The sequence below is a fragment of the Helianthus annuus genome, chromosome 3 (assembly GCF_002127325.2).
Source record: "Helianthus annuus cultivar XRQ/B chromosome 3, HanXRQr2.0-SUNRISE, whole genome shotgun sequence".
In the NCBI taxonomy this organism is placed as follows: Eukaryota; Viridiplantae; Streptophyta; class Magnoliopsida; order Asterales; family Asteraceae; genus Helianthus; species Helianthus annuus.
Genome location: NC_035435.2, coordinates 134,516,865 through 134,588,953, shown reverse-complemented (window position 1 = coordinate 134,588,953; position 72,089 = coordinate 134,516,865). Strand labels below are relative to the sequence as shown.

At 36.6% G+C, this 72,089-nt stretch overlaps 2 protein-coding genes and 1 long non-coding RNA gene across 5 annotated transcripts in view; 1 reads left to right on the top strand and 2 right to left on the bottom strand.

The window, feature by feature from the left end:
- LOC118490506 (protein FAR1-RELATED SEQUENCE 5-like) overlaps positions 1-3,967 on the top strand; it is a 4,253-nt gene extending 286 nt beyond the window's left edge. Inside the window, exons 1-5 of the mRNA XM_035988177.1 lie at positions 1-9; positions 1,232-2,039; positions 2,135-2,393; positions 2,610-2,971; positions 3,355-3,967. The exon at positions 1-9 is cut by the window's left edge and continues 286 nt beyond it. Of these exons, the coding sequence (XP_035844070.1) occupies positions 1-9; positions 1,232-2,039; positions 2,135-2,393; positions 2,610-2,971; positions 3,355-3,967 (2,051 nt within the window). The remainder of the gene's footprint in view (positions 10-1,231; positions 2,040-2,134; positions 2,394-2,609; positions 2,972-3,354) is intronic.
- Positions 3,968-31,364: 27,397 nt separating this feature from the next.
- LOC110932103 (casein kinase 1) lies at positions 31,365-34,246 on the bottom strand. Of its 3 annotated transcripts, XM_035988481.1 has the most exons (7): positions 33,819-34,246; positions 33,246-33,286; positions 32,143-32,212; positions 31,922-32,070; positions 31,738-31,825; positions 31,556-31,626; positions 31,365-31,452 (listed from the first exon to the last, which is right to left on the bottom strand). In XM_035988481.1, exons 1-5 carry the CDS (start codon positions 33,970-33,972, stop codon positions 31,820-31,822), a joined length of 420 nt encoding a protein of 139 aa, XP_035844374.1. In that variant the 5' UTR covers positions 33,973-34,246; the 3' UTR covers positions 31,365-31,452; positions 31,556-31,626; positions 31,738-31,819. The 3 variants fall into 3 exon arrangements, with proteins under 3 accessions (XP_035844374.1, XP_035844373.1, XP_035844375.1); XM_035988480.1 differs by having other exon boundaries at positions 31,365-31,626; XM_035988482.1 differs by lacking the exon at positions 33,246-33,286 and having other exon boundaries at positions 31,365-31,626.
- Positions 34,247-37,700: 3,454 nt separating this feature from the next.
- Positions 37,701-40,447, bottom strand: LOC118490685. Its single transcript, XR_004889871.1, has 2 exons — positions 38,077-40,447; positions 37,701-38,008 (listed from the first exon to the last, which is right to left on the bottom strand). It is a non-coding gene; the product is annotated as an uncharacterized LOC118490685 (long non-coding RNA).
- Positions 40,448-72,089: the final 31,642 nt, after the last annotated feature.

Sequence of the window (72,089 nt, the reverse complement as noted above, 5' to 3'; positions counted from 1 at the left end):
TTTCACAGGGTAGGGCGTTACTACGTAGTAATAGAACTCGGCAAAAAGAAGTTATTGACTTGTGTTAGGTGTAGCATCCGTGAAACATAGTGTACGCAACGAACTTATTAATGTTTCTCTTTATTATAATTTAAATATATTGTAACATCCGTCAAATATAGTGTACGCAACAATTTTTTTATAATTTTTTTTAATTAAAGTGCTTCATATAAAAGAAAAGAGTACAAAATAAAAGAAAAATATTGTTTTAAAGGGATTTAAAATTGTTGACTCAAACTAAAAATGAAATATGTTTTTTTAATAAAAGGAATTAATTTTAATATAAATAAATGAATAATAAAAAAATGTCAAATAAAAAGGGAGGGGTCCTTCTGTATCGGACCGGCCTCCCCGGGATTCGAACTCGCACATTTCGCATAGAACACACAAGCCTTAACCAGTTTATCCTCTTGTACAGGAGCTGATAAATTGGTTATAGTATATCCTTTATATACTTCATACGCTTTAATAACAACTCCTATCCGCCCCTTATTGCCCTATACGCCCCTCATTGAACACAAACACTTTCCCAACTTCAATAAAGGGGTAAACTAGATCTAAAATTTGAAAACTCACACACTATACGCCCCTTTTGTCCAAATTTCATTGTTTTACGTTTTATAATTCGTGTTTCTGTAATTAATATTTGATATTTCATAAGTTTAATTGTTATTGTTGTATAATTTAACATAATTTGTTTGTTTTGTTTCTTCATCATTTTATTGTGTTTTAGTTAAGAGTTGCGTTTTATGATATTAATTAAATTATATGCATACAAACTTGTAGTTTAAGATTTATGTAATATAAAGCTATATAAAGCTATAACTGTTGTTGTTGTACAATTTTTGTTTGTTCATCATTGGATGCATTTTACTGAATGTATTGCGTTTTATTCTTTTATTCATAATAGTTCATATACAAACCTTAAAGGTCTGTATTTCTAAATTATTATTAACATATTTTGAGATTTAACAGTAAACACATTATTATATAGGTTGTATTGCGTTTTATGATTTTTTGTAAAGTGTTTCAGATCACATGATGCGTTTTACTGAACGTATTGCTTTTTATGCTTTTATAAACTTTAAAGTTATGTATTTTTTAAATTTTTATTAACATATTTTTAGTTTTATCAATAAAAACATTATTCTGTAAGAGGTATTGCATTTTATAGTCTTTTTAATTGTTTCAGATAACATTTCCAAGTGGGAGGAACGTGTATGCATAAACAGTGGAAGAAAGTTTTTCAAACCTAAAGTCAGTGGATCTATTACACCTGCTATTGGAATGCTTTTTAAGTCAGTTGATGAGGCATTTGCATTTTATCAGAGATATGCACTTGCTGCAGGTTTTTCTGCAAGAAAAAATACCTCTTGGAAAAATGTTGGTGGTTTAGTAAAAATAAGATATATTGTCTGTTCAAAAGAAGCATTTCATGTTAGCAAAGAAATAGATTCTGGTTCAGTTGAGAATAGTAAAAAGATTGTTAGACGTAATAGAGGTTCAAAAAGAGTTGGATGCAATGCTCATGTGAAACTAATATTAGAGAACAATAATATATTTAAAATCTACTACTTTGAAGAAGAACATAATCATATCTTTGTTGAAGATGAAGATATTCATTTCTTGCCGGCTGCCAGAAGTATCGATTATGTGAAAGAAAGTTTTATATCTGGATTATCTGCAATCAATATTGGACCTGTTAAAGCATTCAATATTATGAAAACAATGTATGGTGGTTTTGGTGAAGTTGGAGCTAGTAAAGTTGATTGTAAGAATTATAGAAGGGATTTGAATCTTTACATCGGAGAGTATGATGCAGAAATGGTAGTTAGGCGTCTTATTAGGAAGAAAGAATGTTGTCCTGGTTTCACATGTGATTATGTTATTAGTGAAGATAGAAGATTGAAAGGGCTTTTCTGGGCTGATGAGCAATCAAAAAAAAATTATACAGTGTTTGGTGACATATTTGGTTTTGATGCTACTTATAAATCAAACAAGTAAGTTTTTTTGATTTATTGCGTTATATATTCTATTGCGTTATATATCCTTTTTCTAATTTTTCTAATGCTTTTTTAATTTGTTTTTTATTCAGGTATGATTTGGTTTTTGTACCATTTACTGGTATTGATAATCATTTTAGGAATGTCATATTTGGTGGTGCATTACTTGGTTCGGAGACTGCAGATTCGTATAGATGGCTTTTAAGATGCTTTGTTAATGCTTTTGGAAGTGAGCCTAAAGTTGTTGTTACTGATCAAGATGCTGCAATGAAGAGAGCTATTAAGGATGTACTTCCAAGAAGTAGGCATAGGTTATGTATGTGGCATATATGGGAGAAATTGAAGACAAAGGTATTAACTGCGTTTTATGATATAACAAACTGCAATTTTATAATTGTTTTATTATTGCGTTTTATGTATTATACAATAAGATCCTCTAACATTTTTATCAATAGAATTACAAAACAATTTCGTTTTACAATCAATGCATTATGTTTATCATTTTCAATATATTGGTTTTTAAATTATTGCGTTTTATGTTTAATGATTTTATAACTTTTTATTCAGGTTAGTCCTGTTTTGTCAGCAAACACTGATTTTAATACAAGAATGACTCATGTTGTTTGGAATGATACTATTATTCCAGAAGATTTTGAAACTGAGTGGCATTCAATAATGTCTACTTTTGGATTGGAAAATCATGAGTGGTTAAAAGACATGTACGATCTTCGATTTGATTGGATTCCTGCTTATTACCATGGAGAGGATTTGGCTGGGCTTATGCGTACTACGTCAAGATGTGAAAGCGAGAATTACTTCTTTGGTCAGATTTGCAATCCAAGATGTACACTTGTTGAATTTTTCACTCATTTTGAGACTGCAATTGATATTCAAAGGCATGAGCATAGGGGGAATGATCATGATACAAGGTATATTGAGTGTAAACCCTAGAGCGACTTTGTATTGGAGAAACAAGCATCAGAAATATATACCCAAACAATTTTTAAGGATATTCAGATTGAAATTGATGCTGCTATTACAAAGTGTATGTCAAATTCTGTTGATACTGTGGGTGATGTTCAATATTTTGAAATAAAGGATTTCAGACAGCCATGCACTTCTTTTTTCAAGGTATTTTTTTAAATTTATATTGTTTAAATATCTATTGCGTTTTATTTTTCATGTTTTATTGTGTTTTTACATTATATGATCATATGGTTATATCTGTATTATATTTATTATTCATTGCGTTTTATATTACATTTCCCTAATTTTATATAGCTTTTTAATCTTATTTACAGGTGCAATACAGCAAAGAAGAAGATGGTTTAAGTATAAGTTGTTCTTGCAAACGGTTTGAACAATTTGGTATATTGTGCCGCCATATATTTTACGTATTACGGTATGAGGATATAAGTGAGTTTCCTAGAAGATATGTTCATAGAAGATGGATGAGAGATGTTGTTTCAGTGGGATCAAATCATTCCAATATTCGATTTGATGAAATTGGTAGGAATAGTGAAATTGATAAAGTTTATAGAGAAATCGTTGTTGCAAATGAGTATGTGGTTAATAGGTTGGTTGGCGATTTAGATGAACTGTGTCGTTACAGGGATCATATTAAAAGTTATATTGATAAAGCGGATGAGGTTATGGTTGCTGCGCCGCCTCCTAGTCGCAAAGAAAGATTTGCTGATATTGGAGGGAACATAGAAAAATCAGATTCTATGATTCGTGTCTCGGTCAAAGTAAGGACCAAAGGATGCGGTGTACAAAAAAGGATCAAGTCTAATCGTGAGATTGCAATTCAGAAATCATCAAAGATCCAGAAATCGTGCCGTGTATGTGGTGGAAAAGGACATAACAGTCGAACATGTAAAGATAAGGTTTCTTCTAATGCTATAGGTTCTAGCAATGCAATGTAATTATGTTGGGATTGAACCCTACCAGAGGAACAGATAATGTAAAGCCAAAACCGGATCACATCAGTGGACTAACAATAAGCAGCAGTTTACACCTTGCTTTCCCCTTGAATGTGGCTCAAACATCTGATATGCTCCAAAGTACTGCTTCTATAAACATCTGTTGACCTACAACTGCTGATTCTACACAAGGACTGATGAAGACTAAAAGCTCTGCTGCTCAATCTACTACCTTGGTTCAAGCACTGCTGATCATGACAAGTACTGCTGGGTTCACAGTAGTGGAAGGATGCAGCAGCAGTTTATGTTTATCTCATGTAATACAATATAATATCAGTAGTTAGCAAAGCAGTAGTTGTATAGATCAGTAGATAGAGTTTGTTAGGTTGTTAGATGTCACTTTCATGGTGACGTCAGCTGAGATGCGTCAGTGGATTGGATTGCCTATAAATGAAACAGTACTCTGTACTGTTACATTTGATTGACTGGGTGGATTCCTCTTCTTCAATCCAATCCTTTCATCTTGTGCAACCAACCTTGGAGTATCAGGCTGAGGGGGAGCTTAGTATTGTAAGCATGCTTGTAATCATTTGCTTTGTAATTCAATCATTCAACTTAATGTGAAGCAATTGTTTATCATACTATTCTCTTCTTTGGATTGTGTTTACAAAGTTTGTATCCATTTCCGCTTCACTTTATATCATTTCATATATTCTGACTGTTCAATTTATACAAACAAACACAATCATGAGAATCTCCGATCCTAACAATTTGTATCAGAGCCTGGACAGTCAAATTCGATCTAACAATCAATTTGACATAACAGTTCAGCTCACAATTCATTGATACTAAGGTTGGTTGTATTTTTGTTGAAAAACAGAGTGAAGAGAAATCATGTTCAAAATGATGACTCAAAAGCTCTATAAAACAACCAAGATCTCATAAGATTCACAAATCTCATACAACTGGTGATGTCATGCACAAATCACTCATAGTTTCCAGATCTGGAAACTCATCTGAAAACTATGGTGTGACACTCTAGGATTTCCCGAGTAACCCTTTTGTATTAACATTGTGTGTATATACGTTATTAAATGAAAGTGCGTGTTACCTTGATGCTCTATGTGATCCTTTTGCTATGTATGTATATGTAGTATATATATATAAATGTATAAATACTAGCGAACCGAGACTACGAACCCGACTCGAGACCATGCTCGGTCTCGAGTAAACAGTAACGGTTGGGCCGGATTGGGCCACACACCCCTTTGAGCCCACTCGAAACCCTTGTAGGGTGCACCACCCAAACCGAATATAAAACCCCTCATCCACCTTCTCCCTTACACTCTCACACACTCTCTCCCTCACTAAAACCCTAAAAACTACAAGACCTCCTTTCCTTTCTCTCGGATTCAACCGGCAACAACAAGAACACTCGGCTCGGTTCAAGCTCGGAATCACCATTCGGAAGCTCACTCATCGACCCTTCATACCCTCACACTTCGAGTCTCTACCGGTTAGTGTTCTAATGTGTACTAGGTGTTATATGTGTGTTAGATGCCTTGTGTGCTTGATGAATGAAATAAATGCTTAACCTCTTTTACATGACCTTGATTGATTTGGTGAGTAAAAAATCATGAATTATAAGAAGATTGATGTTCATCTATGATGTAGATGCTTGGTTTCTAGATAGAGTGGCTTGTTAATGCTTGAATATAGTGCTATCATGTTCTCGGTTGGGTGTGTGAATGATGGTAATCGATAGTACATTGAACTAGGTGTATTATGCTAGCATAAATCGGTATTAAATGAGTATGTTTGTTTAGGATGAAAACCCTAATGATGAACAACATGAATATGATATGAATGTGTTGTAAACATTTGAAAAATGCTAGTTTTGATCTGTTTTGGTTAAGTTTTAGACAAGGAAACATGTTTGTGTGATATCATTGGATAGTACATAAACTCAGGAAATCAGAATTCTGTTGCATAGTACAATTCGGGCAGATGCATCAGAATCAGCAGGTAAACGACTCGAGACCAACGGTTACGACTCGAGACCATGAAGCTGCAACTCGAGACCGCAACGGTTGCGACTCGAGACCTGGACCAAGCAACTTCAAAACGGACTTCAGGGACTCGAGACCCTCAAGGTCTCGACTCGAGACCACATCGTGACAACTCGAGACGGGACTCGAGATCTCCGGGGTTGCGAGTCATGCCTGCACCACTCGAGACCAACCATTACATGCCGAGACCTCATGGTTGCGACTCGAGACCGCATGTTCTCGAGTTGAGACCACCTTGTCTCGACTGGGCTACTTACTCTAGTTATTGGGCCACAACGTGATTTGTTTGGGCTGCCTGTTTAACTGAACTATGTGTTAGATGATACTGTTGACTGATCCAATAGTAGAACCGGCCCAATAACTCTACATGTAACTGTATGCATGCTATGTGTTAGATTATGTGTAAAATATACGTGACATTCTCTGTACCCAAACCTGACCTATACTGGTAACCATGTTAGGACGTGGTGACCAGCGTGTTTGACAAGTAACCTAATCTGCCGAGCAACCCAAGGTGAGTTCACACACTAAAAGCATGCGTCCCAGGGTGGGACACGGACAACTGCCAACTTTGGGAAAAATACTTTTGAACTATTATTTCCGGGGGAAATCCGAATGGGTATTTACTATCTCCGGGGGAGATACGTTTGGATATTATTTATAAATCACAACTAGCCAAGCTAAACGAAACTCTATCACCTTAAGTCCCTGCTTACAGTACCGATTAATCGCCGGGGGCGAACGGGTTATTAGTTGATAGCGCTATTAGGTTTGACAACCTCACACCGTGACCGGGGGAGATCAGGCGTGAACTAGTAGACCTTGCATCTTGGTCAATGACGATAGACATTGACTCGGGGCACAACAACTTTCCGTCAACAGTTTCGGTATCTACAGTTTAGTGAGCTTACAGATGGGGTAGCTCCCCACAACGTGATTATAAATGCTTTATCTAAACAACTTATGTTTTCGAAAACTAAAACTGGACAACTAGTGAACTCGCTCAACTTTACGTTGACACCTTACTGCATGCTTTGCAGGTACCCAGTGATTCAGGAGCTTGCAGCTTGCGGATGTGTAGTGGTCGTCTAACCCGTGTGTTGGGTTCTAAACAAACTTGAACTAAGAATCTTGTTCTAAACTATCTTGTCTATGCTTCCGCTACTTATCTGAACTATTACTTAAACTTAAATACTTTTGAACTTTGATTATGATACTTGCCAACCTTGTGGTTGGTGAGTATTACTTATGTTATTAATTAAATTGCTCAGTATAATTGGTGGCTGGATCCTGGTCAGTCATGCCTCCAAGCGGTGGTGTTCCGCACGTGGATTTTGGGGGTGTGACAGATTGGTATCAGAGCCATTGGTTATAGTGAACTTGGTTTTAAAAAGGGGAAATCTTTTTGAGAAAAACCAGACTATAACCCGTGACTCGCGACGACACTACACTCCAAGTGCAAGACTCAACACATTAGACCTCATAGCTCGAACCAGTGTTTACTTGCTTGCTTACTTTATGTTTTCTGTTTTGCTATACGTACTAGTGTGCCTAGTTAGATAGATACACCTCCCTCTTCTATCTCATTCTCGCTACATTACGACATCACACTCATACTATGTTTTCTGATTATGAAGACAATGAGTGGATGTGGAAGAGGAAACATTAACATGACTCAGGCTCAATTCACTAACCTGCTTAACACGGTGGCTGCAGCTTTCGCAGCTCACCCTGGAGGTAAACTCATTATCCTAGGATGTTTAGATCCTACCGCCGCATCGTCTTTTACCCCTAAACCTATTCGCTTCGCTTCTCACAACAAGTCAGCATGCACCTGCGCAACCACATGTGTGTACTTTCAAGACTTTCATGGATTGCAAACCTCTCCCATTCAATGGTACTGAGGGTGCCATAGGTCTTCTGCACTGGATTGAGAAAGTCGAAGCTGTCTTTGCTGTCTGTGAGTGTCCCCCTGCGAATTGGGTGAAGTTTGCTACTGGTACGCTTGAAGGAAACGCGCTTTCCTGGTGGAAGGCGCAAATTCAGATGTTTGGTTTGGAAACCGCTAATGCTACTGCGTGGGAGGATTTCAAGGACATGATTAAGGAGGAGTATTGTCACAGGGATGACATCCACAAGCTCGAAAACGAGTACTATGAGCTCAAGATGGTTGGATCAGAGATCGAGGCATACACCAAACCGTCCAACGACTATGCTGCTCTTTGCCCAAACATGTCTCGACCCATGTACCGAAGAATCGAATTGTACATCAAGGGTTTGGCTCCAGAAATTCGAAGCCATGTGACTGCAGCCAACCTCAATACCATTCAGCCGGTCGTCCGTCTTGCTCACAAACTCACTGACCAGGCCGTGAAACAGGGCAAGCTGCCCAAAAGGATCATTGCTACTGCTGGAACTTCTAATGACAACAAGCGTAAGTGGGAAGGAAATCAAAGCAAGGATGCTAACCCCACTCAGGCCCCAACCCAGCAAAGGAAAACTGACAACAACAAGGGCCCTCAACAACAGGGTGGCTATCGCGGGAACCACCCCAAGTGCAACAAGTGCAATCGACATCACAGTGGGCCTTGTGGGAAAAGTCAGTGTCAGCGATGTAACAAGATGGGGCATGAGGCCAAGGACTGTAGGAGCCCACGTCCCGCGGGGCAGAACCAGCAGCAGCAGCAGCATCATGGGAACGTCAAGGGTTGTTTCCAGTGTGGAGCTGAGGGGCAGTTTAAGAAGAATTGCCCTGAACTGAACCAGAACCGCAACAACAATCAGGGAGCTGGAAACAACAATCAAAACAACAATGCTGGGAATGGTGCAAGGGGAAGGGCTTTTGTGATTGGAGCTGGAGAAGCGAGGAATGACCCCAACGTCGTGGCGGGTAAGTTCCTACTCGATGATCGTTATGTTTCTGTATTATTTGATTCTGGAACCGATGCTAGTTATGTGTTCCTACGTATTAGTAAGAAGCTTAAGCACCCGCCTTCGTTACTAAGTTCTAAGCATATCGTCGAGCTAGTCAATGGTAGAAACATTGAGACCTCACATGTTATCAACGACTGCAAACTAGTACTGTCTGGTTAGACCTATAGCATCGATCTTTTCCCTATTGCTCTTGGAAGCTTCGACGTCGTTATCGGTATGGATTGGTTATCCAAACATCGCGCGGAAATCCTCTGTCAAGAGAAAATGGTTCGCATTCCCCGCCGTTCTGGCAAACCCCTCATCGTGCAAGGTGACAAAGGCGGAGAAGTCACATGCATCATCTCATTCTTAAAGGCCCAGAAATGTTTGCGAAAGGGGCACACCGCTCTCTTAGCACTTGTCACCAACACACAGGAAAAGGAAAAGAGGATTGGAGATTTTCCAGTGGTACGCGACTACCCCGAGGTATTCCCTGAAGAACTTCCTGGACTCCCTCCCCACCGTCAGGTCGAATTCCAAATCGAGCTGGCTCCCGGAGCAGCGCCTATAGCTCGTGCGCCTTATCGACTAGCCCCCCCTGAACTGAAGGAACTTTCTACGCAACTACAGGAACTATTGGAGAAAGGATTTATCCGTCCTAGTTCGTCGCCCTGGGGAGCACCAGTACTCTTTGTTAAGAAGAAGGATGGCACTTTCCGAATGTGCATCGACTATCGTGAGCTGAACAAGGTTACCATCAAGAATCGCTACCCTCTCCCGCGTATCGACGATCTATTCGACCAGTTGCAAGGATCGAGCTACTACTCTAAGATCGACCTACGATCGGGCTATCATCAGCTAAGAGTCCGTAATGAAGACATCTCCAAAACTGCATTCAGAACTCGTTATGGTCATTACGAATTCCTTGTCATGCCCTTTGGAATGACTAACGCGCCTGCGGTTTTCATGGACCTCATGAACCGAGTGTGCAAGCCTTACCTCGACAAATTCGTGATTGTGTTTATCGACGACATCCTAATCTACTCGAAAAGTCAAGAAGAGCATGAACAGCACCTACGCCTTATCCTCGAACTCCTTTGCAATGAGCAACTGTACGCCAAGTTCTCGAAATGTGACTTCTGGCTTCGAGAAGTCCATTTCCTTGGGCACGTGGTCAATAAGGACGGAATTCACGTCGACCCAGCTAAGATCGACTCTATAAAGAATTGGCCTACGCCCAAAACCCCAACCGAAGTTCGCCAATTCTTGGGATTGGCAGGATACTATCGTAGATTTATCAAGGGGTTCTCAAAGATCGCTCAGCCTCTCACGATACTCACCCAGAAGGGTATTGCTTACAAGTGGAATGAAGCTCAGGAGTCCGCTTTTCAAAAGCTAAAGGATAACCTCTGTAGTGCTCCTATTCTCTCGTTACCTGAAGGTACCGACGGTTTCGTGGTTTACTGCGATGCGTCTATTCATGGGCTTGGTTGCGTGCTGATGCAACGCGAAAAAGTTATCGCTTACGCTTCTCGACAACTTAAGACTCACGAAAGGAACTACACTACGCACGACTTGGAACTGGGAGCAGTGGTTTTTGCACTTAAGATATGGAGACATTACCTGTACGGTACCAAGTGCACTATTTACACCGATCATAGGAGTCTCGAGCATATCTTCAAGCAAAAGGAATTAAATATGCGACAACGTCGATGGGTCGAACTCTTGAATGATTATGAATGCGCCATCAAGTACCATCCGGGCAAGGCCAATGTCGTGGCAGACGCCCTCAGCCGAAAAGACACTACGCCCAAGCGCGTGCGAGCACTACAACTTACCATCCAGTCTAACCTCCCTACTCAAATTCGAAATGCTCAGGTTGAAGCCCTGAAACCGGAGAACATCAGGGCTAAGTCCCTGCGAGGATCGAGGCAGCGTTTAGAACAAAAAGAAGATGGCGCTTATTATGTAACAGGGCGCATCTGGGTTCCACTCTATGGAGATCTACGTGAACTTGTGATGGACGAAGCCCATAAGTCCCGTTACTCAGTACATCCCGGTTCGGGCCAGATGTACCACGACTTAAGGACTACCTATTGGTGGTCGGGCATGAAAGCCCATATAGCAACATATGTCAGCAAATGTTTGACCTGCGCGAGAGTCAAGACTGAGTATCAGAAACCAGCAGGCCTACTCCAACAACCAGAAATCCCGAAGTGGAAATGGGAGCAAATTTCCATGGATTTCGTCACTGGCTTACTTAGATCCCAACGCGGGAATGATACTATTTGGGTGATAGTAGATCGATTGACCAAGTCTGCACACTTTTTGGCCATTAAGGAAACAGACAAGTTTTCTACCTTGGCAGAGGTTTACTTAAAGGAAGTAGTCTCGAGGCACGGGGTGCCAACCTCCATTATTTCCGACCGAGACACCCGTTTTACTTCGGAGTTATGGCAAGCTATGCACAAATCCTTTGGCTCACGTTTGGACATGAGCACCGCTTATCACCCACAAACGGATGGGCAGTCTGAACGCACCATCCAAACCCTGGAAGACATGCTTAGAGCATGTGTGATCGATTTTGGCAAGAATTGGGAGAAGCATCTACCGCCAGTGGAATTCTCCTACAATAACAGCTACCACACCAGCATTCAGGCAGCACCCTTCGAGGCATTGTACGGTCGTAAATGCCGATCACCTCTTTGCTGGGCGGAAGTTGGTGACAGCCAGGTCACAGGCCCAGAACTGGTGGTAGACACAACGGAGAAGATTGCCCAGATTAGACAACGCATGGCGGCAGCTCGTGACCGTCAGAAAAGCTACGCTGATAAGCGTAGGAAACCGCTAGAATTCCAGGTCGGGGACCGGGTTCTACTTAAAGTCTCACCCTGGAAGGGTGTGGTTCGTTTTGGTAAACGGGGCAAGCTTAATCCGCGGTATGTTGGACCATTCGAAATTACCGAGAGGATCGGTAAGGTTGCTTATAGATTGAATCTGCCGGAAGAGCTGAGTGCGGTGCACAACGTCTTTCACGTGTCTAATCTGAAGAAGTGCTTGTCAGATGAAACATTCATAATCCCCTTCAAGGAACTCACTATTGATGAACAGCTACACTTTACTGAGGAACCGATTGAGATCACGGATCGCGAGATCAAAACCCTCAAACGTAGCCAGATACCTCTCGTGCGAGTTCGTTGGAACTCGCGACGTGGCCCAGAGTTCATCTGGGAGCGGGAAGACCAGATGAAGTGCAAGTATCCCCAGTTGTTCCCAAACGAAACCCCCAGCACTAAAGCTACAACCGAATTTCGGGACGAAATTCCAAACTAACGGGGGGATGATGTAACACCCTGTTGAAACGCTCTCACTCATACTAGCTTGACAGTGGCTGCCTTAACTTACGGGACGAAAGTTCTTAAAACTTGGGGATAATGTGACACTCTAGGATTTCCCGAGTAACCCTTTTGTATTAACATTGTGTGTATATACGTTATTAAATGAAAGTGCGTGTTACCTTGATGCTCTATGTGATCCTTTTGCTATGTATGTATATGTAGTATATATATAAATGTATAAATACTAGCGAACCGAGACTACGAACCCAACTCGAGACAATGCTCGGTCTCGAGTAAACAGTACCGGTTGGGCCGGATTGGGCCACACACCCCTTTGAGCCCACTCGAAACCCTTGTAGGGTGCACCACCCAAACCGAATATAAAACCCCTCATCCACCTTCTCCCTTACACTCTCACACACTCTCTCCCTCACTAAAACCCTAAAAACTACAAGACCTCCTCTCCTTTCTCTCGGATTCAACAAGAACACTCGGCTCGGTTCAAGCTCGGAATCACCATTCGGAAGCTCACTCATCGACCCTTCATACCCTCACACTTCGAGTCTCTACCGGTTAGTGTTCTAATGTGTACTAGGTGTTATATGTGTGTTAGATGCCTTGTGTGCTTGATGAATGAAATAAATGCTTAACCTCTTTTACATGACCTTGATTGATTTGGTGAGTAAAAAATCATGAATCACAAGAAGATTAATGTTCATCTATGATGTAGATGCTTGGTTTCTAGATAGAGTGGCTTGTTAATGCTTGAATATAGTGCTATCATGTTCTCGGTTGGGTGTGTGAATGATGGTGATCGATAGTACATTGAACTAGGTGTATTATGCTAGCATAAATCGGTGTTAAATGAGTATGTTTGTTTAGGATGAAAACCCTAATGATGAACAACATGAATATGATATGAATGTGTTGTAAACATTTGAAAAATGCTAGTTTTGATCTGTTTTGGTTAAGTTTTAGACAAGGAAACATGTTTGTGTGATATCATTGGATAGTACATAACCTCAGGAAATCAGAATTCTGTTGCATAGTACAATTCGGGCAGATGCATCAGAATCAGCAGGTAAACGACTCGAGACCAACGGTTACGACTTGAGACCATGAAGCTGCAACTCGAGACCGCAACGGTTGCGACTCGAGACCTGGACCAAGCAACTTCAAAACGGACTTCAGGGACTCGACACCCTCAAGGTCTCGACTCGAGACCACATCGTGACAACTCGAGACGGGACTCGAGATCTCCGGGGTTGCGAGTCATGCCTGCACCACTCGAGACCAACCATTACAGGCCGAGACCTCCTGGTTGCGACTCGAGACCGCATGTTCTCGAGTCGAGACCACCTTGTCTCGACTGGGCTGCTCACTCTAGTTATTGGGCCACAACGTGATTTGTTTGGGCTGCCTGTTTAACTGAACTATGTGTTAGATGATACTGTTGACTGATCCAATAGTAGAACCGGCCCAATAACTCTACATGTAACTGTATGCATGCTATGTGTTAGATTATGTGTAAAATATACGTGACATTCTCTGTACCCAAACCTGACCTATACTGGTAACCATGTTAGGACGTGGTGACTAGCGTGTTTGACAAGTAACCTAATCTGCCGAGCAACCCAAGGTGAGTTCACACACTAAAAGCATGCGTCCCAGGGTGGGACACGGACAACTGCCAACTTTGGGAAAAATACTTTTGAACTATTATTTCCGGGGGAAATCCGAATGGGTATTTACTATCTCCGGGGGAGATACGTTTGGATATTATTTATAAATCACAACTAGCCAAGCTAAACGAAACTCTATCACCTTAAGTCCCTGCTTACAGTACCGATTAATCGCCGGGGGCGAACGGGTTATTAGTTGATAGCGCTATTAGGTTTGACAACCTCACACCGTGACCGGGGGAGATCGGGCGTGAACTAGTAGGCCTTGCATCTTGGTCAATGACGATAGAAATTGACTCGGGGCACAACAACTTTCCGTCAACAGTTTCGGTATCTACAGTTTAGTGAGCTTACAGATGGGGTAGCTCCCCACAACGTGATTATAAATGCTTTATCTAAACAACTTATGTTTTCGAAAACTAAAACTGGACAACTAGTGAACTCGCTCAACTTTACGTTGACACCATACTGCATGCTTTGTAGGTACCCAGTGATTCAGGAGCTTGCAGCTTGCGGATGTGTAGTGGTCGTCTAACCCGTGTGTTGGGTTCTAAACAAACTTGAACTAAGAATCTTGTTCTAAACTATCTTGTCTATGCTTCCGCTACTTATCTGAACTATTACTTAAACTTAAATACTTTTGAACTTTGATTATGATACTTGCCAACCTTGTGGTTGGTGAGTATTACTTATGTTATTAATTAAATTGCTCAGTATAATTGGTGGCTGGATCCTGGTCAGTCACGCCTCCAAGCGGTGGTGTTCCGCACATGGATTTTGGGGGTGTGACATATGGTGTGTTCATCCTAATTCAAAATTGATTTCAACTGTTGTTATGAAATTTGTGATGCTTTCATATTTTACACTAAAGTATGCACCTCAGATTAGCAAAATCTATGTTCATCTAAATACTAGTGTTCTGCTGACATAGAAAGAGGGAAATACAGCTTTAGTCAAAATTTCTTATGTGCTCAAAGGCAAGTTGAGAATCCTCAAAAGGACCAAAACAACTTTGTCAAAACACATTAAGAAAATAAGATGTCAAAACAGTCAAAATCATACGTAATGTGAGATCTGGTAATAAAACATACACAAATGTGGCCAGATCTCTCAAAACATTACCTCAAAATGATTCTGGACTAAACTTCTTCAAAATAACATTTCTCAGTGAGTATTTCTATACTTGTGAATGGGAAGGGTAAAAAGGGAAAATGAACAAATCTCAAAGTGTGGTTATCTCAAAACTTTTGAATCCAAAAGAAAAAGAGATAAGCATAAAACACTTATGAGGTCAAAGTTTGGATAAACAGTGAAATCATGCAACTGTGTGCTTTCATCAAATACAGGAATCGTTCAGGTAACTACGGCATCTCCAGTGATTGTCCTTAAAAGAAGAATTTACAATCAATTGTCAAGAAAATGACCCCAGACAATGGTCAAAATAACTTGAGAATGATATGATCATGAACTTATTTGAAAAGCTGTCAGATCCTTTTGTTGATTTTCAAAACTTCCTTTAATTTTTCTAAGGTGTTTTTCTTCTTAATAAAACCAGATATATATATCACTTTTTATAAAATATATTCTGTACTTTTACTCATTTTTTATAGTAAAAGTTCATCTCTGGTCAGGATGCAATTTCCTTATTTTTGTGAGAAATTACTATCCTTAAATCTGATCAAAAGGAAATGGCACACATATCAAGGTCATGTTAAGCTCAAGTTTGGTTGTCACAGATCAAAAATTGCTTGCAAATTGATTTTGAACTACTGAGATACTCATGTTCTAGTTCAAGTAATTAGACACAAAATGAGTAGCTTTAGTAGAAATGTCTTCATCATCTGGGATGCTAAACCACTGTCTGGAATAATGGACTTTTGGCAAAACCTTGAACAAAAGTTTCTGTAGATGACTGCTGGCAATTTAATCTTGATAATATACATCTAAAATGTATTTTGTTAAGAATAGCATTTCTGGTGCTCAACAGATGTTAGATAAGATATTGTGCTTTCACAAGACAAAATCAATTCCTACATCTGAACAAGCAGATGCTAAAATTATTTGTCAAAAGTCTAAACACTGTTGCACAAACAGTTGTTATACAAATGATCCTCATTATTGTCTTTAACCACTGTTGTACCTTAAATGCTGTTGTGCTTCAACATCTGCTCTCTAAAGTCTGTCCATTGCTGATAGTCAACCTCTGTTCTTGCAAAAACACTAATGTTTAAAATCATTGTTCCATCCACTGATACACCCACCGCTTCATTTCATTACCGTTGTAACTACTGATGCTTGATCCATCAGTGGTTGTCAAAACAACTGTCCTCCAGTATTTACCATTTCATCAGGGGTTGGCACGTGGTCAGCTTTTAGCCGTCAGATCATTATAACCGCTGCCACATCAGCATTCACTTTTTCCCTAAAATAAAACCCTGATTAAACCCAAACAGGGGCTCACACTGTCGAATTGAATTCCAAATATTCTCTTCACAAAGCGGTTTCCCACTCTTCTTCACAAAAACCTTCTTCGATCTTTTTCATCAAAAATGACGAAACCAAAATCGAAGTCAAAATCAAAACCATCTTCTTCCTCCACCCCAACAGACGCCACTCAAATGGCCGTCGAAACCACAGAAATCCGTTACAAAGCCCCTCACAATTATGAGGGTATACTCACAAAACCCACAACTGACAACACCTTCGACTCCATCATTGACATCTTATCTGCATCAAAGTACAAAACTTTGATAACAGCAGACGCTCCCATTTATCTTCAAACCCAGAGAGAGTTCTGGAAAAATGCCACCCTTGAAAAACAAGGAGACATCATCACAGCCATCAACTCCTCGATACAGGGTAAGAAGGTTCAAATCTCTCCAAAATCCATTTCTGAAATCTTTAAACTCGATGATTTGAAAGGAAAAACCTCATTTTCTAAAGACGAGTTGAAAAAGGATTTCATAAACAGGGGCTATGCAGAGCAACCGAAAAGGGATACCTTACAAAAAGGTTATTTTCCTTCTGCACCCAGATTTTTTATTTCACACACTACTAATGTGTGTTTCTAATAAAACAACGTCTTTTAATGAAATACCAACAAAAATTCAATGCCTGGGGTATGCAATTTTAAACAATGAAAACTATAATTATTCCCAGGAAATATTTGATGATTTGGTAAAAAACGTTGATAATAAAGCATTTCTGCTCTTTCCAAGATTTTTAAGCTACTATTTTGAACAAAAATTTGTAGAGAAAGAAGCAGATTTGCCCAAACAAGGTGCCTCTTTTAAAATAAACTGCTTAACACCTGAAACATTCTCAAGAATGTTGGCACCAATAAAAACAAAAGCAGAGGTGCCTGAGCAGAATTTAGCAGATGAAACTGCTCCTCAGGTATCTGCTGCTGAACCCACTGCTCTAGGTGATTAAAGCAGCACACCCACTGTTTTGAAACCCACACCTGCCACCACAAAAAGATCCAAAAAGAAAATATCTAGAAAGCCCACCAAACCCAAATCAAAGGCATCTCTGGAAGATGAGATCCCAGAGACAATGCCTGTGACAGCACAAAAGTCACAAATAACCACTGCTGTTACTTCCTCACAGCAGTTGGAAGAAAGATCTCAACCCCAGCCTCAAACTCCTCCTGCATCCTCACAAAAGGATCAGGTTGTAAACATAGGGACACCACAATATGAAGCTCTGGACCCACTCGGATCCATCTTCCACAGTCCTGATCCCAAGGACATGTCTCTTTCAACTCCTTTACCCTCACCCCATATAATACCACCATCCACCATACCTTTGTTGCATGCAGCTGATGTTACTCAGACACAAACTAGTTCCTCTCAACCACCTATCACTGAGAGTATACTTCAACAGGTGACTGGGTCTGATGTTGACATTTCTGCTATCCCAGCAACAATTGAGGAGGTTACACTGCAGGAATTACAAGTGATTCCTGTCAGTAGTTCAAGTGGAGCAGCCACTACAAGTGTTGAATCTACAGGTTTGCACTTGGACAGTGGTTTCATTAGTAAGACTCCCTTGAAGGCAATTTCTTCTATAGCACTCCTGAGAACCACCAGTGAGTTTGTTTTGACTACTGGCAACATCAAAAGGTTATCAAGTGCTGAAGAAAGAAGTCCCCAGTACCAAGAACAAGGGGCATCAATGGCTGATTTTTGGGACACTGTTCCTAAATCATTCATTGGTAAAACCACTGTTGGTGGGGATTCAGATGATCCTGTTAACTCAGGTGATGATTCAAGATATCAGAAATTGACGGGCAGGGTTGAAAACCTTGAAACCTCAGTTGCCGAAATTAAGGATATGGTGCAGCAGCTGTTAAAAATTCAGAAAGCCCAATCCACTGCTGCTCCAGCTCAAGCATCTGCTTAACAAGCACCTGCTGCAAATGAGTTATGGAACTTATTCCAACCACTGCTGGAAAGACAAAAGCAGATGGCAGATCAGCAGCATGCCATACATGTTCAAAAGCTGACCAATATGGTGGAATCAAGATTCAAGGATACTCAGGCGGATATAAAAGCTATAAAAGCTCACATTCAAAGTGCCTCTGGAAAGGTTCCCTCCACTGTTCTCTTCATGAACGAACCCTTCTCAGATAATGCCAAAAAGGGGGAGAAGATCAAGTGGAAGAAAAAGGGAATTGATGATGGTATGTATGTTGAGCCAGAAAATAGTCAAACCAAAACTGCAGTATCAACACACACCACATCACCACACACCACCACAACTACTGTTCCACCACCATCTGTGTCTACAGCACAAAAACCACCATTACCATCACAAATAGCCAAACCATTATCACCCCCTGCCAAAAAGCAGAAGACAACAGATGTTACAACATCTGTTGTAATGGAAACAGTGGTTGAAACACCAGTTGTTTCAACTACTGTTAGTCAACCACTGATCACCACTCAAACAACTGCCATCATAACCCCTGCTCAAAAGCAGAAGACATCTGCTGACACATCAGTAGTTGTGATGACAACAGCGGTTGAAGCACCAGTTGTTTCAACAGCTGTTAGTCAACCATCCACCACTGCTCTCACCTTTCCTACATCACAACCAAAGCTCCACAGTAGAAAAAGAAAGCCAATCTCTGCCGATGAGGGTATACATGATCCTAATGCTGCACAATATCCACTGGAACTTGAAGCTATCAAAAATGAGATGAGGCAATTCTATACAGAAGAAGATCCTTCAAAAAGAAGATTTTCCTCACTTGTAGGCTACATGCCACCAGAGGATATGGATGATTACCTCAAGATCAAGGCAAGGCAAGCTAAACTAAGAGCTAAAGTTGAGAGTGAAAGTGAAGGTCTAAGCGAAGAAGGCATTGTTAGAAGACTGGATTTCTTCCTCACTAAAGTAAAGCAGATAGAAGAGTTTGCACAAGAACTGAACAAAGAAAAGGCTGAACAACGAAGAAAGTTAAGAAAACAATACCTAGCCTACATCATGAAAGAAAAATTCTATCCTGCTGAAGAAAAACAGTTTGAAGAATGGCCACTAATCGCTCTAAAGCATGAGGTTGATAGGATTGACAGAATCGAGAATGATCCTACAAAGAAGAAGAATGCTCCAAACTGGAGCAAATTCAAAAAGCTCATTGCTGACCTCACTGCTGAGTACAAAAGAAAGAAAAAGGAGCTGGTGGATGCAAAAATTGATACTGCTGAAGCCATATCAAAATGGTCAAAACAGCAGACTGATGAAGCCTATGAAAGGCTAAAGAAAAGAAAAATAACTGTTTCAAGTGCTTCAAAGAAATGTGAACAAATGATGAAGCTTGAACAGCAGATTGAAAACCTCAGAACACTATTCAAATCAGCAGACAAACCTATTTTTGTGTCAAACCAAGAAGAAGGTAAACAGCTGACTGAAGAAGAGGTCAAAGAAAAGGAAGCAGAATACTTCAATGACACCATCATGAAAATGGGTCTAAAACAAGACAGCTCAACGAAGCTTCAAAACCTTGTTAAGAAGGTATTAAACAAACCTGCATCACCAAACACTGCAACAGACATGACAGATATTGAAAGGCAAGAGCAAACTGAGAAAGAAACTGCAGAAGACATAGCTGCAGCAAACAAGGTCATTGAAGAAGCCTTCAAAAGAATGTCTGAAATTCTGCAAGTGTTCACAAGGCCATTATCTCCTAACTCATCAAAGAATAAATCTCTCCCAAGAAACCCATTTGGTATAAAAATACTAAAGTGGATGTCTGATCAAAAGACCCACGTATTGACTCTTGTCAGAACCAATGGTGAAGTGAAGTACATATCAAGGAAAGAAGCACTTGGCCTGAGTGTTGAAGATTTGCAGGATCTCCTTGAACTTACACTGTGTAAGGATGAAGATGACCAGAGTGCCAAGGAATTTGAAGCTGAATTTAAGGAACAAGCTAAGGAACTCTTGATGAGAAATAAAGGTCCTGAATAATGAAGGGTTTTGGCATTAACTGTTCCAGGGGGAGATTGTTGGGATTGAACCCTACCAGAGGAACAGATAATGTAAAGCCAAAACCGGATCACATCAGTGGACTAACAATAAGCAGCAGTTTACACCTTGCTTTCCCCTTGAATATGGCTCAAACATCTGATATGCTCCAAAGTACTGCTTCTATAAACATCTGCTGACCTACAATTGCTGATTCTACACAAGGACTGATGAAGACTAAAAGCTCTGCTGCTCAATCTACTGCCTTGAATGTGGCTCAAACATTTTCATTGTAGTTATGAAGAACAGAAGCAACGGAATGGTATTTTATTTTTTTCCATCAAGGAATTGAAGAACGAAATTGCCTCTTTTAACCCACCAAACTGATAGTTGTGGATTAGCCATTTTAGGGTTTGTGTGTGTTGGGTATTTGGTGTATTTTTGGTGTATGATGAGAGCAATGTGAAAATCGTTTAGGGTTTCTGTTCTTATATATTGGTAGAGAAATTTGAATCAACTGTTTTAATAATAAAAATGATTATTTTTTATTTTTTCTTTGAATTGAATGTTCAATCATACACAATATTTGGTATCAGGAATCCAAAAGGCTTTTTAAGGCTTTTTAAGTCTTTTGGTCTAATCAATTGTATCAATTTCTATCATACAGTATTCATATATTGTATATTATTTTATTTTTTTTATAACATTTCGTTTTAAAAGATTATAATATATTATTTTTATTATTGTCCTTATTGTAATTATGTTTTTAATTTGTTTTTTGTGTTATAAAAATTTTAAAAAAAATTGCATTGCGTTATAAATTATATTGCATTATATGTTTGGAAATGAATAATTAGAAAAAACATTGCGTTTTATATTCAAAACATATTAAAATTAAAATTGACAATGTTGAGTTATAGCATACTATTAAAATGTTGCGTTTTATAAATTGTATATATATTTTATAAATTTTTTTCAAAATAATGTTTAAATAATTTTAAATGATACATATTGCGTTTTAAAATAACAAACAAATAAGTGCATTTTAAAAATATCATCAAAATATTGCGTTATATGAAAAAATATTGCGTTTTATAATAAGTAGCATTTCTGAATTAAAGTAACTAGCAAGATCAAGAAAATAATGAGTTATATTAAAAACATGCTAAATGAAAAAACATTGCGTTTTATAATAAGTAGCATTTCAAAATCAAAGTAAACCAGCAAGAGAAAGCCTGTCTTTAATCCTATCTAAACTAGTGTCATAGGATTGTTTTTTAAGTTTCGCACTGAGGTCTCGAAACTTCTTTGAGTCCTCAATAACATAATCTCTTTGTTCGTTGATTTCGTGCAATAATATCTTCGCGATGAACTTTCTTCTTAAATCTTCAAGTTGTGCGGTCTGCTTGTTGACTGGTTTTTTTTGTTTTTACCCCTTGCAGGTTCTTCATACTCCACGTTAAACCCACAATCCCATTTTTCGACCGGTTCTCCATGATAACATTCCATATGACGCATAGTGAATATACCACAGTCAATGCCATTATATTGTGTCTTCCATTTCATCTGCATTCTAACAGGGGTTATTCTCTTTATATCATCTGCTTTTTCATGTCCAACAGATTTAAGGTAAGCTGCCAAAGCATTCCTCTACAGAAAAAAAAAACAAAACAAAAAGATTAGGTGGTTTATATTTGTGTTTTAAAAGCATAAGTAAGAATACTTACTGTATTTTCAGGCACATCCCCATATTTAGCTTTATTTGTTTCTTTTTTGGCACTGTTGTCAATGATGAATATTTGTTTCTCTTCAAGATTGAAGGAGATCAGAAAGAAATGTTGTATATAGAGAATCGGGACAAGGATAATTTTAAAATCCTTTATGCTTTTTAGCTTTGCACCTTGAAGATTTTTTTCTATGTTCATTGTGAATGCTTCTATCATCTTTTCTTTATTTGTTTCTTCCTTATCATTCAAAGGAAAAGCCTGCGTAAAATTAATCAAATTAACATATTATTGTGTTTTATGAAGTTAATAAAACATACAGCTGCGTTTTATGAAGGTAATAAAAAATACAGCTGCGTTTTATAAAACTTCATTCAAACAAACTAAGCATTGCGTTTTATTAATAAAACTGCAATTGCGTTTTATAAAACTTCATTCAATCAAACTTCAAAATACTTCATTATACGAATACAGAAAAATTGAGTTTTATATATCATACCAGCATTCGAATAGTACAGAAAAATCTTGGAGTTTTGTTGTCTTTTGATCTTCTTTTTTCTTCTTCATTCAAAATATATGACCAACAATTGATTACTTCTCCGGTGATTTCCAATCCTGGCCTCATTGTTTCAACAGCATATCTATATAGAAATACATGATCTTTAATTTCAAAGATAGTATCCCTGCAAAAAAAAAATTAAATTATATTTTTTTTTATATTTGTATTTTTGTTTTAGTGTATATAAATGAATTTTTACATCATTTCTTCTTCTGCATGGAAAGCATATCCCGATATGTTGTTTTCGTGTGCCGTTCTTGCTTCCTTCATTGCTACTTGTCGTAGATAGTACGGTGAACAAAATACTTCTGGTACATTTTTCTCTCGATCAGGTCGTACCATCCTTGTGATTATTTCTTCTGTTTTGCTTATATCTGTTGTTGGTTGTTCTTGATGAACTGATTTTGCAGGTGTTTTATACGGATCTTCTTGTGGGTTGAGGAATGATGTGTTTTGAATTAGATCACTGATTTGCTTTTCAGTATTATCCTGTTCTTCAATTCTATCAAACATTGTTTCTATTCCAGTAATTTGAACATCTTTTCCGATTGATCTATTTTCAGATTCCGCTTGAATTTCGGTTTGTGCAGCGTGAGGAGTAGCATCAACTTCAACTTCATTTTCATCAACATTTGAAGACAACTGAGAAATTTTCAAATCAAAGGATGGTACCTCATTATCCTGAATTTTCTTTTGATTTGATTTTTTTTCTTCTTCATCTGTCTTTTTGATCATCTCCAACATTAATGATGGAGTTTCTTCGCTAAATGATGATTGTTCCATTGAAGGTTTTTCAATGTGTGTTTGCAGAATAGATGCAGGGTCATTGTTACTGATTTTTTCTGGATTGGAGGACTGGACTACAGCTATGTTATCCTCATTGCGTTTTGCATCATCATCATCATTGCGTTTTATAATCAATGGAGTTGAAATGATTTGATTTTCAGTATCTTCATTTTGGCTCAAATTTAGAAATCTTGATGGTGTTTCCATCATAGTTGAATCAATATTAACTTTCTTGTGCTTTTTTGCTTGATGGTTTAATTTTTCCATCAATGACACCCATTTGTTTACTTTGTTATGAAGAGCTTCACTGTTTGGATATTCTTTGACAATCTCATCTATGCGTGATTGGATGTTTTCGAAAATTTCTTCAAGTCCTTTTAAATGATCATCCAAAACAGTCACAAGATATTCTTCATGTGATTTTTTATCTTCAATGTTCTTCATATTTTCATCGCCACTTTTTGTTGAATGAATGTCAGAAAGACCTTCACTTTGATTTTGTGATGGCATGAAATTACGCAGTCGGCTTTGACTGTCTACCCACATTTTATCTTTATTTCCTATTGATGGTTTAATGAAGAATTGCCCCCATGATCCTCCACTTTCTGTTTGTGTTTTCTCAGTTTCATTTGTTTTAATTGGGCTGTTTTGAACATTTTCTTGATTCTCTTGATCAATCCAGTCTGTTGCAGCTTTAAGTAATGTGATTGGTTGTTCTTCAGCATCGTCTTCATCATTTTCTTCAGATTCATTTTCAAAAATTTCTTCGTTTTCATTCTCGGATTCAGTTGGATAAACATAAAATTCATCCTTTTCATCTTTCTTTTTTTGTTTATTCTTTCTGACTTTTTTCTTTTTATCCATTACAAGACATCTCCCCTCATTTTGCGCAGCAATTTCCAATTCATCTTCAAATTCTTGTAATGTTGTAGAGTCAATTTTATCAAGAGAGAACTCTTCAGTGTTTTCAGCATCGTCAAATTCTTGTTTTTTGTAAGCATATAGTATCTGTATGAATCATTGGGTTTTAGAAATATAATCAATTCAAATTTTGTTGCGTTTTAAAATATAAATCATTGTAAACAACTTACAAAACTAATGTTTTGTAACTTTAAATATATTGTGTTTTACAAACACATTGCGTTTTACACTAGAAATAAAGTTTTAACAAACAAAGAATATAAAGAAACAAAAATGAAAGATCATTGCGTTTTATAATATACATTGCGTTTTATAAAGTATAGTTTTAAACAAACAAAGAATATAAACAAGCAGTCTAAACAAGCATTCAGCAAATATGTAGCAATAGTGAAAGATCAGATAGTTTTAAACAAACAAAGAATATAAACAAGCAGTCTAAATAAGCATTCAGCAAATATGTAGCAATAGTGAAAGATCAGATTTCATACCGCTAACAATGCAATAGGTCCATTGAAGAGCTTCTCATTTCCAGGCCATTGTCTTCTTGTACGCCTTAAAACGGTCAGAATATATTCACACCAATTAAAATCCTGGGTTTTTTTGTCACTTTTCATTGATGGCAAGAATCTTTGATTAACATTACTACTTTGCATTGCCTCCGCCATGATCGTAAAAAATATAACCAAGAAATTTAGTTTGAACAATCTTCCAAGCTCATTTCTTGATTTTAAATAACTAATCAAGTTGTGCGCATACATTCTCTTCAAGATATCTTTGCTGAATTGACCGCGCCAGAATTTAATAATAAGATCAGTGTCTTTTGGTCTCAATTTTTCCTCAATCTCTGTTTTTCCATTTGGTATTTGAAATACCTTTTGGATAAATTCAGCTGTGATCTTAATCTTTTCATCTCCGGTATTTATCTCATCATTTTCAGCATCAAAGTTTTTTACCAGCCAATATCCGAATTTGCGTGGAACTGAATGCAGATTGAATTTTAGTATGCTCTCAAACCCTATTTCTCTAACAGCATTCCTTTGCTCTTTTGACAAACCTTCAATATAATCTTTTAGATTATTGACTGCACATCTTATGTTGATTTTTTTCCCGTCGTAATCGTAATATGGTTGTTGTTCTGGTTGTTCTTTTGTTTTATCTTTCCTCAGTGATCTCTTTGGTTTTGATTCTGCCTTTTCCTTCTTTTGATTTTTTGTCGGGTTAACTCTTGGTTGTGGATCAACAAAATCATCATCTGATACATTGAGTTGTGCTAAAAACATATATTTTTTTCATGAAATTTGTTAAATGCGTTTTATGTTACCTGAATTTACTTGTTGTTCGGAAGTATGCAGAACAATAGCTCGACTAGATTTTTTATCATTGGAATCATAAACTGTCTCTTCTGATGATTCGATCACCACTTTCTTTCTTCTCCTTTTTTGTTTTTCCTCTTGTTTTATAACTTTAAATAGAATAATGAAACAATGTCAATTAACAAATTTATGATAAAACGCATTAGCTAACACTATAAAGATAAAAAGCAGTGATTCCCAGGTTTTAGATAAAACGCAATACTTTAAATCATATTATTTAACATAGCAAATTAACATTACATAATCTCATTTTGTTTTTTACGATAAATTAATATAAAACACATTAGTGAACAATGTCAATTAACAAATTTATGATAAATCGAATTAGCTAACACTATAAAGATAAAAAGCAGTAATTCACAAGTTTAAGATAAAACGCAATAATTTACATCATATTATTTAACAGGCAATAGTTAACAACACATGTATCTCAGCAAATTCAAAGATAAAACGCAATGTTCTAAAATTCGATTACAATTATCATAATAATAATCTCTTGGTTTCTGCAACTTTATTAAGGTAAAACGCATTAGTTCACAATATATAAATCCCATAAGAAGCATTAGCATCTTAGATCATAGTTTTAACATAAAACGCAATGTAGTCTCTACTAACAAAAATGTTAAGATAGGGGAAGATATAACTCATTAACTATTTTTCGGAACGGATATGATATATTAGGTCTACTGTACTTCATAAAACGTAACTTGAATTCAGTTAAAGAGCAAAAATAGATAAAATTACCATTGTCTGAAATATCTTTTCGTTTTCTAGTTCCTTGTTGTTTCATTTTGATTTTCGGCTAATATTTTCTTGTTCATCTATATTCTCTTCTGCTGATGATGTTTTTTGCTTCTTTGATGATTTAGGGTTTTCAGAGACGGATTTCTTTTGAGTAACTCGAATGTAAACCTTCAAATTATCTCTCGACGACGCCATGAACTTCAATGGAGTATGATTTTCTCAAATTTCTGTATGTGTTTGATCGTTCAATGGAAGTGTAAAACGTAATGCACTATTTTTCGAAGGATTTCTGTTTATATTCAACGGCGGTTATTTTGGAATTTGACGATAATACCCTTGAAACCCCGGAGAGCGTGTTTAAATGACAGTTTTTAATTTGATTTTGATCTAGACCGTAGATTGTGCAATTGGACGGTTATGATTGCTTCCTATCCTTCCTAGCAAAATAAACTTCCTATTTTATCTCCACCCTATTTATTATTATTATTATTTAGTATTATTATTTAATTATTATTTATTATTATTATTATTATTATTATTATTATTATTATTGTTATTATTTATTATTGTTATTATTATTGTTTATTATTATTATTATTGTTATTATTTATATTTTTTATTATTGTTATTATTATTATTGTTGTTATTATTATTATTATTATTATTATTATTATTATTATTTATTATTGTTATTATTGTTATTATTATTATTATTTATTATTGATATTATTATTATTATTATTGTTATTATTATTTATTATTATTATTATTATTTATTATTGTTTTTATTATTATTGTTGTTATTATTATTGTTTATTATTATTGTTATTATTATTATTATTATTTATTATTGTTAGTATTATTGTTTATTATTATTATTGTTATTATTATTATTATTATTTATTATTGTTAGTATTATTGTTATTATTATTATTGATGTTGTTATTATTGTTTATTATTGTTATTATTATTATTATTATTATTATTATTATTATTATTATTATTATTGTTATTATTATTTATTATTATTATTTATTATTGTTATTATTATTATTATTTATTTTTTTTATTATTATTATTGTTATTATTATTATTGTTATTAGTATTGTTTATTATTATTATTATTGTTATTATTATTATTTATTATTGTTATTATTATTATTATTATTGTTATTATTTATTATTATTATTATTGTTGTTATTGTTATTATTTATTGTTGTTATTATTATTATTGTTATTATTTATTATTATTGTTATTATTATTATTATTAATTATTATTATTTATTATTATTATTATTATTATTATTATTATTATTATTTATTATGTTTAATAAAAAAAGTCAAATAAAAAAGGGAGGGGTCCTTCTGTATCAGACCGACCTCCCCCGGGTTTCGAACTCGCATATCTCGCATAGAACACACAAGCCTTAACCAGTTTATCCTCCTGTACAGGAGCTGATAAAATGGTTATAGTATATCCTTTATACACTTCATACGCTTTAACAACAACTCCTATATGCCCCTTATTGCCCTATGCGCCTCTCATTGATTCAAAAACTACTTTTCAGGTTTGACCAAATAGAGAATAGATCTAAAACATTTTAACCCCACACACTAAAACACCAAGAAACACACATTGTCTATCTCGTATAGCTCGGCTTAGAACGTATCAACCTATGCGTTCCATATTTTCATAAAAGGTTAGTGTATTATTTCATCTTTCCTTTGTTTATTTTGTTTTTTTATTAATTATGGCCGGTGGTGTTGGGTTTGACGGTAGTGTTGGTGTTGGGTTTAACGGCGGTGGGGGATTGACGGCGGTGTTAGGTTTGACGGTGGTGGGGGTTTGACGGTGGTGGTGGTGGTGGTTATTGACAGTTGTGGTGGTGGTTAGGCGGGTGTGGTGGTGGCTGTGGTGGTGGTTAGGGGGCTGTGGTGGTGGTGGGGGTTTGATGGTGGTGGTGGTGGTTATTGACGACTGTGGTGGTGGATAGGCGGGTGTGGTGGTGGTGGGGGTTTGACGGTGGTGGTGGTTATTGACGGCCGTGGTGGTGATTAGGCGGGTGTGGTGGTGGTTAGGCGGCTGTGGTGGTGGTGGTTGTTGTGGTGGTGGTTTGTCGATTATTTAGATGTTAATTTGTTAGAAATTTGTTACAGGTTTATAAAAATTGTAAAAAGTTTATAATATGACACGTATTATATATTAATTTTTGCAGATATGTCATCAGACGAGGAGGAGTTTGGTGCAGTACAGGTGCCTGGATTCGATGAGATGGCCGGGGGTGATTGTTTGGGTATTCCCTATATGGACTACCCGAACAATTCTAGGGAGTATAAACGTTTTAACAGGTTGCGACAAATGAAGGTGGGTCGGCAGAGGGTGTTGTCATGGGAGGCTTTACGGGAGGTCGGGGAGGAGGGGAGAGCTCGGGGTTTGATCAGGGAGAATTCCCCATGGGATCGCATGTTTTCGGTGGCGGCTGGGCCGTCTTATAGGACCATGATGGTGGAGTTTCTGTCCACATTCGTGTTTCGTCCACGGCCGGCTGACCGGCCCAATTCGGATATGGACGATCCGAACGTGGAAGCACCGCCTCCCGAGGTATCTTTCTGTTTGTTCGGGCAGCGACAAAATTGGTCGATGCGTCAGTTTGCTGTTGCCACCGGGTTCTATACCGATGATGAGTTGGTTCAGGACATCTATACCACCGCGATTTGGGCTATGCCTGATGATCAGTTGTTTGCTTGGTGGCCCACTCTAGGTCCTGGACCCTTCGGTAAGAAGGCCCGAGTTTCTGCGATTCCTGACCCACTCGTTCGCTACATACACCGCTGCATTGCCACATCGATCTCTGCGCGTGGCAAAATCCTAGAGTGGGTCACGAAGGTGGATCTGTTCTTTCTGTACTGCTTATATACGGGCACACCGTGCGCCCTCCATCGCTGTCTGGCGGAGTATTTCGCCTCGTACGGCAAACGGCAGAGGCGTAGCCGTTTGATTGGAGGGGCGTTTATCAAGCGTATTGCCCAGCATTGCAGTCTGTATTACCCATTCCTTGATGATATGTCGGCCCCAGCACCACACGAGCCCTTAGATCTTAGGACTATGAGAGGGATGAAGATTGCGGTGAACTTTCCGGATATCGGGCATCGGTTTGTTGACGAACACCAACAGATTTATGAACCCCAACCGATAGTCCACCAGGCACTGCTCGAGGCTGGGGAGGTGGAGATGCCGCATGTTGCTGACGTGCCTGCTATGGATGGAGACATGGAGCCTCAGGTTGACCAGGGGCATCCGCAGGAGCCGCCACAGATTCCACAACGCGTTTATCATGCAGTGCGGTTGCCTCAGTCTACCCAACGTCTCCTTGAGAGGCTGGTGGCGGGTCAGGATCGTATAATGGCCAGCTGGACACAACAGTTTCAGCGGATGGATAGGCGGATGGACCGGATGGAGGATTTGATGGAGTGGGTGATGGCTAGTGAGGCCGAGAGACGTACCCAGGTAGGGTTGCCGGTTCGACCCCCGCCACATCCACGAGGTATCCGGGTTTCGACAAGAAAACTGGGTTTTTAGTACGTGCAAAAGCGTCCTAAAATGCTATTTTATAGGACCTTTCATTTAATAGGACCAACGGTAAAAGCGTTTCATGTAAAGGGGTCGTAATAAGTCCCGGAACTATAGAAGCGTCCTAACATCTCAAATAAGATTATGAAACCAATTTTATGGTCGCGTAATATGTCTTTGAACAACCAAAATAGTGTCCTAATAAAAACATATTAGGACACTTTTACGATGTTCTAACATGTGCTTAAATACTTTTAATCTTTTGATACACTTACAAGCGTCCTTAGAAATTAATTGATAGGACCCTTATAATGTAACATTATAGCAAATTTAGTACCAAGAAAAGGGTTCTAATATACCAAATAAGATTATGGAATCAATTTTATGGTCGCATAATATGCCTATAGACAACTTAAATAGCGTCCTAAAAAGAACATATTAGGACACTTTTACAATGTTCTAATATGTGATTACCTACTTTTAATCTTTTGATCCACATACAAGCGTCCTTAAAAATTAATTTATAGCACCCTTATGACGTTATAGCTACCTTAATATCAAGAAAATGGTCCTAATATCTCAAATAAGATTATAAAACCAATTTTATAAACAGACCATCAACATATAACATCCTAAATAGTTATCGTATAGCATCAACTAATGAAAGAAATAAAACTTCATTATATTTCAAATAAGCATGTTCATAACAAAAACACTAACCATAAATAAGTTATAACATTATCTAACATAAAGTCTTAACATCTAACAAAGAAATTAAAAGTAATTAAAGAAATAAAAAGCATAAAATCTTGAGTATGCGTCCTCAATCCTCATGGACTACCTACAAATAAACCATCCATGTATAAGCATTAAGTTTCATGATATTAAAATTATTTCTCACAAGTTTAACAAATACATACCGAGATGAATGGATAGGGCCATGCGATGGATGCACCTATATAGCGACACATGAGCGCTACGCTATTCGCTATAGCAGCCGCTATGCTCGCTATTAACAACTAAGGTGGTACGTGTTTTTTAACGTTCCCAATGACCGAAATCGCCAATCAGGCATGCGAATTTGATGACAACAGTTTAATTCGTTCATTAATCGCGTACCATCAGCGACCGGCACAATTATGTACCGCGATCTGGTACGAGCGACCTGGTATGTGGTACGCAAGGGGTTGAGCGTTTACTGTGACTATTGTAATTATATTATCACTGAATAATTCCAACACACTGAATGACTAAATGAGCAAGATCACTTACCAACTCCAAGGTGGGTATTAACACTAGCATAACGAGCAGTAACAGTGAGATTTTTTGTTTTCTCTAGAATAAAAATTAAAAAGTATACAGTTGTGATGCCTAACAGCTAGCAAATAGTAAAATAACATCATTTCCGCTGAAATTTTTGCATAATGAAATCCTATACCTGTATGGTATATGCTTATGTGTCTGGAGATCCCTGTACTTTTTGGCCAGACCGTAATCTATAATGTAAACCTGTTGGAAATATAACCAAACATAAAAAAATGTTGATGATCAGAATCTCAAAAAGAAAAATGTATATAAACTTGTTAGAAGTGCAATTGAGTTCGTACAAAAAGAGAGTACCTGATTTGCCTTTCGCCCTAAACCCATCAAAAAGTTATCTGGGTTTAAATCACGGTGAAGGAAACCTCGTGGATGCATACATTCAACTCTATTTAAATGCATAAACAATAAAAAAAAGAATTTGTTAAAAGAGTGTTAAGATAATGTGCTCTGTTAATCTCATTAGCCAAGATGGGATGCTAACCAACTGATCGGCAAGCATGAAAACCGTTTTTAAAGTGAATTTCCGGTTACAGCAATTAAATAATTCTTCTAAACTTGGTCCAAGTAGATCGATAACCATAGCATTGTATTCTCCTTCAACTCCAATCCATTTAAGGTGGGGAATACCAGCTGTGGTATAATAAACATGTGTGAGATACGTTTCTTGACCTTAATATATATACACACACACACAAAACTCACTTCCTCCTTGAAGTAGCATGTACAACTTGGCCTCATAGTGAAGCTGTGGGTGTTTGGTTTTAACAGATTCCTGCAAAACAGAAACAGTTTGAGCCCACACGTAAAAAAAAAGATAAACACACATAAACACACCTACTATCGTAAAACAAAATTACTGTTAAGTTAAGAATACGCAGTTGAATGAAAACACATAATTTATTTAACTTAAACTTTACATTTACAATTAAATACATGTGCATTTCACTTTAAGTTTGGTTCAGTTTAGACACAAATTTTGCTGCTAGTTGCTAATTATTTGGTATATTGGTGACTTTTATAATAATTCTATTGAACATCAAGTTTTCTTCTATTCATTTAGTTTCATAGTTATTAAAGGTGCTAGGCGCACTCAAGGCGCTTAGGCCTCGCCTAGGGCCTAGGCGCAAAGCGCAAAAAAAGCAAGGGCCTGAGAAAATATAAGCGCACGATGAAAAAATATTAAAAATATATTATATATTAGAAAAATAATACTATTCTTCAAATAAAATAAACAAACGCTTTTATATAACATTTAATGTGATCTATTTAGTGCCAAAAATTCTAAAATTAGTACCAAAAGTTCTAAAATATTAGCGTATTAGTGTAGAAAGTTACTTTCCTTAGATAAAAGTAGAAATCTGGCTGGAATCTTGCCGGAATTTAAAGAATTTGGCCGGAAACTCTCCGAAATCTAGGAATCTGCGCTTGAACCATCACCTGAAGGATTAAAGCGCAATTGGCTCGCCTCGCCTGGAAAACGGGCCTAGGCGCAAGAGGCGATGGCTTTTAACAACTATGTTTCGTTTATTCTTTATTGTTTGTAGCTTATATCATTAAGATGCCAATTTATCACCCTCAATAACTTAATTAAATTTTCAGATTTTCTTATCTAAGATTTAGAAAACAGTAAATGCCACAACGAACAAACATACAATGAATCATTCTCGGTCTGCTATAGCTAAAAACATAACTCTAAAATGATACAAAATTACTGCAAATCATATCAAACAACAAAAACAAACTGTAACAACTAGATTGCAGAGAAAACAAGAGTAACATGGTTCGTATCGTAATCGTATACATACCAACTTAACAGCAACTTCTTCCTTACTTTGAAGATTTACTCCTGTAAAAAAACAACAAATCAATCACAAATCCAAAAAAAAACAAATTAGCGTAAATTACGATTTTGCCCCCTATGGTTATATCACTTTTACCCTTTTAGCCCAAAAATGAATTTTTTAACATCTAAGCCCCCAAACGTTTTTTTTTTCTAACCATTTTGACCCCTAACACTAACCCCATCCGTTTACTTGGTTAAAAACTTGTCTTGTGCCCCTCACACAAGGGGCATGGCAATTCACCTATTCACTTATAAAATCACCCTTCTTCAACCTCAGTTCATCATCCCTATTTCAAATGTCATCCAGAACACATGGACTGAAATACACAATCAATCTCACCAACATAACAAAGCTCCAACTAAATCAAAACCAATTAATGTACTAAAAAAACTCATGTATTTATGAAACATAAAGAATACCCAATTTAACAAACTTTCGTCGAGCACATGGGCAATCTAATGTAACTATCAATTTTTACAATAAAGTAACAAACTTGAAATCAAAACTCATGCTTTTATAAAACATAAAGAGTACCCAAATTAGACTTTTCACATCCGATTTTTGCAGGGCAGAAATTAGGGTAGGATCTGGAGGAAGGAAACCTAGCGCCTGCGTAACCCAACACCGTCGAGGGTGTACACTGTATAACATCACCGACGTCTCCGCTAGTCCCCACATAGTGACTCATCACATGTATGTGAAGAAGATTGCTTCTTTTTCATCCAGAAAAGCTTTAAGTCTAGATTCGCTCGGTAATGCTTACGAAACACAATAAACTTTGGAGAAACGCTAACAATTTCTTCATCGGAGGGTTTGATTCACTGGTATTAATAAAATCAATTCCACAGAGGGCGGCGAGTGTTGTTATTGTTGAAGAGGGGAATCAATTTGCAGGTTGTAAGGTTGGAGAGATTGGGTTTGGTTGAGGGGGGTGAAATAGGGATGATGAACTGAGGTTAAAGAAGGGTGACTTTAGAGGTGTGAATTTCTAACACGTCTCCAAAACATCATATGAACTTAACACGAAATTCGTGGGTTTAGGTTCAGTCTAAACGGGTTTGGGTCAATTTCGGGTTGAACCTGCGAACCCGTTTAGGTTATCGGGCCGGGTTCAGGTCAACCCGGTCAGGTTGACAGGTTAACCCGTTTAACACATTTATATTATATTATATTTTTTACAATTCCTATATGTTAATATACAAAGTGAATGAATAGTAAGGTAGTGTTTGGTATCCAGGAATGAGAGGTAGAATAGAATGGATGATTACGATGGAATGAAGAAAATGGTGTTTGGTTGGTCAATGGAATGGAATCACCCATTCTAAAAGCCATTCCATTCCCTCAAAATCATTCCTTCCACCCCCCATGTTTTTTTTTTCCATTCCATCCCCTCTTGCACCATTCATCACAACACCACAACCCACCACCTTCGCCGCAACCCACCACCACCACCACCGCCACCATCAATGGCCGCCGCCGCCGCCACCAACGGCCACCTCTGCTGCCACCCACCACCAACGACCACCTTGCCGCAACCACCACTTGTCGTCACCGCCGCACCGCCACTCGCCGCCACCACCACCACCCATCGCCGCCACCGACACCCACCACCGCCACCTATAACCACCCGCAATCACTACCAGCGCCCACCACCATCACTCACCGCTGATTTTATTACTCTGCTTGCTTGCCTATCGAACAACACACAATAATAATTCATTCCATGCACACATGGTAACCAAACAAGACATAGAATGGTAATGATCCATTGCATTCCCTCGTCCATTCCATTACCTCGTCCATTCCATTCCTTCGTTCATTCCATTACCCCATACCAAACAGACCCTAAATGTTTTTTATAGGTGGTTTTTTTTATGTGTTATGTGTTTTTTTTATAAATCATATATAACTTGCATTTGTTTTCGATTGATGTAAATTACGTGTCGGTATATTTTGGTCATATCAAGATTTTTTTTTCTCTATGGGTTGCATAACGAAACAAACCGATACTTAAAAAGAGATATTAACTTAAATTATAACTTAAAAAGAGATATTAACATATGATTTTATAACTTAAATTTAATTGTGTTATATGCATTTGTGTTTTTTAAGTAAATTTTAATTTAAATATATTAAAATCAGAAAAAATGAAAAAAAATTGGGTTAAATGGGTCGTGTTCGGGTCAACCCACAAAACTTCAGGTCGTGTTCGGGTTCGTATGTATAATACGATTTTCAGGTTCGGGTTCGGGTCGGGTTCGTGTAAAATTTTCGGGTTCGGGTCGGGTTGAACCCGCCAACCCACGAACACGACCCATTTAGCACCCCTAGGTGATTTTATAAGTGAATAGGTGAATTGTCATAAGTGCCCCTCATGTGAGGGGCACATGGCAAGTTTTTAACCAAGTATATGGATGGGGTTAGTTTTAGGGGCCAAAAGGGTTAGAAAAAAAGACGTTGGGGGCTCACATGTTAAAAAAAAATCTTTTTGGACTAAAAAGGTAAAAATGATATAACACATAAGTCAAAATCATAATTTACTCAAAAATTTAAAAAAAAAAACAAGAACATAACCATAAATGCATGCTATAAAAAAATAACAAAATAACCAAATAAAGCTCTCCAAAAGATCCAACACCAATCTTCCTATCAAACTTAAACTTCCCACTAATCACATGATCCATTATGAAATCCCAAATCCCCAATCAAACAAACCCTAATCAGATAATCAACAAATTTCACTTCACAAACCTCAAGATCCCCAACATACACTAAGATCCATCAAAATGCACCAAAATCTATACAAAGATTTGTGCTTTTTACAACTAAACTTAAACAAAATCTAGTAATGCAAGAACTTATAAACCTCACTAACAAAATCTGTCGGTGACAATAGATCAATAAAAATAAAAATAAAAACCCTAGAACTTAAACCATCGAAAAAACAGAAAAAGATACTATTTTTTCGAATCAATTAATGAAAACTCCTGAAAAACACACATACAAACGTAAATACAGAGGTTAAAGTACCCAATTGTGAATTCTCAATCGAACACAGAAAGTGGTGTGGCGGAGATGGGTCTGCAGTAGCACTCTGGTCCGGCTACCAATTGAGTGGTTGACCGCGATAAAAGAATTCTCAATTCTCAATTGATTGAAAGGAATTCTGAAATCGTCAATTGTTGACCGCGATAATGGTTGAATCCTTCTTTGTAAAATCCGATTGAAAGGGACGCATAGAATAAAACCCTAGCCTGTTAGCCAATAAATAAAAGCAAGTGGAACCAAACTACAACCGGGTTGTTGTTTACTACCATCCCATGTAATCACGGGTCAATAACCTAGTGTTATTATAAAACTCTAGCGAATAAGCGTCCTATAAAACTAATGTTTTACGACTCAAATATCAAGTGTCCTATTACGGTGTATTATAATAACACCACAATGATTAAGCGTCCTATAAAGTTTAAAGTTATAAGACCCAAGTGTCAACTGTCGTATTAAGTTAAATTCTAATATGACTTCGACTAGAAAGGGTCATATAACACTGAACATTTATGACTTAACTACAACGTGTCCTATTAAGTTATGTTATAATAGGACACCAGATGATCAAGTGTCCTAATACACTATCACATAATGGGACATAACAATTAAATGTCTTATAAAGTACTTTATTAGAATCTACATTTTAAGTGACCTATTAAATTATATGCTAATAGAACCCCAAAAAATCATCCATCCTATCAAATAGTTTTTTAGGACACCAGTTTAGTAGAGTATATTATAAAAGGACCCCAAAAGTTCATTAGTCCTATTAAATAGTTTTTAGGACCCTCTTTTACAAGCGTCCCACATAAAAGGTCCTAAAAAGCCATTTTTGTTGTAGTGGCAGATCCGTCCGGGACGCAGGAAGGTGGTGGGGATGATTCTGACGACAGCGATGAGGAGATAGAGGATTAGTATTTGTATTTGTTGGGTGAATTTTATTTTGTTAAACATTTGTGGGCATGTATAAACAAATATTTATTTCTTTTTGTTTATTTTGGTATGTTTAAACATTTGTAACTTGATGAATGTTTGTTCGTTTTGTTATTTATGCTTAGTCTACTTATTTTAAAAAACAACATTTTAAAAAAAAAAAACTTAGTATATATAATAACAATGAAAAATAACAAGACAAACAACACAATATTCGATTACATTTTTTTAAAAACTTAATATATAAAAAACGGCATTTATAACTAATGTTCGTTTTGTTATTTATGCTTAGTCGACTTATTTTAAAAAACAACATTTTTTTAAAAAACTTAGTATATATAATAACAATGAAAAATAACAAGACAAACAACACAATATTCGATTACATTTTTTTTAAAACTTAATATATATAAAAAACGGAATTTATAACTACTATTCGATTACATATACTAATATTCGATTACATGTCTTGGATAAACTTACATACTAACAATGAAAAATAACAAGACAAACAACACAAAAAAAATCCAACTGATTATCAACCAACGTTCCCTCTTACGAACAACACTTGAATGAAATCCTTCAAATTCCGCTTCTTGCAATTTATAAATTCGAACCTCCTCTCTCAAAAAATTGACTTCGGTTTTCAGCACAGCCTTCGTATCCATCAGTTCTTTGATGACCACACATGCCCGACGACACATGGGAGGATCAACCCACACAAAGAAGTTGCACTTAGAATGCTGACACAAAAAAAAATAAATCACTAATATACAAGGGTTAATGGAAAAAAAACACATTAAAAACATACCAGACTGTGACAAGTGTAAAATTGACGTCCGGGATTAGCTTCAGTCCAAGATGTTCTTAGTGCAGCCGTCCTACCACATTTGCAAAAAACCATTGTGAATTTGTGATTGTGAAGATGGTGTATATTTCTGTGGCAAGTAAGGATGACAAAAATACCCGACATTTGCAACCAACATATACAAGCTTTTTTTTTAAAAAAAAAAAAACAAACCAATATGCCGCTCATAGGCCCATACGCGCGTATGGTGGGTACGGATCCTGACAACTTTTTAGCCCATATGCCTCGTATAGCCCGATGAGACCCATATCCACCCACCTTTTCTGAAAAGTTGACAGGACATTTATGACACCCCACTTGCATATGCCTCTCATCGACCCATACGGGTCTCATTGAAGTTCAGTTTCACCTTCCCTTTTATACTTTAACCGAGAACAAGTACATATCCAAATCCAAAAGTTATTTTTTGGAGGAGTTCTGGACCACACGATGACAATCCGGAAGGGGACCACATGTCACGTCCCCCGACCCTACCCTGGACAGAATCGGGAGCCGCGAACAGCCAAGTGGTACCGGTGGTTATTTTTGAACATTTTGCAGCGGAAATTTCGTCAGGACCGTTAGTTAGGAAAAATATCAGAGTTTCGAAACACCGGATTTTATTTATTAAATAAATGGGATAAAAACCCATGTTTTACAAAGGTAGCTTTAATAGGGGATAAACCCGAATACACAAAACAACTTTTCATAATTTAATTGAATTAATAAATCAAGCCACTTTTGTAAGCCTTTTGGTGCCGTATCCAACTCTTATTCCAATCTACTGTAATTACCTGGAATGCATTTTAAAAAGGTTTTGTCAGCAGGAAATACTGAGTGAGTTCATTCAGTTTGCACAAAATGACTCATAGTTATAATTTATAGTATTAAGAGCGATTACAATGTTTCTACATGTCAACCATATACCCACGGTATTTGTCACTCGACCACCCATTGGCTATCTCGTTGTCCAATGGTGTCTGTGACTATGGTCATATCACCCCTTGGCTATCTCGTTGTCCAATGGTGATGGATTAACAAGTAATGTATACAAAACCCCACATACCGGCTTTAATGAAGACTACAAAGACTTAATCCCTGTAATTATAACTTTGAAAACAAACATGATTTTGAAAGCAAGTTTGGTAAAAAGAGAATGACTCACATTATAAGCATGCAGTATTGATTTAACAAGCTTCCTGATTCAAGTTCTTCTGAGAATTAGCATCTACTTTAATTGTAAGTGTATGGGGTAGAGTTTAGCCTACGGATAAGCCTGATAACCTAATTTAAACAATAATGCACACGAAACTAGGTAAATAACTAGTACATCATTTACGATAACTCACGAGATTAAACCCTCACAATGAATGACAAAGTGCGATACTTAAACATCCAGCGGATTCGCAACGAATGACAGAGTATAGCCCGAGTTCGGGTGACACTCAAACATCCTGTCGGAATCACGACGAACGAGAAAGTATAACTCGAGTTTGAGCAGCACTTAAACATCCATTGGATAGTTCCAATCGATCGGACATGGAATCGTAATAGCGATCGAGTTATTACCCTATTGTCGCGGCAGCGTTTTGTGCTATGTGTGTTATGTAGTAAACAGACGATAACTCAATGTACGAATTGAAATTTATCGTCGAAACAATCAAACTGAGCAAGTCCCAGCCCCTGGATTTATAGCCTGATTTGGACCCGCCCGCGTGTCGCGACAGGATCCCCGGGATCTGTCGCGTGTCGCGGGGGAATCCAAAGTAGGCTAGGCCTGCTTCGTCACCTACTTAGGTCTGCTGAGTCAACGTATCGTAAAAATTCAATTTTGACAATGAATTATAAAGATAATTCTGATTAGGGAATATCCCCCTCTGAGTTTTAGGGGCCCTGACTCTGATTCTGATTGTTATGAAAATTTTAGGCTTTATGCAAGATTACTTGGGGGTTTCAATTAGGGTTTCCTTTTGGACAAAATATAATAATCAATAGTTTTGGTGAGAAAAGAGAATGGACCCACTTTATAACTTTAGGGTTCAACTAGAAAGTCTCTTGGTATAAATTTTGGGTATAACTTCTAGACTATTAAAAATATATAATGCACTCGTGGTAAGTATAGTACCCCTAATTCAACCTTATCCCGATGTCCCGAGACAGAATCCCAACGAACTTAGTTGGGCAGAGCCCTGACATGAGTTATGGGTTCCAGATCAATCGGAAAGGGTAGCGATGATCGGGAGTTACAATACTTAAAACGGAGCATAGCTTTATTATTATTATAAATGAAATACTCCAAAAATAAAAGGAATATATATATATATATAGGGAGCCACTAGAATGAGAACCACCCCGAGTTGTAAGAACCGCGAGAACTACACCCCACGGAGCGCCGTTCGCCATGATTTTTTTTTACAAGTAGATGTGTATATTATAAACACAGCCGTAAAAAATCATGGCGAACGGCGCTCTGTGGGGTGTAGTTTTTTACACCACAAGTTTGGTGAAAAAAAAAAGAAAAAAGAAAAAAAATTAAAAAACACCAAACTTGTGGTGTAAAAAACTACACCCCACGGAGCGCCGTTCGCCATGATTTTTTACGGCTGTGTTTATAATATACACATCTACTTGTAAAAAAAAATCATGGCGAACGACGCTCCGTGGGGTGTAGTTCTCGCGGTTCTTACAACTCGGGGTGGTTCTCATTCTAGCAGCCCCCTATATATATATATATCGAGACAGAAGGGAGCGATACGGCAAAAAGGAAAGAACCTAAACTTCCTATTTATACTACTTCTAGCTTTAAATTTACGTAGGTTAGGAATACACGTAGTGCATAGCAATTAAAAATTTGGGACACGTATTGAAAATTTGAGACACATATCCACCACCTCATTACTATTTTGAATTTTAAATTTATTTTATTATTAACAGTCTATGTAAAGTAACTTTAGTATATTATTATTATTATTATTATTATTATTATTATTATTGATTATTATTATTATTATTATTATTATTATTATTTAACTATTTCGATATGTACCATAATTTCAAAGTTAAATTTATTTATTTTATTATTTTAATTAATATATTATAATTAATTTAACTGCTTTACTTATTTAGTGCTTATAACTTATAAAATATGACTTTTTTGAAAACAATAAATATGTCTTTAGAATGAGAATAATCTTATCTACATTTTGAACCAAGTTTCATTAATTAAAAACGGAGTAGGTTTAAATACAATGTATTTTTATTATTATACGGTCACTAGGCTCGTCTAGGTACTTCATATTTCTAACAGTCGACTTACCCGTAATATACCTGTCTAATAATATAAGTTTTTATATACTTTTATTTTTATTAGACAGGCCACCCATACATAGGCCAATTAATTGGTATCATATTTCAACCAAAAATAGTGTTTAAAACTATTTGGGTTGAATATTTATATTAAAAATAAACTAGTTACTAGTTACTAATGGTTAATAAATTTAACCAAACTTATAATTCTTATATAAAAATAGGAATGTTACATTCTCCCCACCTTGTTTTAAATCTCGTCCTCGAAATTTGGGTTACGATATTTCTTTTAGACTTATGTAATATTTTAGTCAATAAAAACAATATTAAGGTAGATGACACAGAATTAAAATATCAAATTTTGTGAATACGAGTTGTACAATAAGTAGGATTCAATGGTTCAACTGAACTAGTGCAAGAAATTAATGACAAACGAATGAGATGAAATGATATAATTTCCAAAGTAACTAGGTTCAAGCCAAAAGATATATGATCAATAGATGATTAAAATGAATGTGAAGGACTTTTAATATCAAATAAAAATTCTTTATCAAAAGAAAGCTTACTTTGATTGGCAACTGAGGAAGACTTAGAATCGACAGGTTCAAAATGAAATAAAAGCATGAAAATGATTTGTCAAATATTGAATTATGATATGAGAAAATCAATGTGCTGAGATGAGTGAATTGCAAGGATACACGAAAAGATAATAGAGTTAGTGTATTATTGTGTTAATACATAATTGCATTAAGACGATTTTAATCAAAATGTTCGATCAAAGATAGGTGATATTTTAATTTATTAAATACCTTTTCCTTTTATGTTATCATAAAGTAGAATAATAAATTAATATAGATAGTTTTAAAATATCAAAACCCGTGGTAATAAAATAATAATATATGTTTTATAAATATGTTTATCAAATATCCTAGAACTCACGATTATCATTTTTAAAATCAAGTATGTTTAACTATAAGATTTTACAATAAAGATATTTTAAATCATAAAAGTAAAATAATAAATGTTTATTTTAATATCAAACATACTTAAATATTGGCTTGAGTAAATAACATTTGATATTTTAATATATTAAAATACATATATTATAAAATAATATTTCTATAAGTATTTAATAGTTGTGGAATATTAATCAAGATGAACAATTATTTATAAAATGTCTTGTCCATGACTACTTAGACAGTTATTTAGATAATTTTATTCGTCCATCTAATTCTTGTATTGTTTTATGAAAATATGTCTTCTCCTTACAGTACAAAGTATATATTTTTTTTATATACATTAACTACTCATTATCATGGTTGGATATTGGTTGGTGCTGCCTTGTTTAAGCATGGGTGATCAGTCCATGCCTAACTAAGGCTAGGCTACTCAATATTTGCCCCTGACAATAACCCTAATACCTAGAAATAATACTAATACTACTATTAATAATAAAACTAATATTTATTACCAAAAATAAATAATAAGTAACTAAACATAAATTTAAACGAGAGTATACCTCAAACATAATTTTATACATATATATAAAAATATAAATTCTTTACCTCAATGGTTTTTAACAAGAATTTTAAATATAGTAATACTATATTATAAATTAGGTAATTACTTATGTAAGTTTCCATATATAATCAATAAAATTTATATTTTTAAATTTATATAATGTTTTTCGATCAATGGTGATAAAGCAATAAATATCACGAAAGGCTCGATTAATGTTGTAAGAACTATTAAGAGATATACTGAAATATGAAATAAATTTGTGTATCATTATCTTAGCACATGATTGTGTTAAGATTGCTAGTATAGAATAAATCAACAAAGCGGATTCCATATAAATAAATAAATAAATAATTAAATCCGAGATTAGCGCAAGCTTCAGATTTTGTGAAAACGTCACCGCAAGGTGATCGTGATCAAAGAAATAATTTAGTGAAGTCGAAGGCCAAGAAAGTATGTTATAGTTCAAGAGAATCGAAGTTCTTGTTGGGATTATTTTGAATTTGAATATGATGGCTTAAAAATATCATATGGGACTTTGAATTGAATATGTATTGCGAGCAAGTTAACTGGGTTTGAATAAAACGAGTTTTTCAAGAAATTCATTGATTCGATATTAAAGAGTCATCGCTTTGTAAAAACGCGGTTTACAATGCAAAGATCAAGTATAGCGAAATGATATTTGAGTTTTGATAAAACACAAATTTGGAATGAAGCCCTCCAATGGTCTTCATAACTCAAACGAACCACATGTGCAACAAATAGTGCATATGTAACGTGTGGATTTACCAAGAAATGAAATGGATCAATATTTGCTACTATGAAAGAAATCCTCATGGTATGATGACTATTAGAAGAACTAGAAACACGAAAGTCAACTCATTATAGGCAGAAGTCAGAATTTTAATAAGAAATATAAGAACTTTACCTGGAATTCCGTGTGATAACCGGTGTGACGTTATCATGGAATGTCGAATAAAATGAAATAGAGGGAGTTGCAAAGGTATGTGACTCCTTTTTCAGTGATAATAATTCTGATTAGATTGTGCACCAATGGTTGTGAAATCTTATTCTAATGTACCTCAGCGATATTCAGATCGTTTGTAGGATCATGTGGCAAAGTGCCGCTTTTTGATTAGTAGTTCTTCCACTGACGGAATTAGTATTGGTGTTGCCGTGCCCAATCATATTTTCCAAAGATCTTGCCTCGAAAGTCGTGTGTGATATACTTCGACGTCTGTGGACATATAATTTAAGTTTCATGTGTTTTCTTGTGTATTAGCACAACTTTACATGCTTCTTACTTGCGTTAATAGTTTATGGTAACATATTGGAAATTCTTATATTTTTGATGGTGTCCCAACTTAATGGGTTTCCAGTATTACTTTGTTGCACGAGTTAGGAGGTAGATGATCAAACGAAATAATGTTTGATATCGGAATTATAGATATATGCAAGAAATTCCTGATAAAGAAATCTAGATTTATTATTGACACATATGCTTGTGCTTTATTCTTAATTGACTTTTGGAATTCCTTATAGATATACATATCTATATAATCATATATTTCACATGCTGTAATATACATACCCTCTATAAGGTCAATATATTTAACAGATTCATATTTCCAAAAACAAGTCAGATATCAGGTCATGATATTATTTAGGGAAATCTTGTCACTGGTTTGACATATTATTTACCCCGTTTTATCCGGTTCGCGCCGGAGAGGTAACCTCAGTATATCCGGACAAGCTGGAGAGTCTGCTACACCATACCCAGTTTTGCCGGAGAAAATTTTCTATTTCCCATAAATAGTATCTTTTCAAGATTTTAAAAGTGCCTCTTTTATTAGGGCTTTTATCCAAAATCAAGGAAATTTGTATTTCCATAACATATCTTTATTCTAGACCAAGTAATATCAATAATGTATACAAAACCCCACATACTGGCTGTAATGAAGACTACAAAGACTTAATCCCTGTAATTATAACTTTGAAAACAAACACGATTTTGAAAGCAAGTTTGGTAAAAAGAGAATAACTCACATTATAAGCATGCAGTATTGATTTAACAAGCTTCCTGATTCAAGTTCTTCTGAGAATTAGCATCTACTTTAATTGTAAGTGTATGGGGTAGAGTTTAGCCTACGGATAAGCCTGATAACCTAATTTAAACAATAATGTACACGAAACTAGGTAGATAACTAATACAGCATTTACGATAACTCACGAGATTAAACTCTCACAATGAATGACAAAGTGCGATACTTAAACATCCAGCGGATTCGCAACGAATGACAGAGTATAGCCCGAGTTCGGGTGACACTCAAACATCCTGTCGGAATCACGACGAATGAGAAAGTATAACTCGGGTTTGAGCAGCACTTAAACATCCATTGGATAGTTCCAATCGATCGGACATTGAATCGTAATAGCGATCGAGTTATTACCCTGTTGTCACGGCAGCGTTTTGTGCTATGTGTGTTATGTAGTAAACAGATGATAACTCAACGTACGATTGAAATTTACCGTCGAAACAATCAAAATGAGCAAGTCCCAGGCCCCTGGATTTATAGCCTGATTTGGACCCGCCCGCGTGTCGCGACAGGATCCCCGGGATCTGTCGCGTGTCGCGGGGGAATCCAAAGTAGGCTAGGCCTGCTTCGTCACCTACTTAGGTCTGCTGAGTCGATGTTTTGTAAAAATTCAATTTTGACAACGAATTATAAAGATAATTCTGATTAGGGAATATCCCCCTCTGAGTTTTAGGGGCCCTGTGTAACAACTGTCACTAAAATCCATAATTAGGATAGTAATTAGGTAATAAGGAAACTCTAATTGAGAAACCCAAGTAATTCCACATAAACCCTAAAATTTTCGTAACGATCGGAATCAGGATCAGGGCTCCTAAAACTCAGGGGGGGGGGTTAAACCCTAGTGATGTTTATCTTCTAAATTGCTGTAGAAACGAAATTGATTCGTTTAACTTGCTCACCAAGGCTAGTTTGGACACGGAACAACCTAGGCTAAGAAATAGACCCGTCGCGCCACGCGACGGGTACAACCGTCTCTCTTTTCAGATATAAATAGATGGGATTGGCACTCGAAGTTCGGTGTTCATTCGACGTCCCAACTCTTAATACTCTCTGAGTTATAGCGAATACAGTTCACAAACACACACAATTATCGAAACGCTGCCGCAATCAGGGTAATAACTCGATCGCTATTACGATTCAACGTCCGATCGATTATAACTATCCAACGATAGTCCAGGTGCTGCTCAATTGAGCTTGTACTTTGATTATTCGTCGTGATTTCGACTTGAATATTAGAGTGCTGTTCGAATTCGGACTATGCTCTATTATTCGTTGTGAATCCGATTGAATTATCGAGTATCGCACTGATTAATCGTTGTGAAGGTTTAATCTCGTGAATTGACGTAACTGCTGTATTAGTTACTAACCTGTCTGTGTGTGCATTGTATTAAACTAGGTGTAATCAAGGCTAATTAGTAGGCTTATATCTATTGCTCGTTAATTTGCAAAGTGAGTCATTCTTCTTTTTAAATTGGTTTCTCACAGTTTGTGAGTAAGTATTACAATACCTCAAAGTATTTTCAAAGGTTATAATTACAGGGATTAAGTCTTTGTAATCACCAAATTACAGCTGGTATGTGGGGTATTGTGCACATTACTATTATTATCACTCTATGTGAGTGAATATTACTCTATGTGAGTGATTACTACTCTATGTGAGTAAACCGTCACTATTAGGGCAACGAGACCAATAGTGATATGACCACAGTCACAGATCCGGTCGAGTGACAAATACCCATTCTTGATAATTGGTTGATAGAAACATTGTAATCGCTCTTAATACTGTGATTTATAACTAACGGGTCGTTTTAGAAAATAGAATGATTCACTCAGTATTTCCCGCTGACAAAACCTTTTTCAAACATGTTTCAGGTGATCTATGTGATCCAGGAAAAGTGCAGTAAAGCACTATCAAGCTCAGAGAAGTGGCTCAGTGTAAATAAACGAATAAAACATGTTTTGGAAAATAAAGATTTCTGTGTGAAATCAACTTATTGTAAATGATGGGATTTATCCCTTAAACTTTGTGTAATATATTAAACGAGCATTTTTCCGGTGAAAAAGATCCTGTTGTAAAAAGACTTCCGCTGTCGCATAAATTAAATACCACGGGTACCACTGGAATCTGCATCGCGGGCCCCGACTCCGTCCAGGGTGGGTCGGGGGCCGCGACAGAAGGTGGTATCAGAGCTAATAATTAAATTGAGCCACTGATCGAGCCACTGATTAAGCCTAAATTAAGTATTTTGTCCAAATGCTTAATGTTACTAATTGTTATTCGGTGATTATATGTTGTATTAACTGGTTATTTTAGTTACAGTATGGGTAAGCAAAAGTTGTCTGCTATCTACCACAAATTAGATGTGGCATCTTCTTCTAAAAACCCATTAAACCTAGAAGAAGGAATCTTTGTCCGCAAGGCAAACTATGAGAATCCTCTTTCCCCAGAGAAAAGGGATTCGATACTTAAAAAGAGTCAGGAGACAAAGAAACCCCGAACCAAGAGAGTTAGGTTTAACCCAGAAGTCCAAGAATTGGGTAATAGTACACCTTGGGAAGATAAAATAGACGGGAAATGGGCAAATCTCTATATGCTAGCTACTGTAGCAGAAAATGTTAATCTCTAAATATCCGATAAGTTGGGTCTAGTAAGAGAAATCACAATCCCGTAAATAAATAAAATCCCAGTGTGTTTATTTCAGTTATTTCTGTACAAAAAAGTAATATGCAATAAAACTTCAGTGTTTGTTTGTTAAACTTTGTTCCAAAGTTTTAACATTGCATTTTGCATATATGCTATGCAGCATGAATGAGATGTCGGAAGCCTTCCAGAATCTCAACTTATATCCAGTACCTATCGAAGTCTCGCATGACTTTACTGGTTACATTGCTGACATAGAAGAACCTGTGGAATTCAAAGCTCCACCGCTGGAAAAAGCCAAACCTAAAAAGAAGAGAAGATACGTAGGGTGGAGGAAAGTACGCCGTAGGAAACCTGCCACTAGAAGACTCCCTAAAATAGAAAATCCTGTGATCGTGAGCAAGGGAAAGGAAATAGAAACTGGAGAAAGTTCAAAACCACCTGAAAAGGAAATAGGAATAGATCTGAAAAAAAAGGGGAATAGAGATTGGCGAAAGCTCTAAACAATCTGAGGAAATCACGTTCCAGGACGAGATAGATCGCCTACTGGAAAATTGTGATGTTTTAGAGCCTATCAACGATAATCTCTTTTCTTACCCGGCTACAGTTCAATTCCCACTAAACCTAGGACCAGCTATTCCAGACCCACTAGTTCATACCAGACCATTAGGCCAAATGGAGGAATGGTGGACCAACGACTGACAATTCCAAAATATAGTTAACAGTCCTTATAGTTTCCTTCCACAATTTGACCCAGAACCACTCCCAAATCCTCCCATGAGTAACGAAAACCTAGCTGAACTCCGTCAGTTCGGTGAAGAACTGATAGGTACAGGTAATAGGATCAGGGAAATGGGGGAGCATCTAACTTGGAAGTACGATGAGAGGGAGCATCGTTACTAGAACAGTCAGTTAACCCACAGAAAGCCGTATTGTATGATAGTAACTTAAAATTCTGTAAAATGGGCAATAAAACTCTGTAAAATACGGTGTGTATGGATGCATATACAATATACCATAACAAAGTAAAAGTCGAGAAATCGACAATTTTGGTTATGCTTGTATGTTGTGATAATCTATGTGTTTATCTATGTGAATTTTGTCATTGATAAGTTAGACACTAATAATTTTTACCAATTAGCAGATGGAAAACGCTAATAATGAACCAATTAATGAAGTAAATCAATCTGAGCAAGAACAGGAAGATCAATATATAACTCGACAAGATATCGAGCACTTTATCACCCAAGGGATAGCTCATGCTATTCCAGAAATTGTAGCTGCTGTTCGGAAACCTGCCGAACCACAATTAATTCCTAGTAAACGTATTCCAGAAGATAACGGCAGCAACAGCATAAATGGAGGCGGCAATCATGACGATCATGATTCGCAACAGGCCCCACTCCCTAAGAGAATGAAAGCTGCAACACCTGGTTGCACTTACAAAGAATTTCTTGCTTGCAAACCCGCTGAATTTGCAGGTAACGAAGGGGCAACTGCAACACTACGTTGGTTAGAGAAAACCGAGGCAGTAATTGCAATAAGCAAATGTGCCGAAGAGGATCAAGTGATGTATGCATCAAATCTGTTCAAAGAAGGAGCACTCGAATGGTGGAACGCGGTCCTTCAGGCAAAAGGAAGAAGGATAGCCTACGCCATAGGTTGGGAAGAATTTAAGAGTTTGGTAGAAAGAAAATTCTGTCCCGAATACGAGAAGGAACAAATGGCAAACAAGTTCCTGAGTCATCGTATGCTAGGTGTAGATTGTCGGGGCTATACTTCGACATTCTTTGAATACGCAAGGATAGTGCCATCACTGGCTTCGCCAGAACCGGTACTTATTTCTCGTTACATCTGGGGGTTAATTAGTGAAATCCGAAACATCGTTAAAGCTGCGAGACCTCGCACTATTGACGATGCAGTAGAATTAGCTAATACCCTAACAGATGAGTTGGTACGCACAAGAGAGGAAGATCGCAAGAAGGAATTAGCTCAAAAGATTACCCAAGGATTTCGTGCGGGTAATACCAAGAAAAGAGGAACAGGGCAATCCTCATCACCTCCTTTCTGCAAAATTTGCAAAAAGAAGCATTATGGACAATGCAACATGGTTTGCAATTTTTGCAAAATGAAAGGACATCGGGAAGAAGACTGCAGGAAGAAAACAAGAGTTTGTTACAATTGCAGAGAAAGGGGACATTTTCAATTTGAATGTCCTAAGTTAGCTAAACCTGTAGTTAACCAAGCCAAACCAGCTGAAGGAGCAACCAAGAGAAATGCGCGAGCATTCTAGCTGACCACTCAAGAGGCCGAACTCATTCCGGATGTGATAGCTGGTACATTCCTAGTACATGACATATTTGCAAAAGTATTATTTGACTCTGGTGCGAACCAAAGTTTTATTAATACTTCATTTTGTCAAGCTCTTAAGTTACCATTAACCACTCTTAGGCAAATCTTCACAGTTGAAACCGCAGAAGGAAATTCTGTGAATATAGATAAAATCTGGCAAGAAGGAAAAATAGAACTATTAGGCCATAAGTTTTCTGCAAATTTGTTACCAATGAATTTAGCAGGATTCGATGTAGTCTTAGGAATGGATTGGTTAGTAGCCAACCATGCACGAATCTTATGTGACAAAAATGCAGTAGAAATTCAAACCCCTACAGGAGAAGTAATTTTGATTAATGGAGATAAACCTCGAAAGCCACTGAAATTTGTCTCAGTAATGAAAGTGGCTAGTTATTCAAGAAAACAGGAAATGGTGTATATGATTTCAGTAATCATTAACACTAAAGATAAGGAACTCCAGGACATCCCCGTAGTCTCAGAATACCCAGACGTTTTTCCAGAAGAATTACCTGGATTACCCCCTGATAGGGAAGTAGAATTTAGAATTCATTTAATTCCAGGTACTGCACCAATAGCTAAAACACCTTATAGATTAGCACCTACCGAAATGCTAGAACTGAAAAAGCAATTAGATGAATTACTAAGCAAAGGATTCATACAACCGAGTTCATCCCCTTGGGGTGCACCAGTACTGTTTGTGAAAAAGAAAGATGGATCAATGAGAATGTGTATTGATTATAGAGAATTGAATAAGGTTACGATTAAGAATCGATACCCACTACCTAGGATTGATGATCTTTTTGATCAATTGCAAGGTGCTAGGTATTTCTCAAAGATAGATTTAAGATCCGGATACCATCAGTTGAAAGTACAAGAAGAAGACATACCTAAAACTGCCTTCAGAACTAGGTATGGTCATTATGAGTTTACAGTCATGCCCTTTGGATTAACAAATGCCCCAGCAGCATTCATGGACATGATGAATCGAATCTGTAAACCATACTTCGATAAATTTGTGATCGTTTTCATCAATGATATACTTATTTATTCCAAAAGCCAAAAAGAACATTGTGAACACTTACATACACTCTTAACTCTGTTAAGAAAAGAAAGGCTTTATGCCAAATTCTCGAAATGTGAATTTTGCTTACAAGAAGTACAATTCTTAGGTCATGTGGTAAATCATGAAGGTATCCATGTAGATCCTGCTAAGGTAGAAGCCATTACGAAATGGAAAGTTCCACAAACAGCTATGGAGATAAGAAGTTTTCTAGGCTTAGCTGGATACTATAGACGATTTATCAAAGATTTTTCTAAGGTAGCCGTACCATTAACTAAGTTAACCTGTAAAGCCGCTAAGTTTGAATGGGGACCTAGACAAGAAGAAGCCTTTAAGATTTTAAAGCATAGGTTGACGAATGCACCAATCTTAGCTCTACCCGAGGGAACAGAAGACTTTGAAGTATATTGTAATGCTTCAAAGTTAGGCTATGGATGTGTGTTGATGCAACGCAAGAAGGTAATTGCGTATGCTTCTAGGCAATTGAAAAAGCACGAAGAGAATTATACGACTCATGATCTAGAATTAGGAGCCATAATTTTTGCCCTTAAAATCTGGAGACATTATCTGTATGGAAGTAAGTTTACTGTCTATACAGATCATAAGAGTTTAAGATATATATTTGGGCAAAAAGAGTTAAACATGAGACAAAGAAGATGGATGGAGATGTTAAGTGATTACGACTGTGATATCCAATATCACGAAGGAAAGGCAAATGTAGTTGCAGATGCCTTAAGTCGTAAGTACCATGAGAAACAGAAACGAGTTCGTGCTCTAAGGTTAAATCTACAAGTAGATTTAATGGCACAAATTAAAGAAGTTCAGAAAACAGCAATCCAAGATGATGCTGAAGGAATGAAAGGTTACCTAAAAGAATTAGAACAAGGAAATGATGGAATTTGGAAATTCCATAAGAAACGAATTTGGGTACCTAAGCAAGGAGAGTTAAGAAGTAAGATTTTAGAAGAAGCTCATAAATCTAGGTATACCATGCACCCAGGAAATAATAAGATGTACCAAGATTTAAGAAATAATTTTTGGTGGATAGGAATGAAAAAGGATATAGCCGAATACGTATCCAAATGCTTAACTTGTTCACAAGTTAAAGCTGAACACCAGAAACCTTCAGGACTACTTCAACAATTAGAAATGCCTATATGGAAATGGGAACTCATAACAATGGATTTTGTTACAAAGTTACCCAAAACCAAAAGAGGTAATGATGCGATTTGGGTAATCGTAGATCGATTAACCAAGTCAGCTCATTTCTTACCAATGAAAGAAACCTTTAGCATGGAAAGGTTAGCACAACTCTACGTGGACGAGGTAGTATCCCTACATGGAGTCCCACTCTCCATCGTTTCGGATAGAGATAGTCGATTTACATCTCATTTCTGGACAAGTTTTCAGAAAGCAATGGGAACTCGACTAAATCTAAGTACTGCTTATCATCCACAAACAGACGGACAGAGTGAAAGGACAATCCAAACGTTAGAAGACATGCTCCGAGCATGTGTAATTGACTTTGGTGGTAATTGGGATAGCCATTTGCCATTAATTGAATTCTCCTATAACAATAGTTATCATTCAAGCATCGAAGCTGCACCATTCGAAGCATTGTATGGACGCAAGTGCAGAACCCCAGTATGTTGGGCAGAAATAGGAGAAAGTCAATTATCAGGTCCTGAAATTGTACAAGAAACGACTGACAAGATAACACAGATCAAGGAAAGATTAAAAACAGCCAGAGATCGCCAGAAAAGCTATGCAGATAACCGTCGCAAGCCTTTAGAATTTCAAGTCGGAGATAAAGTACTTTTAAAAGTTTCTCCTTGGAAAGGAGTAGTACGCTTCGGTAAGAAAGGAAAGCTAAGTCCCAGATACGTAGGACCATTTCCAATAAACCAACGAATAGGACCTGTTGCTTATCGTTTACAACTACCAGAAGAACTAGCTGGAGTACATGATGTATTTCATGTATCCAATCTCAAGAAATGTTTATCAAACGAATCCCTGGTAGTACCTCTTCAAGATGTAGAGGTGAACGAAAAGTTAAAATTTATAGAGAAACCACTACAAATCAAAGATAGAAAAGTCAAATTTCTTAAACACAAACGACTGGTATTGGTTAAAGTCAAATGGAATTCCAGGAGAGGACCAGAATACACTTGGGAGCTAGAATCAGAAATGAAGCGCAAATATCCTCATTTATTCCCATAAATCTCGAGGACGAGATTTTCTTAAGGTAGGGAGGATGTAACAACTGTCACTAAAATCCATAATTAGGATAGTAATTAGGTAATAAGGAAACTCTAATTGAGAAACCCAAGTAATTCCACATAAACCCTAAAATTTTCGTAACGATCGGAATCAGGATCAGGGCCCCTAAAACTCAGGGGGGGGGGGGTTAAACCCTAGTGATGTTTATCTTCTAAATTGCTGTAGAAACGAAATTGATTCGTTTAACTTGCTCACAAAGGCTAGTTTGGACACGGAACAACCTAGGCTAAGAAATAGACCCGTCGCGCCACGCGACGGGTACAACCGTCTCTCTCGCGTGGCGCGAGGGAGTGTGTTTTTCAGATATAAATAGATGGGATTGGCACTCGAAGTTCGGTGTTCATTCGACGTCCCAACTCTTAATACTCTCTGAGTTATAGCGAATACAGTTCATAAACACACACAATTATCGAAACGCTGCCGCAATCAGGGTAATAACTCGATCGCTATTACGATTCAACGTCCGATCGATTATAACTATCCAACGATAGTCCAGGTGCTGCTCAATTGAGCTTGTACTTTGATTATTCGTCGTGATTTCGACTTGAATATTAGAGTGCTGTTCGAATTCGGACTATGCTCTGTTATTCGTTGTGAATCCGATTGAATTATCGAGTATCGCACTGATTAGTCGTTGTGAAGGTTTAATCTCGTGAATTGACGTAACTGCTGTATTAGTTACTAACCTGTCTGTGTGTGCATTGTATTAAACTAGGTGTAATCAAGGCTAATCAGTAGGCTTATATCTATGGCTCGTTAATTTGCAAAGTGAGTCATTCTTCTTTTTAAATTGTTTTCTCACAGTTTGTGAGTAAGTATTACAATACCTCAAAGTATTTTCAAAGGTTATAATTACAGGGATTAAGTCTTTGTAATCACCAAATTACAGCTGGTATGTGGGGTATTGTGCACATTACTATTATTATCACTCTATGTGAGTGAATATTACTCTATGTGAGTGATTACTACTCTATGTGAGTAAACCGTCACTATTAGGGCAACGGGACCAATAGTGATATGACCACAGTCACAGATCCGGTCGAGTGACAAATACCCATTCTTGATAATTGGTTGATAGAAACATTGTAATCGCTCTTAATACTGTGATTTATAACTAACGGGTCGTTTTAGAAAATAGAATGATTCACTCAGTATTTCCCGCTGACCAAACCTTTTTCAAACATGTTTCAGGTGATCTATGTGATCCAGGAAAAGTGCAGTAAAGCACTATCAAGCTAAGAGAAGTGGCTCAGTGTAAATAAACGAATAAAACATGTTTTGGAAAATAAAGATTTCTGTGTGAAATCAACTTATTGTAAATGATGGGATTTATCCCTTAAACTTTGTGTAATATATTAAACGAGCATTTTTCCGGTGAAAAAGATCCTGTTGTAAAAAGACTTCCGCTGTCGCATAAATTAAATACCACGGGTACCACTGGAATCTGCATCGCGGGCCCCGACTCCGTCCAGGGTGGGTCGGGGGCCGCGACACCCTGACCCTGATTCTGATTGTTATGAAAATTTTAGGGTTTATGCAAGATTACTTGGGGGTTTCAATTAGGGTTTCCTTTTGACAAAATATAATAATCAATAGTTTTGGTGAGAAAAGAGAATGGACCCACTTTGTAACTTTAGGGTTCAACTAGAAAGTCTCTTGGTATAAATTTTGGGTATACCTTCTAGGCTATTAAAAATATATAATGCACTCGTGGTAAGTATAGTACCCCTAATTCAACCTTATCCCGATGTCCCGAGACAGAATCCCAACGAACTTAGTCGGGCAGAGCCCTGACATGAGTTATGGGTTCCAGATCAATCGGAAAGGGTAGCGGTGATCGGGAATTACAATACTTAAAACGGAGCATAGCTTTATTATTATTATAAATGAAATACTCCAAAAATAAAAGGAATATATATATATATATAGGACAAAGATCCGTTAGGAACCACCCTTTATTGCGAGAACCGCGAGAACCAGTGTGAACACAAACAGTAATACCTAAAAAAATCTAAAAAACACCCAAAAAATTTTTTTTTTATTTTTTTACTATTTTTTATATAAAAATCGCTACTTTTAGTATCCAAAAAAAAAAATTTTTTTTTTTAAATTTTTTTTTAAAAAAAAAAAAAAATTTTTTTGGCTACTAAAAGTAGCGATTTGAACATAAAAAATAGTAAAAAAATAAAAAAAATTTTAGATTTTTTTTTGATTTTTTTTTATTTTTTTAGATTTTTTAGGTTTTTTTGGGGGTTTAGTTTTTAGCATTTTAGCTTGGGGGGTGGGGGGGGGGTTTAGGTTTTTGGGGGGTGGGGGAGGGGGGTTTAGGTTTTTTGGGGTGGGGGGGGGTGGGGTGGGGGGGGGGTTAGGTTTTTTTTAGGTTTTTTGAGGGTTTTAGTTTTTAGCATTTAGCTTGGGGGGGGTGGGGGGGTTTAGGTTTTTGGGGGGTGGGGGTTAGGTTTTTTTAGGGTTTTTTTAGGTTTTTTAAGCTATTTTAGCTTGTGTTCACATTGGTTCTCGCGGTTCTCGCAATAAAGGTGGTTCTCGCATGAACCTTACCCTATATATATATATCGAGACAGAAGGGAGCGATACGACAAAAAGGAAAGAAGCTATGCTTCCTATTTATACTACTTCTAACTTTAAATTTACGTAAGTTAGGAATACACGTAGTGCATAGCAATTAAAAGTTTGAGACACGTATTGAAAGTCTGAGACACATATCCACCACCTCATTACTATTTTGAATTTTAAATTTATTTTATTATTAACAGTCAATGTAAAGTAACTTTAGTATATTATTATTATTATATATTTTGATTACTTCTGACTATAACTATTTCGATATGTATCATAATTTCAAAGTTAAATTTATTTATTTTATTATTTTAATTTATATATTATTATAATTTAACTGCTTTACTTATTTGGTGCTTATAACTTATAAAATATGACTTTTTAGAAAACAATAAATATGTCTTTAGAATGAGAATAATCTTATCTACATTTTGAACCAAGTTTCATTAAAAACGAAGTAGGTTTAAATACAATGTATTTTTATTATTATACGGTCACTAAGCTCGTCTAGGTACTTCATATTTCTAACAGTCGACTTACCTGTAATATAACTGTCTAATAATATAAGTTTTTATATACTTTTATTTTTATTAGACAGGTCACCCATACATAGGCGAATTAATTGGTATCATATTTCAACCAAAAATAGTGTTTAAAACTATTTGGGTTGAATATTTATATTAAAAATAAACTAGTTACTAGTGGTTAATAAATTTAACCAAACTTATTTGTGGTTTTATTTTGGCTGTTTGTGGTGGTGTTGGAGTTGGGGTTGTGGTTGTGCTGGTGGTGGTGGTGTTGGGGTTGTGGTTGTGGTTGTGCGGTGGTGGTGTTGGGGTTGTGGTTGTGCGGTGGTGGTGTTGGGGTTGTGGTTGTGCGGTGGTGGTGTTGGGGTTGTGGTTGTGGTGGTGTTGGGGTTGGGGTTGGGGTTGTGGTTGTGGTGGTGTTGGGGTTGTGGTTGTGGGTCGGCTGCGGCGGTGGGGGTGGGACGGCTGGGGTGGTGGTGGTGGTGGGTCGACTGTGGTGGTGGTGGTGGTGGTGGTGGTGGATCAGCTGGGGTGGTGGTGGTGGGGGTGGGTCGGCTGGGGTGGTGGTGGTGTTGGTGGTGGTGGGTAGGCTGTGGTTGTGGTGGTGGTGGTGGGTCGGCTGGGGTGGTGGTGGTGGTGGGGGTGGGTCGGCTGGGGTGGTGGTGGTGGTGGTGGGTCGGCTGGGGTGGTGGTGGTGGTGGTGATGGGTCGGCTGTATTGGTGGTGGTGGTGGTGGGTCGGCTGGGGTGGTGGTGGTGGTGTGTCGGCTGGGGTGGTGGTGGTGGTGGGTCGATTGTGGTGGTGGTGGGTCGGCTGTGGTGGTCTTTTGTTTTTTTTTTTTTAATTTATACAATATATTTTCGAAAGCCGAGTCTAATGCTAAATTGTATTTTTTATTAACAGGATATCGAAAGTCGGTGTTTTGACGGTGGTGGTAGCGTAATTCTTATGGAGAAACTATGTTCGTATTTCAGATTCATGCACTAGAACGCCGATCTAGGATTACGTGTTATCGGAGTAGCCTGTTGCCTCGTCAGCTCCCAATGACGCTAGCCAACGCAGTTTGCCCCGTGACATGTTTTTCCAAGAGAGGAGCTCATTAGTGTTCTCATGAGCCTTCCACCAACGGGAATGCCACTTCGCTCACCATCCTGACAAGAGGCGGAAGACTGTACGGTGGTTGATAAACGAATTGCCGACTCCACTGCTCCAACCTCTCGATCCCTTGTGCCATTTCAGTGTGGTAGATGTGAAGCAGAATCCCGTTGGAAGGTAGGGTTTGGTACGCAATTTCAAGACAGCCGGGGCTATCTTGAAATTGTGTGTGTTGCACCCATCGTTTTCCTGTACAGGAATTCAAAAATATGTAACAATTAGCGATCTAGGGTTTAGGGTTTAGTCTTTACATTCTATATCAAAGTTACATGTTTTGTGTATTAATATAAAACGATGTTTAATTACATTTTGACTTATGTTTCTTGTTGCGTTATGGTTAATAAACGACACTTGAAAAACAATTAAAGACTTTCAGAAGTTGACATTTTTTAACATATACATTGCGTTATGGAAACAATTAAACACATAATAATAACTGAAAAATAAAAAATTTAACATTTAATAAAACGTTATAATATACCCATTTAATAAAATTAAACACATAATAATAATTGATAAATAAAAAAGTTAACATTTAATAAAACGTTTAATAATACTTATAAAAAATTGCCATTTTATAATATATACAATTCGTTTTATAAAAAAATTGACATTTAACAATACTTATAAAAAATTGGCATTTTATAATGTACACAATTCATTTCATAAAAATATGAAGTTTTTATAATACTAACACAATTTTTTATAACAACATTTTATAAAAAAATTTTAAATTTTCTTAATATTTCACAACTTTTCCATACAAATACCCTATCAAAATAAATTTCCACACACCCCAATCATTGGTAATCATTGGCTGACACCCAATGATTGGCATTAGTTAGATGGTAGGGACCAGTTTGAGGCATATTGGGCAATGAGGGGCGTATGGGTGGGACTAGTTTGAGGCGTATTGGGCAATGAGGGTCATTTAGGGTTAGGGGTGTGTAGATACTTTGGGGGGGGGGGGATGTGGATACCTCCACCGTTTTAAACGGATTTCATGTTGAACCAAGGAACACGATTAGCTAATTAACGGGTTACGTTCTGTCCTTGTGGGTTGACCATTTCGACCAGTTTATTTTTTTAAATATGTCTTTATCTCGTAAGTTAAAATGGTTGAGTATGTACAGCAATATTTTAAAATTAAAAGAGAAATTGATGTAAAATTTTATAATTTAAGCGTATTTGTTTTATATAAAATTGTTTATTTTGTTATAAATTTGTAATTTAAATGTATTAATATGAAAAGAAAAACATTATAAATGTTCAGGTTAAACGGTTGTGTTTGTATTAACCCATGAATACTCATGGCGTGTTTGGATTCATGTGTTTAAGACGATTTTTGGGTCAGTGTCAGGTTTGGCCTGTCAACTCACGAACACCCCCATTTGAAACTCAGAACGCCATAAGATATAACATATATAGCATATGGTTGATCAATGTCAAAAAGTCAATAAAATATCTAATTAAACTAGATAGCTAGAGTAAGTAAGGTATCAAATCCACGAGAAGTATGTGATCAGCGTTACATGTTTCATTTGATTATTAAACTACATATAACCAACTTAATTTAAAATTAAACTTTGGATTGGTTTGGAAAAACGTTTGCTATTAACAAACAGACTTTTGTTGGTAGCAAAACAAATATGAGAAAAGAGTGACCAACTTCGGGATTCAGGTGTAGCAGAGAAACAACCAACTTCCGGATTTTGCTGTAGCAGAGAAACAATTTAACTTATTGGGAAGTCATTAATGTTGAGCATGTGTATGGTTTAATCAAGTGATAGATGTGGAACCGAACTTAACGGGTTCAATTCACACAACCATTAATTCAATTATGTGAAAACATATACAAACAAACAAACTGCAAATGATGTAAGAAAATCAAAATCAAATGAATATTAATGTAATGCTCATCTGCTCGAACATAACCAAACCTTTTAAATGCAAACATAAAAACCACAACAGAATTCGATCTTAAGGTTAGCCAATTCAATCCCAAAAACCTAGGTAAAGACTATAATAAAACAAACTACAAATGATGTAAGCAAGCCAAAAGACTTAGGAGGCGTAGGGATTATGTCGCTTCGAGATGATAACCTTGCTTTACTCGCCATATGGCGGTGGCGGTTTAAGGTGGACATTACTAGTTTGTGGAGAAAGGTAATTTGGGCAATACACAGTGGCTTGAGACAGTGGAATTTCATCCCTGCCAAACTGTCCATTGCTGGTGTCACACCCCGATATTTCCACGTATTACCGGTGGGCCCGGTGGGGAGTATCGTGACGTAGTTGATATCATCATAGTCAAACAACACAATTTAATGCACAGCGGAAGCATAAGATGAATCACATTACAAACCGAATAAAAAGTAATATCAAAGTATTACAAACGGACTGTAAAGGATCCACAGGCGGATCAGAAGATAAAAAGATCATTGTTCAACAGACTTTAACATCTTAAGCTTGCAAGACTCTTAGTGATGCTAGGAGTAGCCAGCCTATTCCGTATAGTACCTACACTAAGCCTTTTTGGGAAAATACGTCAGTTTACACTGGTAAATACAATTAACCGACTCATTTTGGAAAGAGTTTAAGAAAATTGGTTTGAATGCACGAGGCACAAAATATCTTTTATAACTTGGGACAATTATTTAAAAATAATCTTGTATACAGTTTTACTTATTTGTCGTCCGTCAGGGCCAGTTAGAAGAGCCGGACAAGATTAACTGACACGCCACAGGTATAATGCCCACAAGGTTGATTCCTTAAAGTGGGTTACCAGTTTTTACATATGCAACTGTCAGGTGTATGCCTACACCCCGTGCTTAGGTCGTGGTCATTTCAATGAATGATGCCAAGGATGTCCGGGACATGGTCATTAACCCCCAAGGGCCATATACCAAATAAAACAGATTAAAACGGGTTATGTAAATATATTAATCGCAATCCGATTTAAAAAACTACCTACCAGACCAAGCGGTATTATTATAATACCGTATCCCAAGCCCGTATAGGGAAAATAAGTTAAAAGTATTTACCTGAGCAAGTATATATCACAATCAGCGAGTGCAAGTAGCTTTTACCGGGCTCCTAATCTGGAACGAAGGTTTTTAATAACCTATTAGATTCCTAACGGGTCTTATTTAAGCCTAGACTTAGACCGGTTAGATTTAAAGGAAGATATACGGTTCAAAACGCACGATTAAGCGAAGACCGGATTAGAATGTGTCTTTGACCTGACAAGTTTGTATACTTGTATAATATGGGTAAACAAAACACATTCTGGATTTTGAGACAAAAATGATAAGGTTTGACCCGTTTCGGCTAATTTATGCAAACTAGTTACATAAACCGCACCGAACGTGAAAAGTGCGTAACAGGTAACCAAATGAGTCATGAACAGATTTCCTAAGTTAATATGCCTTAAATATGTTGTGATTCAGTAGGATACCTTCCATTATGTCAAAAATAAATTTAAACTCAATTTGTGCCCCGTAGGGGTATTTTGGTCTTTTTAAAGGTTATAAAAGAGATTAAATATTAATCTGAGTTTCAGGTCTGATATAATCAGTAAAATACTCAATTTTTAATAAGTTATATCAGTAGGGTTTTGCATATATGTGAAATTTATCATTTATAACCAAACTATGCACCGTAGGGGCATTTTGGTAATTTCACATAAGCTTAAAAGGTCAAATCTGGAAATCTGAGTTTAAAACTTTTGCTTACTATCAAAGTATAAAAATTTACTAAAAACATCAGTAGGTATAAAGTCTTACATGTTTAAAATAGTTTTAACTCATACTATGCGTTTAAAACGTGTAAAAAGGCGGTGTTAAGCGATTTCCGGTTTTATAAGAAAAGATGATATTTTTATCATTCCAGAAGGCTTAAAATATTTTATTTATCATATAAAATCAGTAGCAAAAGGTTTGGTATCAAAATGTTATGTAAAACTCATTTTATAGGCCAAAAGGGCAAAACCGACAAATACCGAATTAAAGCTAGAACCTTATGTTATGCTCAGGCTAAAAATAAATAAAAATCTTCAAAAATCCCAAAATATTATTTTACATCAGTGGGTAAAAAGTTTGGTATCAAAAATTTGGTTTAGATAGGCTTTATGCTAATTACGCTATTGAGCATAACTCCTAATCCAGACCTCAAACTGATGTGAAAATTTAGGGACATGTTTATAATTCAGTAGCAAAGGTTATTGTCTTTTCTTATTTTCAAAATTCTCATTTTAAGGTCAAAAGGGCATAACGGTCAACATTTAGGCACATAACGGAAACATGCATATGAATCGGATGACTAGTGAACCAAGTTGTATAATCACAGAGGGTTATACTAACATGTAACCTGGTCCTAATAAAGCTCTAAGGCATTTCTAAAATATGCTACATTAGGTCAGAACTGAAAGTCAAAAGCAAAAGTCTACTTTTGCGACTTTCGATTCCGAACCGAGCTTAAACTGGAAATTGTCGGGTTGAACATGTTTAGACATGTTCTTACATTAATTACTAAGTTATATGAGTGATAAAACAGGTTGCATGGCTTCTACATTGTTAATTATGTGTTTATTTAAAAATTAGCTTTCTGTTAACTTTTATAATCAAGTTTGACCCGACAATTGACCTAGTTAGAGTGGGAATTAGGGGGTGCCCTTTAAGGGTTTATTGCCCACATAATTACCAACTTATAGGTACTTTCAATTCGAGAATTTCAATTCGAGAATTGACTGGACCATTAGTGATTAATCAGTAAGTCAAACCTTAATTACGACGGGTTTGACTTTAGGCCATTAAACTAATAAAACTGAATTAAGAGAGGTTAAGGAAACTTACAATAGTCCTAATCACGATTATGGAACTTAAGGAGACTTGTTTGCTGACCAGAGAGCTCCAGAGAATGCCTTGAATGATTTTTGAAGTGTATGCAAAAGTGTTGCAACAACGGGTTCTTTATATAGGGACTTTGATCTTAAAAGATCATGCCAAACAAGTCTACAGATGTTTTATGATGGCCCCATGTGTCCCTATGCATGTAAAACCATTGGTTCAGGCCCCTGGAATCGAAAAAATGACTTTGAAAGGCGGTGTAACCTGCAAAACAGGCATCTGCCTGTTTTTTGTTCGCTACAGGCTCTTACGCGGCCCACGTAAAAGACCTGTGTGGTCTTACGCGACCGGTATGAGGCCCAGACTCAGGTTACAAGTTTCCAGCTTTTGCACTTTAGGTCCCTGGTCCTTCCAAACTTGATTTTAACTTCATATTTTGCATTTTTAACCCTCTAACTTGACTTTTAAGGGCTCCAAGACATAACCAAACTTTGTTAAGTCCCCGGTTAGTTTTATGATCACCCGAAAACCCTTAAATTTCAACGTTGACACTTTTAACCCCTCATATACGAATGTTATCATAACTTTCTCATACGTTACCGAAACCTTGTGAAATTTTTATCACTTATTCTAGTGAACATAATTAATCATTACAAAGCTTCGGGTTCGCTAAAAAGGTCACTCAGAGGTATAAATTAAACATGTTGACACTTTTAACCCTTGCGTTTTGTAATCCTTCACTTTCTTCCACAATTGGCTCTGTATGATTCATAATTCATTCGTTTAAGGGTATAAATATCGTGTAGGGTTGTTGAAAGGTATAATTATCCATTGTTGACACTTTGAATCCTTTTACTCACGTAAATTCTTCGTTTGTCAACTTTAGTCCCTTTAAATTAATTCTTTACACGTTTAAAGTCCATGACACGTGTCGATATTATATTGGACGTAAATTTACGAGGTGTTACAGCTGGACCGTGGAAGCAGGTGGCTGGAATTGCTAGAGATATATGTCACGACCCCCGACCCCATCTGGCCGGAATCGGTGCCGTGAGCAGTCCAGTGGTACCGGTGATTATTTTGAAAAACATTGCAGCGGAAATTTCATCAGGACCGTGAGTTAGGAAAATTATCAGAGTTTTAGAAACACCGGATTTTTATTTAAATAGATGGAATAAATTCCATGTTTTACAAAGGTAGCTTTTAATACGGGATAAACCCAAAAACAATATTTCTTAAGTTGATTTAATTAATAAAATAAGCCACTTCTTGAAGTCCTTCAGTGTCGGATCCAATCCTTACTCCAATCTATTGTAATTACCTGAAACGCGTTTTAAAAAGGTTTTGTCAGCGGGGAAATACTGAGTGAATCATTCATTTTACTGAAAACGACACATTGGTTATAATTCACAGTATTAAGATCTTTTACATATGTTTCTGATATCAACCAACTACCCACAGTATTTGTCACTCGACCGGATCTGTGACAGTGGTCATATCACCATTGGCTGCCCCAATGAATGACGTATCACTAAATTTTAGGTTCGCCCACCTAAAGTGATAAAAACAGTAGTAATGTGCACAATACCCCACATACTGGCTGTAATTTGGTGATTACATCAACTTAATCACTGTAATTATAATTCTGAAAATAATTTGGAGTATTGTAAAATAGTTGATAAAAAGAGAGAATGACTCACAAATCAGCATGCAGGATTGAGTTAACAAACTTCTTGATTCTACTTCTTCCGATAATTAAGCATGCACTTTATTATTCTGGATCTTCTGATGATTTAATAGTTTGTTTGATTGTAAGGGTGTAGTTGGGAGTATTCTTGGTAGTTAAATATATAGTTTAACAGAATGGAATACGTATTGGTGTAAAACCCAAATCAAACCTTAACGGTAGTCATGAGATTCGAACCTTAACGAATTTCACAAAAACCGGGTTAATGATCAATACAGCTTTTACGATAACTCACGAGATCAAATTCTCACAACGAACGACAAAGTGCGATACTTAAACATTCATCGAGTTAACGACGAACGACAAAGTATAACCCTAATGTGGGCGGCACTTGAACATCCATTGGATATATTGATCGGTCGGAAAATGAATCGTAATAGCGATTGAATGATTATTGGTTAGAACACCAACGTATAGAGAGAAGAAGAAAGAAATGAGCAAAGAAAAATGAATCCTAAGCTTCCTATTTATAGGTAGATTTATTCCTTAGCTAGGAAGTTTCCTTAACTATTAAGTTTCCTTAACTATTAAGTTTCCTTAACTATTAAGTTTCCTTAACTATTTAACTAAATAACTTACTTAGCTTAATTAATCTTGCTTAGCTTAATTAATATTGATTAACTGATTAATTAATCATACTAAACTTAATTAACAAATTAATTAATCTACTCAGTTAACTTAACTGCTAAGTTTGATATACTAGTTTAACAGCTTACTGATTATGAGTTCTAATTTCTAGACACAAGAACTCATATTAGTGTATTAACTCAATTCAACTTTAACGATAATCACGAGATAAAACCCTCACAACGATTTACAAGTGCAATACTTAATAATTCAGCGGATTCACAACGAATGACAGAGTATAGCCCGAGTTTGGACAGCACTCAAACATTCAAGTCGAAATCACCATGAATAACAAAGTATAACTCAATTTGAGCAGCACTCAGACAATCGTTGGATAGTTATAATCGATCGGATAAAGTATCGTACCAGTGATTAGAGTTATTATCCTAATAACGGGCAGAGTTTAGGGATTTAGAGGGTAAAATCCCGAGCTATTATTTACAAAAATAAAAGCTTGACGGAAAGAAAAGAATTGAACAGCGATCGAGTTAATACCCTGATTGCGGCAGCGTTTCGAGGTTTGTGTGTGTTAATTGTGGTAAACAGAGCATAACTCCGTCTAATTTCCGACTTTGTTCGTCGTTCAAGTGCCCAGAATCAAGTGCCAATGTTCTGCTATTTATACTCGATTTTGGGCATGCTTACGGACCGTAAGCCTTATCCCTTACGGTCCGTAAGGGACACCTAAACACTATTGGCTTGCCATGACTGGGACTAGCCTTGCTGAGTCAAAAATTTTGTCCAATCACAATTCAACAACGATTATTTTAGATAATTATCAACTAGGGTTTACCCCCCTTGAGTTTTAGGGCCCTGATCCTGATTCCGATTGTTCTGGAAATTTTAGGGTTTGTGCAGAATCACTTGGGTGTCTTTAATTAGGATTTCCTTATTGGATAATTATCATACTAAGTATTAATTTTAGTGAGAGTTGTTACATCCTCCCCACCTTAATAAAAATCTCGTCCTCGAGATTTGGACTATGATATTTTCTTGGGGTTATGTTACTTCTATTAATAGAAACAATATATTATGGGATGGAATCAAAAGATATTTGATAGGCATGAATTTTGAAATAAAATGACTTGGAGAAACAATAGGATTTAATGTCAGAAAGGAACTTACTTTGATCAATTGAGAGAGATTCTTAATTGATAAATCTCTATTTGTGAGTAGAAGTATGAAAAATGATTTGTTAATGATTATCCCGAAAATCAACATTGTTTACTTAAATGGTAAGGATACACTAGACAATAGAATTTAGTGTATCGTAATCTGAGTACATAATTGTACCAAGAAAATGACAACCCAAACGAACGGCGTATGAATAGGGTTTAGCACAGGCTATAAATCTATTCGGACGCTACAAAGTGTTTGTAATGATTCAATGATGACCGAATAAATTCATTGTTTTCGAATTTGAGAGTTTCAAGGAAGCGGATTTGGATATTTCAAAAGATGAGACATTCCGATGAAATGATATAGTTTCCAAGTTGATTATATTTAAGCCAAAAGATATATGGTCTATAGAGTTTTAGAATGAATGTGAAGATCTTTTTGGAATTAGTAAAATTTTTTGTCAGAAGAAAACTTACCTTGATTGGTACCTAAGGAAGACTTAAGATTGAACGGTTCAAAATGAAATGAAAACATGAAAATGTTTTGTCAGATATTGAATTACGATATAAGAAAATCAATGTGCTGAGATGGGTAATTTGTAAGAATATATGAAAAGATAATAAAGTTAGTGTATTTTTTGTCTTAATACATAATTGTATTTAGATGATTTTAATCAAAAGGTTTGATAGGTGATATTTTGATTTATTAAATACCTTTTCCTTTTAGGTTATCTTAAAGTAAAATAATAAATATATATAGATAGGTTTAAGATATTAAAACCCGTAGTAATTTTGATAAAATCATGATATATGTTTTATAAATAGATTTACCCAATATTCTAGAACTCACGATTATCATTTTTAAAATCAAGTATGTTTAACTATAAGATTTTATAATAGGGTATTTTAAATCATAAAAGTAAAATAATAAATGTTTATTCTAATATCAAGCATACTTAAATATTGGCTTGCGTAAATAACATTTGATGTTTTAATATATATATATATATTTTATAAAAGAATATTTCTATAAGTATTTAATAGTTGTGAAATATTAATCAAGATGAACATTTATTTATAATATGTCTTGTTCATGAATACTTAGACAATTATTTAGATAATTTTATTTGTCCCTTTGATTGTTTTATGAAAATAGGTCTTCTCTTTATAGTACAAAGTATATATATTTCTATATATATAATATAAAAATATTTTTATATATATAACTGAAATTTACTAAATAAGTATGATGACTTAATTTATATATTAAATAGTTATTATCATGGTTGGATATTGGTTAGTACTGCCTTGTTTAAGCATAGGTGATCAGTCCATGCCTAACTAAGGCTATGCTATCCAATACCTGTCTTGATAATACCCTTAATACCTAAAAATAATATTAATACCTTTTATTATTAATATTTTATTACAAATATTTACAAAAATAAATAATTTAAACGAGATTAGCGAAATTTCAAATGTTGTGAAAAATGTCACCACAAGGTGATCGTAATCAAAGAAATGATTTGATGAATTCGAAGACTAAACAAGCATGTTATGGTTCAAGAGAATTGAAGTGCTTGTCGGGACTATTTTGAATATGATGGCTTCAATCCATCATATGGGACTTTGAATTGAATACGTAATGCGAGCAAGTTCAAACAATAGAACTTTGTGTAAATAAAACGAGTTCATGTATTAATAAGAAATTTTGGATATGGTTACAACAAAAACCATGTATGCTAAAGGAAATTGAGTTTTTCAAGAAACTTATTGACTCGATATCAAAGAGTCAACGTTTTGCAATGGGTTATGGACGACTTCTGCAGGTACTGCTCCTTGATATTTATTTGTCGAAGAAACGAAAAATGTTACTGTAATAGTTAGAGTAGGCTGTGTAAATGGGGTCACGGTTCTCAACATGGAGTGGATTAGAAGACTCGGGTCTCATATGGAAAAGATGGAGTTGGAGACCCTTTTGGCTGTGATGGCAGATGTGCGTGTGACAAACAAAAAGGATAAATGGGTTTGGGGGCTGGAACAAGCTGGGAACTTAACTGTGCGCAACCTTCAGTCCCAAATCCAAACCGGATCGTTTGCAAATTCTGGAATTGACTTCAACTGGAACAATTGGTACCCCATTAAATTAAACTTTTTTTGTGTTGGATGGTGTTTTTGAATCGCATCCCTTCGCTTGTTGAGCTGGAAAAGAGAAATGTTCAAATCGGGTCGCGACGTTGTTGTGTGTGTGATCTGGACATAGAGTCGGCAGATCATCTGTTCGTCTCATGCAGCATTATGCAGGCTGTTTGGGATCAGGTCTCCAGGTGGTGCAGGTTGTCTCCTGTTTTTGCTTTCGAGGCTAAGGATTTCCTAAACTTGCATCGACACTTAAGGGGTTCTCGCAGATGGAAGAAATTGGTGCAACTGATCATTCACACGGTCATCTGGTGCATATGGACGTGTAGGAACGACTTGATTTTTAATCAAAAGCAAATAAATCTTGCAAGGCTACTGGAAGAAGTAACACTTAATAGCTTCTTTTGGTTCCGGAGTTGGGCAAAGGCGAATGAACTAACGTGGGATCAATGGCGAGACTTTGAGTTATATTGTACCAGGTTATTGCCCGCGTGAAACGCGGGTTTCAACCAAAAACTGATTATTTATGTTCAAAATATAATACTATGTAAAAACACATACATTGGAAAACAAAAAAAAAGGAAGAAAATTATTCAAATCGCGGAAAAAACGACCTTGTAGACCACATTAGTTGTTTTATTTGTTACATTCCCATTTATATCCAGTATAAGCAACTTCACATCGGCTATTCTTTTGACTCACCTTTTGGGGTTCATTTTCTTGTGTATTGATAAGAAAACTATCAAAAGCCAGTATCGGAATGCGATGTGTCGCTCTCGCCGCATCGCGCGGGCATCCTGCTAGTTATTTATATACATAAGAATTCTAATAAAACATTTTATTTATAAAAGAGGTCATCGCCCATATAAATAAACTTTAACAAAATTATCATAATTATTCATCTCTCAAAAGACATTTTCTAAATTTCATCATAGCATTTGATTCCTAACATACAAGCATTGACCATCATTACCAACAAAGTATCATCATCCAACAAACATAAACATCTTAAACTTTATATTCCACCTACACTATACTTGATATCCCACCCCAAGTTACACATCAATTACTGAAGAACAAAGGGAAGGCCCATAACAACTTGGTTGAAAATAAGTCATCATATTACCCACAAAGGTAATGTAAGTAAGGTTAGTCGGGCGACATGCTATAATTATGTAATTGCGGTATATACAATCCTCACACATATACTTCTCATCTCGTATCTAACTTCTTGTCTTCTGTTGTTACTATTCCGGTGCTCAGAGCGTGATGAATAAGCATACTCACCTGCCGTCATAGATTGATGTTGTCTACAAGGATCTCTGACAGCATCTGCCTAAGTTTATGACTTGATGTGCGACCACCTTCCTCACCATTCATGTCCCCAGCAGCCGTTGGATCATCGTCTTGTGAAATAATTTGTACCTGCAGATATTTCCAATGAACATGTATATCAGTATATAGAACTTCAATATTGATCATAGGATTCATATCTCAGCTTTTTAACCATACTTTCAACGTTGGACCTGTCAGCGGATTGCCATACTTAGATATTGATCACATCCCAAATTCTCAACTATTAATTTGTACAGCCTTTTAACCAAACAAATATTTAAATAAATACCACATCAAAATTAAACACATACCACCTTGTGCGACACACATCAATCACATAAAAGGCAGCTAAATGCTATAAGTTGCTTAGAGCTAAAATCACTGGGAGGCTTAATGGGTAACAAAATATAACCCGAATCGACCCGTTAACCCATACACGGGTCGAATTAACCAATGCTTACCGAGCTTTTAGATGAGATTCTCGTTCCTATAGATTTGCAAGTTATGACTGAATTGATTATACTTCCGTAGCATAGAATACAACCTATGCAACACCATAACGTTAGTTTTAGAAAAGAAAGTAAATGAATAGTAAAATTTGGGTGGAAAATTATTTTATTATGTTTTGACCTCTTCTTCCCAATTTTTGTAGAATTGGTCGCTTCAAATTTACATATATTATCGCTAATGGTTAAAATGGGTAAAAACAAAAAATATACATATTAATCAGATTAGAAAAAATGGGTTGAATGTCACATAATGCATTTTAATACATAATCAGACCCAACCCGGACGTACCCGTTTAAACAAAAGGACTTTGATCAACCCAAATGACCCGTCTTTACATGCATTAAAAAGGATCCATTATGAACAAATAAGAGGGTTGATAAAAGACCAAAGAAATTCATAATGCTCAGGACCACTTTTTTAACGGAGGAAGAACATCTGATATACACATAAATCAAACGATAGAGAAGCCTATATTGGGCCAATGGGCCAATGGGCCATAAACTAATAAACCAAACTACATACACTATACACATAATGCATTTAACATGTTCTCTTATGCAATGGAATAAATAAATACATAATAAAAAACTTAAAAAACATTCTATATGAGGATAACTTAATTAAAATTTATTGAATAAACACCAGCAGATAATGTCGCAACCCCCGTCCCCTAACAACCCGGGAACGGGCGGTCGCGGCCAGTTTCGGTGGTATCCACGTTTATCATTTTGGCAGCGGAAATTTCATCAGGACCGTAGTTATGAAATATTTTATCAGAGTAAAATACCACGCTTTTAATATATTAAATACATGGGAAAATCCCAAGTTTCAAGTACACACATTTTTCATAGGGATAAACCCTATTTTATTTAAATAAAACATCTTTTTATTTTAGGTAACTTTATAGCCACTTTTTCCAAGCCTTCAATGCTGTCCAGCTGGCTTCTATTTTGCTTTCACATTTTGTTACCTAAAACGCGTTTAAAAACATTTTGTTAGTGAGAAATACTGGTGAGTGAATCGCAGTTTAATCAAGTTAAGTAAAACCATTGTACAGTATTGAGGGCGGTCGCGCAATTACATTTATTTCTATCTACTTTAATTACCACCCACGGTACTGTCAACTCGACTTGTGGTCATTTTACTACTCACAATGTAGTAACAAATTTTGTATACAAAACCCCAACATACCGACGTTAATTGTAGAATACAAATACTCAATCACTATTTAATATAATATTAATTATATGAGGTTTTGTAAAAACAATTTGAAAAAAGGAGGATTACTCACTTTACTGTCTTAGGGTTTTCTTTAAGGATTTCCTGATGATTATCTATTAAATACACAAATGCACACGCGTTAGTATAATAACCCAATATTTACATTAGCAATACCCTCCCCGAGACCATTTCAACGACTACGTCGGGCAGAACCACGACAGCCGTTAAAGAACCCTAGATCAATCGGGCAGCGTATCTAATACGTAACCGGGGTTATGATACTTACAACGAGGCAGGGCTTGGCTATTTAGGGGGGTATTATACCCGAAAATCACTTTATCTATGCAGAAATTCGAGAGAAAAGAAAGTGTGTGAGCGAATTCGACTGAACAGCCGATTGCATCTATTTATAGGGCTGAAATAGGGGGTCCCCGCGCCCCGCGTAAGATGAAGCGGGGGCTTACGCGGCCCGCGACCTAGGGTGGGTAGGCCCTAGCTGATCCGGGTCAACACACTAGGCTTGACATGATTGTGCCACGTGGCGGCTCCGGGTGAGGCTACGTAGTCGGGCTGTCGCGCCCCGCGTAGGCTGAAGGCTTAGCCTTCGCGGCCCGCGAGCGCCAATAAAACTTGATTTTTTTTTATTTTTAATTATATAAGACATTTAGGGCTTGGTTGTCGCAATTGGGGTGTATTTTAAGACATATAGGGACACTTTAACTATATTAGGGGTGGCGAAAAATATTTTGGAGGGTTGTTATATCCTCCCCACCTTATTTTAGAACTCATCCTCGAGATCTACTGGAATAAGTGCGGATATTGCCTTTGCATTTCTGATTCAAGCTCCCATGTGTATTCCGGTCCTCTCTTGGAGTCCCATTTTACTTTGACCAGAACTAACCTCTTGTGCTTGAGGTTCTT

Bases quoted from the DNA above. Each gene is read 5' to 3' on its own strand.
- LOC110932103 (XM_035988480.1), bottom strand. From the start codon at position 33,972: ATGAGTCACTATGTGGGGACTAGCGGAGACGTCGGTGATGTTATACAG. The intron at 33,287-33,818 runs GTACTCTTTATG...GTTTTTTTACAG, and splicing joins ATGTGAAAAGTCTAATTTGG to GAGTAAATCTTCAAAGTAAG. The intron at 32,071-32,142 runs GTGAGTTTTGTG...ATTATACCACAG, and splicing joins CATGCTACTTCAAGGAGGAA to CTGGTATTCCCCACCTTAAA.